The sequence below is a fragment of the Haliotis asinina genome, chromosome 2, assembly GCF_037392515.1.
Source record: "Haliotis asinina isolate JCU_RB_2024 chromosome 2, JCU_Hal_asi_v2, whole genome shotgun sequence".
Lineage (NCBI taxonomy): Eukaryota > Metazoa > Mollusca > Gastropoda > Lepetellida > Haliotidae > Haliotis > Haliotis asinina.
Window position 1 is genome coordinate 24,741,673 of NC_090281.1, and position 51,907 is coordinate 24,793,579.

General features: G+C 41.9%; 3 protein-coding genes across 4 annotated transcripts; 2 read left to right on the forward strand and 1 right to left on the reverse strand.

Moving 5' to 3' along the window:
• The first annotated feature begins 220 nt into the window (after positions 1 to 220).
• Positions 221 to 22,008, forward strand: LOC137273477 (uncharacterized). Of its 2 annotated transcripts, none has more exons than XM_067806182.1 (5): positions 221 to 452; positions 16,636 to 16,688; positions 17,696 to 17,764; positions 19,133 to 19,309; positions 21,193 to 22,008. In XM_067806182.1, the coding sequence occupies exons 1-5, from the start codon at positions 388 to 390 to the stop codon at positions 21,450 to 21,452; spliced, it is 624 nt and encodes a 207-aa protein (XP_067662283.1). In that variant the 5' UTR covers positions 221 to 387; the 3' UTR covers positions 21,453 to 22,008. The 2 variants fall into 2 exon arrangements, with proteins under 2 accessions (XP_067662283.1, XP_067662284.1); XM_067806183.1 differs by lacking the exon at positions 221 to 452 and adding an exon at positions 16,243 to 16,556.
• Positions 22,009 to 26,314: 4,306 nt separating this feature from the next.
• On the forward strand, positions 26,315 to 33,430 carry LOC137272401 (uncharacterized). Its single transcript, XM_067804776.1, has 3 exons — positions 26,315 to 26,557; positions 31,354 to 31,439; positions 32,161 to 33,430. Exons 1-3 carry the CDS (start codon positions 26,517 to 26,519, stop codon positions 32,967 to 32,969), a joined length of 936 nt encoding a protein of 311 aa, XP_067660877.1. The 5' UTR covers positions 26,315 to 26,516; the 3' UTR covers positions 32,970 to 33,430.
• A 2,492-nt stretch (positions 33,431 to 35,922) lies between these two features.
• LOC137271672 (uncharacterized) lies at positions 35,923 to 39,349 on the reverse strand. Its single transcript, XM_067804097.1, has 2 exons — positions 38,656 to 39,349; positions 35,923 to 36,473 (listed from the first exon to the last, which is right to left on the reverse strand). Exons 1-2 carry the CDS (start codon positions 39,347 to 39,349, stop codon positions 35,923 to 35,925), a joined length of 1,245 nt encoding a protein of 414 aa, XP_067660198.1.
• Positions 39,350 to 51,907: the final 12,558 nt, after the last annotated feature.

The following is a 51,907-nucleotide window of genomic DNA, read 5'->3' on the forward strand; positions in this document are numbered from 1 at the left end:
CATTTGCCTGTTAAATTTTACAAAGATCCATCCTAGACTGTCTTCGTGAAAATCATTTATGCCACACCGAAATAACATGGAAGCGTTTGGACTAGGTCGAGTGGCCCAGTGTAATTGGCACGGGTCTGTACCTCAACCAATCAGCTTTCACAGTCGTCATAGTTGAATGAGAGCGCGCTACCGCCTCACACTTCGCGCTTGAGCTTTGTGTTGCAATGTCAACAAACCAGAGTAGCCTCCCCTGATCCTGGTACTCCGCCTTCGCCACGCTGAGGGGAATCCCCAATTAAAGCGCGTCCATTCTGCTATTTGTGAGCGGGACGACTGCTCATATCGTCGGTCCAGTCTCGGCAATTCCGGACAATACACTGACGGACAGAGGAGGCCATGTCTACCCAGGATAGAGATCCCACTACAGAAAGTCACGAGCGTCATGGAAAATGGCATCCCAAGTAAGTAGACTTTGTTTAATCTGTGCGAGTGATAACACGACTGAGGGTCCACAAGAGGACCCTTCGTTTACCTGATCTGGCCCCTTGTTTCTTTGATACGTTGTCTCTGATTTTCACATAGGGAACTTCGTTCTGATTAGCTACGAAACAAAATGCCTCAAAATATGTGCAATGTTCAATATTACATTACATGTATTCAGTAACGAGAACACGGATGTGTTACGTGTCTTTGAGGGTTGCTGCGTTGGTGTTTTTTTTTAAGAAAAAAAAGAAGAAGAAGAAAAGAAAATATGTCAGGCCGTGAAACCTTAAGTGCATGTGTGCACCACCCCACTGCACCCATCGTCATTGTAGAAATGCCAAGATATTTATGTATTTGGAGATTATGTATACCAGGAAATGTAAAACGTTTATAACACACTAACCTCGTTTAGGTATGTCTCCACAATACAATATCGAACAGGAATTGACAAAAGCATGCGTTTTCACCCAAACCAGAGAACGGTATATGGTCTCTCTCCAAACCCTATATGCGTCCCATCTATTGCCTTGTGTGATGAGAATAGAAAACCTATTTGTTAATATTTTTCTAGTATGTCTCGCAGTCCTTATAAAACAAATTAGGTTATCGATCCTCCATGTCATATTGCTCCGAAAGGTAAAATTGCACATAAATTTAGGATATGCAGTCTTGTTTGGGATCCTTTTCTGTTCAAAGCGGTCATTTAATTTGTTGTTTCTGTCGAAATTGTACATTTTCAGGACAAAACGTTATTTTAGTATAACAGTTCGATTTGTATTGAAAAGAAACCCGATTGAGACGGAAGCTTCAGAATCCGAGGAAGCCCTTGCTTCGTCTAGGGCTTAAACATTGTGGAAGGGACTGGGCAGAAAGGAAAATAATGTGGTTCGGCGACTGTGAGACAATCTAACCATGTTCTGGAGTCCATAGTATTGAATTATCTAAAGTATAACCAGTCAAGACTGTCATGACATGAAGATGATTGCGCAATGACTTTTGTTCGTGTTGTGAACAAGTTTGAATCTGTTATCTGAATATTTCATCATATCTTGATGGTTTAATGTGGGAGGAGAGTGATAGTGCGTTGTGAACAGGTTGACACATTGTGACACGAACATGATGTGGCGGGTGAACCCTAGACTTGCCCATGTCTCTAAGGTAATAATAAATAAATGTTTCACTAAATGAACATTTCTATAAAATGCAAATATTCCTCAAAGGGACTGGTGTCCTTTCTGCCCGCTTGCCTAGACTTGCTTCTTTGAAAGATAGAATTAATACACACCAATGTACCTAGACTTGCTTCTTTGAAAGATAGAATTAATGCACACCAATGTACCTAGACTTGCTTCTTTGAAAGATAGAATTAATGCACACCAATGTACCTAGACTTGCTTCTTTGAAAGATAGAATTAATACACACCAATGTACCTAGACTTGCTTCTTTGTAGCATAGAATTAATGCACACCAATGGACCTAGACTTGCTTCTTTGTAGCATAGAATTAATGCACACCAATGTACCTAGACTTGCTTCTTTGAAAGATAGAATTAATATACACCAATGTACCTAGACTTGCTTCTTTGAAGGATAGAATTAATGCACACCAATGGACCTAGACTTGCTTCTTTGAAAGATAGAATTAATATACACCAATGTACCTAGACTTGCTTCTTTGAAGGATAGAATTAATGCACACCAATGGACCTAGACTTGCTTCTTTGAAAGATAGAATTAATATACACCAATGTACCTAGACTTGCTTCTTTGAAGGATAGAATTAATGCACACCAATGGACCTAGACTTGCTTCTTTGAAAGATAGAATTAATATACACCAATGTACCTAGACTTGCTTCTTTAAGGATAGAATTAATATACAGTCACCAATGGACTACATTCAGTACAGAATGGAGCAAGGCTAGGTGAACACCAAACACAGCTGAGTGGATCGGATATCGTTGTATCGTACGACAATTTTCATAAAGATCTTTCCAAACCTTTGTTTACAAATGCACGGAAAGCATGATATTCCAAATATAATTATATAAAAGATATGCAAAGCAGTGTTACCGTTATTTAGCCGCCTGGATATACATAAAATGTAATATACAAACACCAGTCCCCTTATTGTCCCTATCAAATATAATATTACTTAAAATACTATAATAAAATTTGTTTATTTATCTTAAAATGAACATCTACTTACTCTAACCACCCACCAAACATTTTGAACAAGACTGACAAACTTTATGGATAACAACTTCTTTATTACGATAGTACGACGTTTCGGTACAGATTCTTGCACCGTTGTCAAGCAGGAATGCCAGTCTTGTACTCTCCAACTTCTAAAATGCTACTCAAAAAAGTCATTTTGAACAAATCAGAAAAAGTACATTTAAACGACGATATTTTCCTTTTCTGCGACGAATCCAAGTCTGGTACGAAAGTCAGTACAAATTGAAAGATTTCAGGCGTTGCATCTGGCAGGCAGGTGATCGCAACTCCCATGGACGTAGACTGTCGCAGCCCTACGATAATTACGATAAATCATAAATGTTCCCGATAGATCATAGTAGGGTGAAATAAAACCAGCAAACGCTACCATCATCTGAACAGTGTGAGCAAGATTACGTTCGATCTATTTTCTGGATGGCAACTGAGACAGTCTGGTACAATACCATTAGAAAATATACATCACTGTGCAGATACTCATATCAGATAGTCGGACTGCCAGATCTAATGTGGTAGGATTGAATGAGTGAGTGAGCTGAGTTCTTCGCCGCACTTAGCAATGCTCCAGCTATATGGCGGCCGTCTGTAAATAATCGAGTCTGGACCAGACAATCAAGTGATCAACCACTTGAGCATTCGATCTGGAAACGATGACATGTGTCAACCAAGTGAGCGAGCCTTACCACCCGATCCCTTTAGTCGCCTCTTACGACTAGCATGGGTTGCTGAAGATCAGGTCACATCTAACCATCATTATCCAGCTCCGTACGTTTCCTTCAGTGGTGGGACGGTGGGGTTGCCTAGTGGTTAAAGCGTTCGCTCGTCACGCCGGAGACCCGGGTTCGATTCCCCACATGGGTACAATGTGTGAAGTCCATTTTCTGGTGTTCTCCGCCGTGATATTGCTGGAATATTGCTAAAAGCGGCGTAAAACTAAACTCATTCACTCCTTCAATGGTAAAGTATCTCAATACTTTCCGGTACGGAACTTCTTAGGTGAAAATGCTTTGAGGGTGGAGTTTTTTCTCTAATGCCTGTATGGTATGGAAGACCTTTCCCGCGTTTCCATCTTGATCAAAACTACAGAGAACTTCCACTGTATATCGTCAAGTATTAATGGTCAAATGCAATAACTTTAATCAGCTGGTCTATTAAAACCTAATTATTTTCATATTGTGCACTTTTAGTGTACACCTCACATGGAGGTGGTCAGTTGGGCGGATGTAGTCGCCTTCAGCACGCATGCCAGTCACGATATACCCCCGACTTTGCTTTGTATTTACCTTGTCCTGACAAAAACCACATGCCTTGCAGTCTTTAGCTGATACACATGTGAATACCACATGAGGGTGTAACCACGCAACCACTTCGCGCTGTGTTTTCGTAAATAAAGGTTTTGTCGAAAAGAAATTCCTCTCTACTGACTCCGTCGTATGATCCTGTCACGAACCACGCCCCACATCCCTACATTTAGTTCAGTTCCTATTTTTCCACACGTCAGCCCCATCCTCTCTACCACGTACCTATATCTTGGACCAGTATCACTCACCAAACCCAGCATCCCTACCCTAGGGTCAGTTCTTATTTGTCCAGGTATCAGCCTCCAGTCCACCCGGGGCATAGTCATTAAAGCGTTTGCTCATCACGCCGAATAAGGTTATATTTCCCGCACGGGTTCAACAGCCCGTCCCACCGGACTGTACCTTACATAGATTAATATGGCCTTTCACGTTAACTGCAGTTTCGTCCATGCATTGTTACTTCACGTTCCGAGTGATTCATAATCACATAAGTAAATATTGTGAAATGATCACTCCGTGCTCCTGATCACAGTACTACCAAGTGTGTCGAGCGTTGTACCATCTGGGCTAGCCTTGCTTCAAGGCTGTACTAAATGTTGAGTCTATGGATGTGAAGTACGCCTATCCCTCGAAGAGGCAAATCCAGATAAACAGAGAGTACAGGACACAGTCTGTTGTTTATTACATTTTTTAAGAATTTGTCATTTAAACTAGTACTTTTTACCGGATAGACTTGTGCAAGTCTACATCCGTACTTCCTGTGTTCAAGACAGCTGTCGCATGTGGGGGTCTAGCGGGGTCGGATAAAATTGTGTTTTACATACTTACAAGTTAACATGTCACGAGGCTTATATCAATGACTTGTGATAAAAACATATATGAACATAAAAATTATATCAATATATTTTGAAGTCAGTAACCAGGCGTAAATCTACAGAATGCATTCCTTGGTGAATGGGGAACTATAAAACAGATATTTTATAGACCGGAAAGCGTTTGTACAGCATTGTCTGGGTTTATTATATTGCAAAACTGCAAACTGAATCAATTGTAATAATTGCTAAAAGTTAATCCGTGCGCTCTACCTTTTTCAATAGTTAATCACTGGGAACGGTGGGGTAACTGTATGGTCGAAGTGCCCGCTCGTCACGCTGTCGATTCTGATCCCAGTCCCCACATGGGTGAAGCCCATTTCTGGTGTTTCCCCGCTGCAACATTGCTGAAATATTGCTGAAAGCGGAACAAAACTGTACTCACTCCAATGTTTTACCTGTGCACTTTACTTTCGAAAAATCCATATACTGACTTTGCATGTCAGCTGCAAGACCCGCGAAGACCCCGGTTAAAATATTGGCCCTCAGGAACCCATGCTAAGAGGCACCTTACAGGATCGGGTGGGTAGGCTCGCTGACTTTTGGTTGGTGGCATGTCATCGGTTCCCCATTGAGCAGATTGATGTTCATGCTGTTGATCACACGATTGTCTGGTCTAGACTCAATTATTTACAGCTAATCATTGCTGAGTGCGTCGTAAAACTAAATTCACTAACCCACTTTCTCTGCGTGAGAGAAGGAGAAGTTGATTGAATCGTACGTAAAAGGGGAATCGCCTTCTCTCGGTGTGTGCTGCACATGGGCTGGTAATACGAAATGCATTGTACTGAACTACCTTGGCGTCTTTAGTTCCAAACTGACGCCGAAACATCACATTATAGACATAATCTTCCACAGTATTAATGAAATATAGTTCAGGTGAAGGGGTGTTTAAAACCTCTCAGTCTTAATGCGCAAATAAATGAGAGGTGCATGCACGTGTGGTTGGAGGTGGATGTGGGTTATTTTTTATTTTACGCCTTTATTATCAATATTCCAGCAATGTCACGGCGTGGGACACCTGAAATGGGCTTCTCACACTGTCTTCATGCGGGAAATCGAACCCGGATCTTTGAATTCGGCTTGACGAGCGAACGTCTCCCTATGGCGACGGGGGCTGGCTGATTGTTCTATTTCTGCCAAACGGACAAGCCTAATGTATGCCATCCTGCTGCAGGATACAACGCGTGCAATTTATACAGGCTCCGTGCAGGCCTGTGCTCACTTGCACAAAACTGTCCTAGCGTTACGACTAGAGAAAGTCTGTGTAATAGAGGTTACGATCGTTATAACATTAAGATCACTTCCTGCAGGCTAGCCCAGTCCGTGGCTTGGACCCTTAGAGTCCAACCCCAGGGGAAACAAGTGCGATGTTGAAACGTCTTAGGGCTATCGAACCACCGATATTACGATATCCGAGCCGTCCGCAAAGCCACAGCTGTGTGAGATAATTTGGTGGACTGATCGACATGAGAGTAGTCTGGTATAGATTACTTTATGAGCCGCTGTTGTTGCAACACTAACGGGACATGCACATGCTCTGCATTTAGTGTTAACATATGGTTGTCACTGATACAACTTGCACGATGACACACAAATGACGCATGTTACTTTGGTAGTGTCGAAAAGATTTAATTGTGAAATGTTTTTGTGCATTTTTAGCACACGATTGACATTTTTCAAGACTTCACTTTTATGCTGATAAGCTAGTTATATAAATTCCATTTGGGGTGTCTGTGTAATTTCTTAGATGTGAATGACAACATTCAGAGCCTCAGAAAAACTGTATCAGAGTTTAATGGTGGACATGTGGTGGACATTTCAAAACTCAGTATATCTCCTTTAGTCTTGAGATAACAACCTGATGAGATACATTCTTGTAAGGTATCTCTGTATAATAATCAGTAGTGAAAATTACTCGAAGATTACTCGATTCTTTTGTCCTTCTTTTACGAGCGTCGTATAAATGCCGAGTTCATTACAGGGATCAGCAACGCACTGAACTATCGATGGATTGCAATTAAAGAGTCTCCAGTAGCAATGAATTGATGGCATAAACGAAAAACTATCGATGGATTGCAATTACAGAGTCTCCAGGAGCAATGAATTGATGGCATAAACGAAAAGCTATCGATGGATTGCAATTATAGAGTCTCCAGGAACAATGAATTGATGGCATGAACGAAAAGCTATCGATGCATTACAATTATAGACTCTCCAGCAGCAATGAATTGATGGGATAAACGAAAAGCTATCGGTGGATTGCAATTATAGCGTCTCCAGGAATAATGAATTGATAGCATAAACGAAAAGCTATCAATGGATTGCAATTATAGAGTCTCCAGGAGCAATGAATTGATGGCATAAACGAAAAGCTATCGATGGATTGCAATTATAGAGTCTCCAGGAGCAATGAATTGATGGCATAAACGAAAAGCTATCGATGGATTGCAATTACAGAGTCTCCAGGAGCAATGAATTGATGGCATAAACGAAAAGCTATCAATGGATTCCAATTATAGAGTCTCCAGGAGCAATCAATTGATGGCATAAACGAAAAGCTATCGATGGATTGCAATTACAGAGTCTCCAGGAGCAATCAATTGATGGCATAAACGAAAAGCTATCGATGGATTGCAATTACAGAGTCTCCAGGAGCAATGAATTGATGGCATAAACGAAAAGCTATCGATGGATTGCAATCACAGAGTCTCCAGGAGCAATGAATTGATGACATAAACGAAAAACTATCGATGGATTGCAATTATAGAGTCTCCAGGAGCAATGAATTGATGACATAGACGAAAAACTATCGATGAATTGCAATTACAGAGTCTCCAGGAGCAATGAATTGATAGCATAAACGAAAAGCTATCGATGGATTGCAATTACAGTCTCCAGTAGCAATAAATTGATAGCATAAACGAAAAGCTATCGATCGATTGCAATTATAGAGTCTCCAGTAGCAATGAATTGATAGCATAAACGAAAAGCTATCGATGGATTGCAATTATAGAGTCTCCAGGAGCAATGAATTGATAGCATAAACGAAAAACTATCGATGCATTGCAATTATAGAGTCTCCAGTAGCAATGAATTGATAGCATAAACGAAAAACTATCGATGGATTGCAATTATAGAGTCTCCAGTAGCAATGAATTGATAGCATAATCGAAAAGCTATCGATGGATTCCAATTATAGAGTCTCCAGTAGCAATGAATTGATAGCATAAACGAAAAGCTATCGATGGATTGCAATTATAGAGTCTCCAGTAGCAATGAATTGATGACATAGACAAAAAGCTATCGATGGATTGCAATTATAGAGTCTCCAGTAGCAATGAATTGATAGCATAAACGAAAAACTATCGATGGATTGCAATTATAGAGTCTCCAGGAGCAATGAATTGATGACATAAACGAAAAACTATCGATGGATTGCAATTACAGAGTCTCCAGGAGCAATGAATTGATGACATAAACGAAAAACTATCGATGGATTGCAATTACAGAGTCTCCAGGAGCAATGAATTGATGACATAAACGAAAAGCTATCGATGGATTGCAATTACAGAGTCTCCAGGAGCAATGAATTGATGACATAGACGAAAAGCTATCAATGGATTGCAATTATAGAGTCTCCAGGAGCAATGAATTGATAGCATAAACGAAATACTATCGATGGATTCCAATTATAGAGTCTCCAGGAGCAATGAATTCATGACATAAACGAAAAGCTATCGATGGATTGCAATTACAGAGTCTCCAAGAGCAATGAATTGATGACGTAAACGAAAAGCTATCGATGGATTGCAATTACAGAGTCTCCAGGAGCAATCAATTGATGGCATAAACGAAAAGCTATCGATGGATTGCAATTACAGAGTCTTCAGGAGCAATGAATTGATGACATAAACGAAAAACTATCGATGGATTGCAATTACAGAGTCTCCAGGAGCAATGAATTGATGACATAAACGAAAAACTATCGATGGATTGCAATTACAGAGTCTCCATTTGCAATGAATTGATGGCATAAACGAAAAGCTATCGATGGATTGCAATTACAGAGTCTCCAGGAGCAATGAATTGATGGCATAAACGAAAAACTATCGATGGATTGCAATTACAGAGTCTCCAGGAGCAATGAATTGATGACATAAACGAAAAGCTATCGATGGATTGCAATTATAGAGTCTCCAGTAGCAATGAATTGATAGCATAAAAGAAAAGCTATGGACAGATTGCAATTACAGAGTCTCCAGGAGCAATGAATTGATGGCATAAACGAAAAACTATCGATGGATTGCAATTACAGAGTCTCCAGTAGCAATGAATTGATGACATAAACGAAAAGCTATCGATGGATTGCAATTACAGAGTCTCCAAGAGCAATGAATTGATGACATAAACGAAAAACTATCGATGGATTGCAATTACAGAGTCTCCAGGAGCAATGAATTGATGACATAAACGAAAAGCTATCGATGGATTGCAATTACAGAGTCTCCAGGAGCAATGAATTGATGACATAAACGAAAAACTATCGATGGATTGCAATTACAGAGTCTCCAGGAGCAATGAATTGATGACATAAACGAAAAACTATCGATGGATTGCAATTACAGAGTCTCCAGTAGCAATGAATTATTGGCATAAACGAAAAACTATCGATGGATTGCAATTACAGAGTCTCCAGGAGCAATGAATTGATGACATAAACGAAAAGCTATCGATGGATTGCAATTATAGAGTCTCCAGGAGCAATGAATTGATGACATAAACGAAAAGCTATCGATGGATTGCAATTACAGAGTCTCCAGGAGCAATGAATTGATGACATAAACGAAAAACTATCGATGGATTGCAATTACAGAGTCTCCAGGAGCAATGAATTGATGACATAAACGAAAAACTATCGATGGATTGCAATTACAGAGTCTCCAGTAGCAATGAATTATTGGCATAAACGAAAAACTATCGATGGATTGCAATTACAGAGTCTCCAGGAGCAATGAATTGATGACATAAACGAAAAGCTATCGATGGATTGCAATTATAGAGTCTCCAGGAGCAATGAATTGATGACATAAACGAAAAGCTATCGATGGATTGCAATTACAGAGTCTCCAGGAGCAATGAATTGATGACATAAACGAAAAACTATCGATGGATTGCAATTACAGAGTCTCCAGGAGCAATGAATTGATGACATAAACGAAAAACTATCGATGGATTGCAATTACAGAGTCTCCAGTAGCAATGAATTATTGGCATAAACGAAAAACTATCGATGGATTGCAATTACAGAGTCTCCAGGAGCAATGAATTGATGACATAAACGAAAAGCTATCGATGGATTGCAATTATAGAGTCTCCAGGAGCAATGAATTGATGACATAAACGAAAAGCTATCGATGGATTGCAATTACAGAGTCTCCAGGAGCATATATATTTATATATATATATATATATATATATATATATATATATATATGCGCAGCGCAAAATACAAGGGCGCAGATTTGCAACTTCATTCAATATATGTTTTAACTATTTACTCGATACAGGGTTTCAAATTTCTTTTCAGCCATTAAAAAAAGACTGAAACTACTTCACCCTGTTCCTATTTCTAAGAAACTATCCATTCACTGGGCAATGACTTCAAATGAGAATTTTTTTTACAATGGCTTTGCAATAGTTGCAAGAGACTATCGCAACAGCATCAGTAAGTTGCAATTGACTGTCGCCATCGCAATCGTTGTTTCCCCCTCAGTAGTCGCCCCAGCAGATATAAACACCTTTATGGTTGTCATCAATAACTACGCTTGATTTAAGCACATTTGTTTTGTTGAAGCAGCCGCTTCGTTTTGTTTACAGTAAGGGGGGTAACTCTATTGAATATCATATTGAAAAACATGGGCAAATGTCGTGGTTTTCATTAGAATTGCCCCAATATACTCTGATTGTTTTGTAAACGCTCCTTTCTTTGAGTAACGCATGTGACTCAATCAAAGCCAGGGAGACTTTGAATATATTTAAAGAGACGTCCTACTTTCCACCTTAAGAGAAGAAATACTGCATGTTCACCTTGACCTGAGCTACTCTACATATGCATGACCCGGGAGGTCAAAGGGCACACACGGCAGAGAATGTTGTTAATGTTGCCTTCGTGCGAAGCATGCATACATCGGAAATACGATACCACCCGTTGCTTCTTTTTTAAAAAAGAAAGTTAGGACATTGCTGACAATTTCTCGCGGCACTGATATGTCAAACGGTGACCTTGTCTCGGCTGTTCGGACATATGTTGAGGATCAGCTGACGACTTGACAATAATTGACCCAACCAGTTGTGACACGGTCGCGCAATGCATTTATTTAGTATTCGCCCGAGCAGGTCCAGACTAGCTATTCTGGAAACGTTCGTAGCCCTACGAACTTCTTAAGCCCATTCTTAACATATAGGTTACGATATCAAAGTTAAGAATCCGTAGGGCTGCGAACGTTTCGAGAATAAGGGCCCTGCTGAACAAGTTGTAGTAAGTTAAGCATAAAAAACCTATGATCTCAAATATGAGACTGATGTAGATTTTTTTTAACTAAATATGATCGCGGAACCTTTGTGCCGCCCCCCTCAACTGTGGATGGTTAACAAACCGACGGGTGTACACTATGCTCGCGAGTTTGTTCCCAAAGTCAAGAACTTTTAGTTGGAAAGCGGTCGTTTTCTGATCTTTCTTCATTGTCTTAAAACGAGGTTAGATTAGACCCTTTTCTACTAAACAACAGTTAACTTTGTAAGTGAAAGGAGTGTTGTTCAGTTTTGAGTATATTCATCGAAGGACAACGTTTAAAATTTAAATATGAACAAATCGCTACCTTTGAACGATTTCATACAATAAATGATTGTGATTGCAGATGAAACCCAATCTAGATTTTGGCTAATGAAGCTCCTAGTTATGCGAAGAAAATTTAATTTTCTGATTGATATTAAACTATGATATATGTTAAATACGACACTTCATAATTTCGATAGCAGGGTCAACAAATGGGATGATTGCACACACTCAAATTAATTTACAATTTGTCATTTTGCTGATATCGACTTTTAAGCACGTACGTGACCTCGCGTTCTGTAACAGCAGGTGTGAGGCAGATGGTAGACTGACGTTTAGTCTCTGAATATATACTACAAACAACACGTATAGGAAACCTAGACTAACGCTCTGTCTCTGAATACATAAAAAAGTTGATAGTAACAAACTAACCTATAGAAATAGGAAAAGAGTCCCATCGAGACCAGAGATTCAGAATCTGAACTTCCTTTATTCAGGGCTTTAGCATTGCAGAGAGGGCCATTCAATAGGGAAAATAATACGGATCGAGGACCGTGGGAGAGACTTGGGAGCATCCTAAAATTTGATAGATACATAGACTTAAACATAGGGAGGTCATGTACTCTAAGGTGCTTGAAAGTCTGTCTTCCATCACATGTACTGGGCTGTTGTGTGTAGGCATTTGAATCAAACATGGTTCTGTTTCAGCACCCTTGTTTATCGCACTTTTTGACACTGTTTCATTTCACTTAACCTCAACGAATACTGAATCAGTTGCCTGTCTGGCTGCATTTTCTAACATATCGTTTTAAGTGCTCATTAATAACACAAAAGTTCCATTTGAGTATACATCAACCTCAACAGTTTTACGTTTATATATGACTATGACATTTTAGAGTGTTCCCGTAAGTTTTGTTTGTAATATAGTGAGTGAGTGAGATGCGTTTTACGCCGCACTCAGCAATATTCCAGCTATATGGCGGCGGTCTGTAAATAATCGAGTCTGGACCAGACAGTTCAGTAATCAACTACATGAGCATCGATGTGCGCAATTGGGAACCGATGACATGTGTCAACCAGGTCAGCGAGCCTGATCACCCGATCCTATTAGTCGCCTCTTACGACAAGCATAGTCGCCTTTTATGGCAAGGATGGGTTGCTGAACTGAATGCAGTTTATACAATAATTTTCCTTTTATGTTGAAAAGCAGCCCTCACTGCGTGTCTACCTTCCTGTCTACATGCGTGCCTACCTGCGGAAATCTACTTTTGCATTTTTTAGAGTCGATTGCATAAAGGGCGTGTCGGTACGGTTAATATTAATAGTTAATCGCACAGAAATACATAGTGTGTAGCCAAGCAGGACTGCCATGTTATGCGTGTGATTGCACAAGGGCTTTTGATCAAAGGAGCCCCGGTGAGGAGGGAGATTCGGATATCTGGACTTGTTTCATACAGGGATTTTGCGTTGCGGAACGGGCAGGGCAGAAGTTATGATAATGCGGTTCAGGGCCTGCCCAAGTGACCAGGCACTTAACTGTGTACCGCTGTTACCAGGGTCTGCACTGAGGCTACCATATACTTAAAGGTCACATGCAACCAAAAAATCAAACATAATTAAAACACAATCATCACTTATTCATGACATCTAATATACATTGCTGCTTGTTAAAAAACGAATAAACAAAATTATAAGCGTACAATCGCGATTCAAAAGTGCAATATTTTTTTCTTATGTAACGAGTATATTATTGACTTGTTTGTGTACCCAACCAAGATTACACTACTGCTCATACTGTTTCGAGCTCCGCGAACCTATTATGGGCGCAGCGCAGCACAGCTGTTGAAACCAGTTTTCCCCCCAGCGCTGGGGGGGGGGGGGGGGGGGGGGGGGGATTTAGTAAATCGTTTGAACTCCGATTTCGCGGGCTTTTTTCCATCGCGTTTTTTTCAACTTTATAGGCTGAATTGGCACTTTTCATGATTTGTTTCGGTAAGTGCATACCAATCTGCAAAGTTGTGTTTTACGTTGCATGTGACCTTTAATGTTAGGTAGATTCGTGCAGCAGGACGTCAAGGCCTCTGATCAAAACTTAAGGACATCAGGTAACCTTAGTGCTAAGGTTTGTTTTGTAGAACGGGACCCAGATCGATATGTTCTATGGCGCTACACATAAGCTATCACATGTTTGCAAGATGTTTGATGTTTGCTTCTTTTTTTTTTCTTTTTTTTTGGGCATATGATTAGAATTCATCTGTCGTGGCATGACATGACAGTGAATGGCAGATTAAGTATAGTCCTTTTGAAAATTAGGGTGCTCTTTAACTTCTTTTAAGTGGTATACATTAGCATCCCATATTTTACTTACTGGCGTGGAATTTAGCTTGAGTTAGCGAATAATGTTTGTTATTCGACGAGAAAATAGTTATACAGCTGACTATAAGAGCCCACAGTTCTATTACAATACATACCCTGGACCCAGAGCTTCGGTTTCAGTCCCTTTCGGACGAATAACTGAAAAAAAAGACATCCAATGAGATTACGCGCATGAGCGAGAACAATTCTGTGCTGCATAACTATCTGAGAAACACTGTGATAGCACAAAGCCAAGGTGTTGAATGGGTACAGGGTGTTTATTGTAATAGATGTGTAATTTATTAAATGATCGAGATGCTAAAACGATCGAAACAAACACGCGGAATCGATATAAATATAAATGTGTTTATGAAATATGTACGTGTATATTCAATAACACAAAAACACTAGGCAGTGTCTAACATGCTCCTCGAATGGCAGTCACCGGATTATGTCACACGCTAATGACCTGTCGTGTTTTCAGTTTATGGACAATATGAGCATTTGTTCCACGCGCGTATCTAATCATAGTTACTCAGATGGCGTAGTAACATTGGTTTGGACGTTTGTTGTTGTTCATCTGGGACCATGTTGAATGCACAATGCTATTTGCTACGAATTTGCGATCTCAAATGTGACAATATTACAATGACAACGTTTTTCAGTAATTTTCGAAAATAATTCTTGAGTGAGTGAGTTATGTTTTACGCCACACTCAGCTATAGCTCTCTGCTTCCTAACACTGATTCACCAGATGAATATGTAAACACATACTTCTTAACGTTGTGTTTCTCATAATTTAAAAGTCGACACACATAAATTCTCTCCCTTAACGATTTTATCGAGCACAAATTCTACTATTCCACCAGCATTGTGTGATTGATTGTCCAGAAGCCTGTGAATATCCGGTTTAGAATTGATCTTCGGCAACCCTTGCCTGTCGTATGGGGCAACTAACGGGATCGGGGTGGTAAGGTTCTCTGACTTGGTTGACACGTCATCGTATCCTAGTTGCGTTGATCAATACTCATGCTGTTGTTCACTGGATTGTCTGGTGTGATCGATTATGTACAAACCGCAGTCATATAGCGGAAATATCCCTTGGTGCTATGTTGGACATCAAATAAAAAAAACTGTCCTAAAAAATCAAGATTGAGGGTATGGGGAGCAAAAAAAGGGGAAAAAATAATTTAAAAATTTTTACCTGTTTAGGCACCAGGTAGTCATACTACATCCTGATTCATGTAAATAATGTATTGATTATGGTTAATTGCAACATTCAGCTGATATATACAACCACAGCATATGGCAACACTGAACATGACCACCGAGTGTCCGGTTACAAGCGATGCGACACCTGTAGTTTATGAGAATTTAACAACCCGGACATGCTTGCCCACGTGGTAATAACTGTTTCTGATCCATATATCTCTTGTGCGTTCTCCGACACATGAGGAGACAGGATGTCAAACTGTAGCGTGAAAATATTGGACGGGTTCCGTGATCTATAGTGCCACTCAGTACTTTCCGAGGTTCGAATCTGAGGTTGACCCTGACTTTGATTCGTGGCTTGTAAGCACCAGAACCCACTTAGTGTCTGACAAAATAGTAACTGACAGCTATATTGCGGCGGTCCTACATAGTCTCCTCTCTCTCTCTCTCTCTCACTCTCTCTCTCTCTCTCTTCTCTCTCTCTCTCTCTCTCTCTCTCTCTCTCTCTCTCTCTCTCTCTCTCTCTCTCTCTCTCTCTCTCTCTCTCTCTCTCTCTCTCTCTCTCTCTCTCTCTCTCTCTTAGTTTTACGCCGCACTCGGCAATATTCCAGCTATATGGCGGCGGTCTTTAAATAATCGAGTCTGGACCAGACATTCAAGTGATCAACAACGTGAGCATCGATCTGCGCAATTGGGAACCGATGACAAGTGTCCACCAAGTCAGCGAGCCTGACCACACGATCCCGTTAGTCGCCTCTTACGACAAACATGGTATAGTTGTGTGAAAACACCAAATCGTTTTCACATTTACATGTAAATGACACAATACAAATAATTCATTCCGACAATATGAAACATTTTCCAGAGTATGTTGCAAAATTGATGATACGCCAAAATAGTTTTTGCCCACTCCCTGTAGTTAATAATAGTGCCAACAAAAACAATCGGAATGCAGCCATTAAATAAACTCCCGGATGTGCCTCCAACGGGATGACGTGCCGCTGTCGTTGTGAATTATACATCACCCCCATTGTCAGTCGGACAAACCTGGCCGGATATGTGATAGGCCGAATATAAGTATTCCACGGTTCAGTTAGAGGTTCAGCATCACACAAATATCACATTGATTAAATTGTTGACAATGCTAAACCGCAGCGTGTCGCACGTCGAGGGATTATTTCGCCCTTTCTCCCGGCATTTCCACGCTGAACGGCCTCACCAACAGTTCCGTCGTCATGATCTGCGGGAGGCGAAAATTCAGCTTCAACAAGTAGGGATGTTTGATTATTGGTTTTGGTATAATTACCATTTGTATTTGATAATTTTTAAATGTTTCTTTGTATTTACAGGTTCGTGAAACTACCGAAAAAGCGCGATGTCTACGAGAGTTTCATGCTTAAAGGTAGGGAGTGTGTTTTGTCTGAAGGTTACCAGTCCTCGGGACACTGATATGTAGCGCACGCAGTGATCAGCTCAGTCACGTACATATTTTATGCCGCTGGTATACACCTAGTGTTGACTTTATTTGTTTTCAAATAACTATGATATTTTTATCAGATGAAAAAATTTCACATTTAGACGTATTTTTTCAAATGTCACATTTTTTCATCCGATACATATAGTATTAAGTCTTGCCGTTGTTTACTCATAACTCATTTTTCAGCAAGTTATTTTTGTGTTAAATACGACGATTCCCTTGCCCAGTTCAGTTAATGCACAGATGAAATATATCAAATATAGCCTTGTAATTCTTAATCCACATTCAGAGCCCAGGCTCACCAGTTTATGCACCATTAAGTGCAGCTATATGCACATTCTACACAGCTAATTGGGTCACCCTCACCGTGTGTGCACGTTGTCACATGCTGAGGACAATAAAACATATGTTATGCATCTGGGTCATCAATCGATCCTCTGGCTGTATCCACATCACCATTATGAAGTCGATGTAACATACTCTATGCCAGGTGCATTCTCCTGGTTAAGAGAGGTGTGCAACAGGTCTGGTTCCTGGGATCTGTTGCGCTAGAGCTTCGCAAGGCGCAGCAGAGCAAGGGAACCAGGCTAAGGAGTGCAACAGTTGGTTGGTACGCACGCTGTGTTCGCCATTCACAACGACGTTCTGAATGCGACGACGAATCCGGTTGAGTGTTTAATGACTAACTGGAAATGATGTCAATAAATATGCATTTATGTTCATATCGACATGTTGTGTAACGCGATATGGTTGGCCTTGAGTTCTATTATTAAATACTGGCTGAGTTGTAGGTGTTCCAGTGTATCTGGTTGTTGTATGTATACATGTTTTGTAATGTGAGATAATTAGTTCGTGTGTATATACATGTCACGTGATATAGACTAACTGGTTGTATATATACATGTCGTGTGATATACGTTGTTTCTGTGCAGGAATCGTGCCAGAGATGTCGTACTTCACAGTCATTGCACTGGTGTATAGTGCCGCCAAGATGGCCTTAGGTAGGTATTGGCAGACATATCTGGGATGAACGTATGTACATATTCCGCCAGTATGGTTGATGTAGGTATACCGAATGCGTATAGCATGTGCAAGGATTGGGTAATATGGCACCAGGTGAGTTCAAGAGTTCGCAACAAACAAACTGCGAAGATAGGTATGCTGAATATTTCGAAGGGAGGAATTCTAGTTATGTGGGTATTTTTGGTAGTTATGTTGGTAACAATATGTTGGATGTAGGTGTATTGCTCCAGTTTGATGTTTAAATGCACATTAATGGTTCTGAAAATGGACGTATGCATGTTTGTGAAGGGTTTATCAGTTGTAAACGTACATATATGTTGAAGCATTCTCTATTTTCACATATGTACTTGTTTTCAATTGAAGGGCACTCCGGTTTTGCATGTTTGCATGTACATGTATGTTGAGGGGTTCTCAGATTGTACGTTTGTATGCGTAACGAAGGGGTCTCCATTTGTACCGTATACATGTATATAGTCCCATATACATGAACATTGAAGGGTTAAGCGGGATGTCAGAATATTGGTGATACGCACCTGGTATTCTGTGTTATTCAGACAACTATCTTGAATTGGTTATTGTTTAACATGAGTTAATGAACCTGATCCAATAGTGTGAATTTCATTAGTCCCGAGCGTTGACGTCGTTGTCAGTTGATATTCTGCTTATGTGTTCTGTGGATGTTTGTTAGTGTATGTCGTTCACATGTGTTACTGCGCTTACAAATACAATAAAATTATTCATTTCATCACTGTGTTTGATAATTCATATTTCTTAATATTTTAGCCTATTAATGTTATCTCCACATTGCCAGAGACCTGAAACAGGGTGGTTTATATGGTCACATATTATACCAGGTGTTTACAAGATGACTAGATATTCAGATGTGGTCACTTGTGCCATATTGGAAAACAGAAAACACCGCAAGTCACCGATTGAAAACATATCTAAAAACAACATTATACCTATAATTGAATTTTCCCTTTCACCACTAATACTTGGATCAAAATTCGGCGATTCTGGTGATCAACCTGTCTTTCTCGGCGACCATTTTGAGAATGATTTAATATATAATCGCTGTTACTTTGTTTTTGTTGATGGAGACGTAGTCTCGTTGCTTTAGGGCTGAAATAACGCCGATACGACTTTTCAATTTTTTCAGTTTTAAAATATTCTGTGTTTGCGACATGCATGAAATATTTGAATGAATGTGGTGTGGTCAACGTTATCGTTTATTCTGTCGGTCCTGAAACTGTTGATAGTACAGTTCCAAGTGAGCGTCAGTGCTTCGACACTATTTTTCGAAGCAAGAAAAGATGCTTCTTAATGAATAGTCTCCATTTCCTCAGGTGCAGTTTACTACAATGACTGCTCCCTTGAGCCCCGCCTTTTCGTCTATCTATTGGTCAGTTCATCTTCCTTACTGCTGTATCTACCAATCATCGCTAACCAGGGACAGAAGATCCTCGGTTTGAAAGTGTACGTCCGTCTTATCACGTTCCTACAGCTGGTGGGACTTTGTTTCGGTGAGTAAAGACCAGTAACTGACCATGACGACAGCTTACACCATATGATGACACATGTGTCTCGTACAATATTAACGAGTACTTATTTCGGGTATACTGTATAAACGGAGATAAAGACGTTAAATCTGATGTGTTTGCCGTGCTCGTCTGACAAACGTGTGCTGATACTGTTTAGGTTTATGCCTCATGAGCTCAAAGACATACAAGTCAATTCTAGTGAATGCACCTGTCTGTTAACAACTTCTCCGGCTGTTTAATCGTTAACACAAAACACTGTAGATAAACGTGTGTCATCCAGCGAAATAACGCTAGGCAATCCACGCCCATCATATAACGGTAATCCATCAGGTGGGGGTATTTTAATGTCTTTTGAGAAAGAAATGCTTTTTAGCCAGTCATTGACACAGAAACTATGTGTAGAACACGGTACAGGAATCCTGCTTGTTATGAATATGCCGTATTAAAGGTGATGCATTTTGATGATCATCACTTTTGGCATCAGAATGATAAGACAACCTATACAGCGCTGAACGGCCCCGCGGGCATTCACTAAGCGCATACAGCGCAATGAATATTATTATCCCGCATAACCCAAGCTGCTTGTGAGGCGTCATGGTAACAGTCATGGTCCATTTTTATCCCACCGGGTACCCATTTTCTGCTGGGTGAACAGAGGCAACTTTGAACAAATTCCGAAGGTGAGACCACATGTGTCCTGTATACTTCATTATGGGCCAGGGCCGACGTCCGTAAAACTCTCAGGAGTCAAGCTCGCCCATGGCCATCCAATTTGCTAAACTTTTACAAATTTGTAACCTCGCCTCTATACAGAAGACCACACACCGCCAGTATCCACTGTCGTATACCCATTTAGTATACCATACAAGTCTCTCGAATGGGGACATGATCGTCAGGGTGCATTGTGTGTTGCCAGAACAGTATAGCTGGGATGGATAGATTATAATAGGTCAACTGATAGGCGATGTTTTCGTGCCCCAAGCTTCTTTTTGGAAAGAAAGATGCTATTGCTTACAGGCCGCCTTAACAGACACGACTGAAACGTTACAGAAACCGACAGACCCTTTCCAAACGTCTGCTATAAGAAGTAGATTGTTGCTCAGTTTCTGAATATATAAGACCCGTGAGAGTCAGGGGTAGAATGGGTTTCTTGCCACAAAAGGCGACTATGCTTGTCGTAAGAGGCGACTAACGGAAACGGGTGGTCAGGCTCGCTGATTTGGTTGACACATGTCATCGGTTCCCAGTTACGCAGGTCGATGCTTATGTTGTTGATCACTTGATTGACTGACTTGATTATTTACAGACCGGCACCATACAGCTGGAATATTGCTGAATGCGGCGTAAACCTCACCTTACTCTGAATATGTAATTTATAGATTTCTATAATCTAGAATTTAAATATTTAGTACTGCAGAGAGGGCTTGGCAACAGGGAAAATAATGTGGTTCAGGGGGTGTTAGACAGACACCAGTATAATTCCTACAATATTTTTGTAACCTTGTGTTTGTTTGTCCCCGTAGCTTGACAGCTGTATGGCGGCAGTCAGTGAGTTTAATTTTACGCTTCACTCAGCAATGTTCCAGCTATGAGCCCGTGGTCTGTAAATAATCGACTCTGGACCAACCAGACAATCCAGTGATCATCAGGATGAGCATCAGTTTACGGAATTGGGATACGATGGCATGTCTTAGCATGCAGCAGTCTGTAAATAATCGAATCTGGACCAGACAGTCCAGTGATTGATACAAGATACATTGACACTGCAAGTGCTTATGAATAACTATCAAAGTGTGATAATTCCGGGTGTAATTTTTTGTTTTGATGACATCCACTTTCATCCCATTATGGTTTCATCTGCACAGGTAGTTACCTCCTTTACAACGTCCATGTTGGTCGCAAGGGCAACCTGAAGCACGACACAACGCCCAAGGTCACGTGCAATGACGTCATATTCAAGTTCACGGCAGCAACAATAGCCCTGGAGTGGACATATATTTTCGTTTCATTTTTAGCTCGTGGATTTGTGACAGTGTTGTTTCATCTAGTCGTTGTTTTACTGAAAAATGTTTTCAACAGGTTGTTCTCAATGGTGAGCCACGATAAAAAGGAGAAGAAATCATGATCGCAATAACACTTGTTAACACATTTTCTATTTTATTCATCATTATTACAGAATAACTTATTTTTACGTATTTAGGAACATCCTTTTGACAGTTTAGACAGTCTTTCACAATGACTTTCCGACATGCACAATTGTGCTGGGGCTGACAATATGATGGTGCTACTTGCTTTCCATTGAGAAAAAAAACGCACAGCGTATTTGCTGTTTTCTGATGGCGTTTGTTTTCAAGAACGATCCAGGTATTATCTTTGCCCTAATCAGTATGAGTTACTATTTAAAGTCACGTCGACAGTATTTTAGCCATAGCCATAGCAAGTTTTACTCTAATAATATATTTCAAGACCTTCAGGGCTTGAAAAATACCATTGCCCGACGCCCGTGTCGAGTGGAATTGTCCTGCCGGTCAAGTTAATATCCACTTAAAATTTTACCGTGATAAAGTAGTGCCAAACTACTGATTTTTTTATTTACTGTCCTGTTGTATGTTAAAGATTATTTCCAACAGAAATCAAATTGTATGTTGTGGTTAAGTGAAATTAAAATTTGGTCAAGTGGATTTTGAAAGATTACTAGACCTGTGTCCCGCACAGTTTTGAAATAATTTTCAACCCCAGTCAAAACCCCCTGTGAAAAAGGACTTGCCCAAATGAGATTGGTAAGTTTGAATAGATGGTACCTTCTAGGACTGAATTAATTAAACATGTGCCTGTATGGTGGTAGATTATGATTGCTCCCATAGCGACCTGTGCAGTTTGTAAAAGGCGACATCGTGTCGTTGTATCCGACGGATTATTGTAGGTAGGGGATGGAACTACCTACCTCGGCTCTCTGGGCAGACACTCTATTTCGCTCCATCCCTAAGATCACAGAGGCGGTCTACCAGGGATCGAACTACCGGTCTCGACTTTCTGGTCAAACGCACTATTCACTATCCCGCGGAGGCGGTCTACTAGGGATCGAATTGCCGACCTCGGCTCCTTGGTCAAACAAATTATCCACTATCCCACGGAGGCAGTCTACCGGGGATCGAACCACCGACCTCGACTCTGTGGTCAAACACACTATCCACTAGATCACGATCCAGGGATGGAACTACCGACATAGCCTCATGTGGCAGACACACTATCCAATATCTGCCAGGGGATCAAACTACTCTCTCGTCATCCACTATCTCACGGAGGCGGTCTACCAGGGACCGAACTACCAGTCTCGGATCTCTGAGCAAACACTACATCCACTAGGCCATTTAATACAAAATTGATTAAAATATGGTGAATCATCGCCAACGTTCTGTCTCACATAGATTAAAAAGGTGAACAGTAGTACTCCAACACAATAGCAGCGGCTTAGTCTGCAGTTACCCAGCGTTCAGTGTTGGTCACAGTCATGGTAGCGTCATGGTAACTTAATGGCTTAAATCCATGGGCTACTGTACGCACATCATGCGTGTCTAGTAATTGAAACACACTGTGCTGCTACTTCTCACCTCCAACAGGATGTCCCATACTACGTTTATTGTCATGCATGTAAGGCTTGTTAGACAGTAAAGGTTGGCCAGTGTATCAGTATACCACGCCTTGTTGACATAAGGCCGGAGTGACACACTTTGAACATTGATGTTTACTACTTTAAAGATCCCACGGTGATATGTGAGAAGCGGACGATGGGGATGTTAGAAGGAGACTGTTGGGATGCGAGAAGGAGACTGTTGGGATGTGAGAAGGAGACTGTAGGGATGTGAGAAGGAGGCTGTTGGGATGTGAGAAGGAGACTGGGGGGATGTCAGAAGCGAACTGTTGGGATGTGAGAAGGAGGCTGTTGGGATGCGAGAAGGAGACTGTTGGGATGTGAGAAGGAGACTGGGGGGATGTGAGAAGGAGACTGTAGGGATGCGAGAAGGAGACTGGGGGGATGTCAGAAGCGAACTGTTGGGATGTGAGAAGGAGGCTGTTGGGATGCGAGAAGGAGACTGTTGGGATGTGAGAAGGAGACTGTAGGGATGCGAGAAGGAGACTGGGGGGATGTCAGAAGCGAACTGTTGGAATGTGAGAAGGAGACTGCTGGGATGCGAGATGGAGACTGTTGGGATGCGAGAAGGAGACTGGGGGGATGCGAGAAGGAGACTGCGGGGATGCGAGAAGGAGACTGGGGGGATGTCAGAAGCGAACTGTTGGAATGTGAGAAGGAGACTGCTGGGATGCGAGATGGAGACTGTTGGGATGCGAGAAGGAGACTGGGGGGATGCGAGAAGGAGACTGCGGGGATGTCAGAAGCGAACTCTTGGGATGTGAGAAGGAGACTGTAGGGATGCGAGAAGGAGACTGGGGGGATGTCAGAAGCGAACTGTGGGGATGTGAGAAGGAGACTGGGGGGATGCGAGAAGGAGACAGGGGATGTCAGAACCGAACTGTGGGGATGTGAGAAGGAGACTGTTGGGATGTGGGGAGGAGACTGTTGGGATGCGAGAAGGAGACTGTGGGGATGTCAGAAGCGGACTGTTGGAATGCGAGAAGGAGACTGTTGGGATGCGAGAAGGAGACTGTTGGGATGTGAGAAGGAGACTGCGGGGATGTCAGAAGCGAACTCTTGGGATGTGAGAAGGAGACTGTAGGGATGCGAGAAGGAGACTGGGGAGATGTCAGAAGCGAACTGTTGGGATGTGAGAAGGAGACTGGGGGGATGCGAGAAGGAGACTGGGGATGTCAGAAGCGAACTGTGGGGATGTGAGAAGGAGACTGTTGGGATGTGGGGAGGAGACTGTTGGGATGCGAGAAGGAGACTGTGGGGATGTCAAAAGCGGACTGTTGGGATGCGAGAAGGAGACTGTTGGGATGTGAGAAGGAGAATATTGGGGTGTGAGAAATAGGCAGTTGGGATGTGAGAAGCGAACTGTGGGATGTGAGAAGAGGACTGGGGGATGTGAGAAGAGGACGGGGGAATGTGAGAAGAGGACTGGGGGGGGGGGTGAGAAGGAGACTGTTGGGATGTGAGAAGGAGACTGTTGGGATGTGAGAAGAGGACTGAGAAGAGGACTGTGGGGATGACAATGAGACCGTTAGATGTGAGAAGGAGACGGTAGGAACAGTGATACAAATGCACGTTCGTTTCGTGATGAGCGTTAAATTAGACCAACCCTGCTAGTATATATATATATCTGTGTTGTGTGTGTGTGTGTGTGTGTGTGTGTGTGTGTGTGTGTGTGTGTACATCTGCATGCATGAAACCAGTACGTCCGTGAGCAACCACGTACTTGACAAATTATCTAATAAATATTTATGCATATAACTCATACTCATGTGTGTAGACAACATGTCTATGTTAAGCATTAATTATATGTGTGAAGTATGTACCCAGTATGTTTGATACCAATATCTGTGTGTAGCAGGAATGTTTGAATATACATGTAATGAATATGTCTGAGTATAGCAAACATGGATCTATAAAGTCAGTGTGTATGTAAGCAACTATTGCACATGCGGCGTTAAACAACAGTCACTCGCAAATCCGCTCACGCCTAAAGTACACCTGCCTGAGGTGAACGGAGTCCCTTGATGCTCGGTAAGAGTATACTCAGCAACAAAAATAGGAGGCTGGGCTCTCACGGTTTGCCTGTTGGCCATGGCGTGTTAATAAAAGTGTGTCAATAAAGGTGTGTCATTATTATCAGTTTCAAAAAGCTCACATTCATGTGTGGAAAGGTTTAAACATCCATGACGCTCAATGTGGATTTCAGTGACGTGGGCTGACGCGACTGTAAACAAACGGTTCACAGGTCACATGTCAAGGGTGATTGATTTCTCCCACGCCCACGTCTAATTTGTAATGTGGATTAATTACATACGTTTATTCTACTGTTTATGTAGAGAAAACGTAGCTGAAGGATATACATCGACGCGACACGTCGTGCAGAGAGTTGCACCCCTTACCCTTCCCCTGATGTGATGCTCGTGGTTTCAAACACCAGATATGTCCTAATTTGGAACCCAAATCTCCCAGCACTGTATTAGTGCTAATGGGCGCTTCCCTCAACATAATGCTGTCACGATATGATTTAATAAAAGTGTCATTCAAGATCAGCCCTATTACTTTTCCGAATGACTTGTATCAGAAGGGCTTTCTGTCGTCTGCTGCTACAATTTAAGAAGTGAACAAATTGGATAAATGCCTATCCCTGGCATTCTTACTGATTCAGATAAAATACATGCAATACGGTTAGGTCTTGTCATGATGAATTGTTGCACAAAATACAATGCCATGTTTGAGAAATGGCTTCGGATTACGCTTTATCTCTTATACTGGACGTGACACGAATAGTAAATATTATCTAGTATTTAGGACATGTACCGTAAACGGCGCGTGTGCGACAACTGCGACATTTGCTGTGGATGGGTTGTATCATTAATGCAATATTTACGACATTTGCTGTGGAGCTTTACATATCTCGAACAACGATCATAACGATATTTCGTTAGTTGTCCCTTTACCAAATAGTGATAGACATCACACATTAACCATGACATATACTCTTTATCATTATTTCTTTTATCACAGTCACCATACTCTATAGGATGTGGTAGGGTAGCCTAGTGGTTAAAGCGTTCACTCGTCACGTCGGAGACCCGGGTTCGATTCCCTACAAGGGTACAGTGTGTGAAGCCCATTCCTGGTGTCCATCGCCGTGATATTGCTGGAATATTTGCTAAAATACGTAAAACTAAGCTCCACACTCACTCTACACCTAGTATGTGCTGTCGCAGTCTCATCATGCTGTCTGTCACTTTACCAGGTCAGCGTTTACGCACGCCCACCGTACAGAAAGCATCCATTTTTCAAACCGGTCAACCATGAAGCCTCACAATGACAATCCGCACCTGACTCACAATCTGAGCTATTTGAGAGATGAAGTAGCTTCAAGCTGATAGGTATACCCGACTTGTCTTCAACCAACTCCCATGGTACAGGGTGTGTCCGGACAGACGATTGCATCAAATGTACCAAGAGCCTTTATTCTCAACTCGTAGATCAATCTTCTTCTCCTTAAACGTCGGGGGACATTGACAAAAAATGAATACCATGGACCACGGGCCGCTCATTCGGCGATGGGGGTAGGTTAAAAATAGAACATGTTTTCTTAAAGATTTGTATCTGAATTAAACGATTTCAAATGTCTTGGAAGGCCCGCTGTGTTTATGAACACTGAGAGCTGCAGCAATTTCAGGCATATAGGTCTCGCTGTGGGTACGGCACGACATAAACGGGTAGACAGGGTAGTGTGGCTTTTGTGGCTACGTGGGACGGTTTTATATTTAACTGAAACCCAAGGTAAGTTACGTCATTTTGTTATTGTTTAAATGGAAGAAATGCTTTTCCTAACACGTACACGGAGACTGAAACCACTTTAGACAGTCCATCAGTAACAAAGTAACACAGTACCAGAAGCAGCAGTGGGCCTATATTTTCGAAGCTCTCTTAGCGCAAAAAGTTAATGTTACAGTATATGTATGGCACTTACGACTATCTTAGAGCTAAGAGAGCTTCGAAAATCTAGGCCCTGAGCAGTAACACGTTGTGGATGCATCGTCTTCTCACGATCACGTCTCCCGTTCATGTTCTCATATGTGGATGGGATCTGTGAAAATCCCGGTTTGTATTGGTCTTCGGAAACCCATCTTGTCATAAGAGGCGATTAACAGCACTGAGTGATCAGGTTCGCTGACTTGTTTGACACATGTTTGCGTGTCCCAACTGCGTAGATCGATGTTCATGCTGTTTATCACTGGATTGTCTGGTACAGACTCGATTATTTGCAGACAGCTACAATATAGCTGGCTTATTGATGAGTGCGGCAACCAAACACCAAACCGTGTAGATGGTGGAAATAATTAAACAAACACAAAAACGAGTATTCCATAGTAGTGTATTTGAAGAGGGTATCCTAGTTGTGTTGGTTTTAGGTTTGCATGGGTCGGCGACTGGTGTTATCCCATTTGTATGTTGAAATCGTAAGTATAAATCGTAGTGAGTGAGTGAGTTTAGTTTTACACCGCACTCAGCAATATTCCAGCTATATGGCGGCGGTCTGTAAATAATCGAGTCTGGACCAGACAATCCAGTGATCAACAACATGAGCATCGATCTGCGCAATTGGGAACCGCTGACATGTGTCAACCAAGTCAGCGAGCCTGACCACCCGATCCCGTTAGTCGCCTCTTACGACAAGCTGAGTCGCCTTTTATGGCAAGCATGGGTTGCTGAAGGCCTATTCTACCCCGGGACCTTCACGGGTCTATAAATCGTAGATATTACTATATCACGCAATGATATTAAATACATAATGAAACTGGATTATCAACAGTTAACGCAACAGTGTCATTATTATTATGTTATCATTATTCATCACAGACCATTATAGCATCGCAACGTATGATAAACCACGCTCTGACATTTTCATCCTAATAACACATCATCAACAGTTATATCATTACAATTCCATTGGCTATCAATAATGATATCATTATCATCCCAATAACACCTCACTAATAGTGATGCCATTATCATCCCAATAACACCTCACTAATAGTGATGTCATTATCATCCCAATAACACCTCACCAATAGTGATATCATTATCATCCCAATGACACCCCATTAATAGTGATATCATTATCATCTTAACAAACTTAACATCGTGCCGTAACACCATATCACTATACCATTCAACCGTATGAAGATAGCAAACTTAACACCATATGTCATAACACCATATCACTATACCATTCAACCGTATGCAAATAACTCACAACATCATATGACTAAACCACACTACAGTATTATAATAACACGTGTGGGGCCATGTCACAACACCATGTTTCCTTAGCAGGCCAGCATATCAACATGTCTGACTTAAGTCCATGTCCTATCACTACCACTATACCACGACACTGTCAGTCATTTACCAGTATGGTTAGGCTGAAATAAAGCAAGAAGTGACTGGTCTGTGGTGATGGTTTACATGGATACCACAGTTGCCATAACCCTGCGTGTTCAATGTTTCGGCGACCATTGTCAATTCAGTCACGTTCGTAAATATTTTGCTTAAATCCATTTTCTGATGCGCACAGTTTACATCCAGTAATATCAATTGGAATCATCGATGCGAGTTGGTATCTCCACCTATGGATTGTTGATGACATACTATTAATTTTCCTGTCCAGTTTCATCAATAGTCTATGACAGGGAGAAGTAGGGAAGGGGTTGGTAGTGCATGTCACCAGTCAGCCAAGGCTTTCAGGCGAGGTATACTGAGTATACAGCCAATGCGATAATGGCATTACATTAACCGCGGAACTAATGTGCGGCCATAGTCCAATGACAGTCAGAAGGTCAGTGATACTGAAGACGAGATGCATGTTGACAACCTGTCTTCGTTTTCCCAAATAAAATTACATAAAATTTCCGGTGACAATTGTTCTTATCGAGAATTGTCCTGGGTCGCAATTGTCTAGTGGCAATTGTCCTAAGTGGCACTTGTCCTGTGTTGCAATTGTTCTGCAGCAATTATCAGGTGGCAACTATCCAGTTGCAATTGTCCTGGGTCGCAATTGTTTGGTGGCATTTGTTTCAAAAACGCCATCGCCGGACGCCCGGGACAAGTCAGTTTTCATTTCGGGCACTCACTCAAATACTGGTATCGTACTTGTCCGTGGGCTACTATATCATTTCCGCTTCCAGTTTCAAACTGCAAATAAACTTGGATTCATTTCATATCTGCTCTAAATGTAGCTATTAAATTTCGCAATGATGCTAAAGTAGAGCTATATTTGTTTCCTATTTATCACTTCTCAATAAATAGCCACTTAACATTAACACCAAATACCATGTTGATTTATTCTATCATAACTACATCATAATGATTATGTCATAGAAATTAGGGCAAGTGGAAAATTAGTGCCCTGTGGCAAGTGGCTTTAAAAAGAAAGTTTGAAACCATGTCATCAACATGAATCGTCGAGAAATGTGTTATTTTACATTTTAGAAGAGTTCGTATATTTCATGACCAGTGTGTTATGCAGAATTATTGAGACAAAACGCGTTTCCACAGCGGAGAAACCTTTTGTATTGTTGACTTTGTACAGTTTGCATATCATTTATGTCAGATTAAGAACAGTCTCTCAGAACTCCTTCTAAGTGCAGTGGTACCGTCCTATTACGTACACAATACTTTACTTCTACGTTCATGGTACTTTACTTCTACGTTCATGGTACTTTATTCTCACGTACACGAAACGTCTCTCGTACGTTCGTGAAAGTTTACTTGTACGCACATGGTATTTTACTTCTACGTTGATACAGGCATCTTCTGCCGGAATGTCAGTATTATCTTTATATTAAAGAAATTAAAGAAATATGGACTGTGGTAGTCATACATTTATCTAGTAATGCCGCAATATTACTAAATAAAGTGTTGTAAATACACGTCTATGCATGATGTGAGACTCAAATAAAATAGCTGCCTCCGTGAACCCGTCATGATCAGTAGAGGCAAGTCGGTCATGCGTATAGTGCGGGATGTACGGCGACAGAAACATGCCATTAAACTAAGAGCGCAACAAATACCCTGCTATAAGTACATTGTGGAAGTCTGAATCACACGGTGAGATGGGAGCACAACAAATATTTATTACCAGGGGTCTTTGTGTGGAGTATTTTCGTTTTGTTAGTATCTGTGTAATCCGAAGATGGTGATGAGATGATTACTTACAGTTCTACCACGTAATTCGTGGCTTCTGGATTCATAGATCGGGCTTAACAGTATGATATACCCACCGGAGACTCGCATACAGAGCGAGCTGGTCGCGTTCTGTTGAAACGACATCGGCTGAGTGTGATTGAATAGGGAGGGCGTGAATCAACAGTTGGGTCACTGGGTAGCGATTTTTGTACCACCTACATTGAAGTCCAGAACGGTTGACCTGATGATTCCGTAGGCTGTGTGTTTGAGAGAGAGAGAGAGAGAGAGAGAGTGTGTGTGTGTGTGTGTGAGAGAGAGAGAGAAAAAGTGTGTGTGTGTGTGTGTGTGAGAGAGAGAGAAAAAGTGTGTGTGAGAGAGAGAAACTGTGTGACTGGTTGAGACAGTGTTTGTGTGAGAGAGTGAGTGAGTGTGAGAGAGAGTGTGTGTGTGAGAGAGAGAGAAAAAGTGTGTGAGTGTGTGTGTGTGAGAGAGAGAGAGGTAGAGAGAGAGAGAGAGGACAGCGTAAAAAACAACAACAAAAAATACAAAGTAATCCGTCAGTCATAAGACTACTGAGATAAACAAAGATACCTACAGCTCAGAACGTACTTGATACTGGCCAAATGACTAGTTGGGTTTCACACAGACACAAACACACACACACACATACAGACACACAGAAAAAACACACACGAACACACGCACAAACACACACACAAACACGTACATTCAAACACACACAAACACACACGCAGACACACACAAACACAAAAAACACACACGAGCACACGCACAATCACAAACACACTCACAAACACGTACATTCAAACACACACACAAACACACACACAAACACACACACACGATTATATATATGGTCTACATTTGTAAAGGTATTCAGACACGTTTTTGCACAGTTTTGAACATATTTACACATTTGTCATAATGCGTCGCAAAGATTTTCATGCCATCTATTTTCACGATGCTATTTTACATGGAACTACTCGTAATGATGAAGGGAGGCTTCAGATGACGCCTCGGCGTTCCTGTGGTGAAGCCGTCATTGTTTTGGCCGATTGCGATCAGCAGGAGACACTCATTGGAGAATATATGGTGCCTCACAAACAAGGAGTGATTTTCAAAACCGATGCATGTTCATTCAATGTTACAGGAACGATCTCAATCTCCCCACCGTCACAGACAGCCGTGGAGTCCGCTACATTCCCTTCACGAAGATCGCGTACCTTGAGGTCGTGGGTAAGTAACTGCATACCTCTGTCGTAGACTCACTCACCCATTTAAAACTCTCTCTCTCTCTCTCTCTCTCTCTCTCTCTCTCTCTCTCTCTCTCTCTCTCTCTCTCTCTCTCTCTCTCTCTCTCTCTCTCTCTCTCTCTCTCTCCCCCTCTCTCTCTCTCTCTCTCTCAGGGCCGCTCACTTGGTTTTCACATGTCATCGGTTCCCAAATGCGCAGATCGCTGTTCATGCTGTTCATCACTGGATTGTCAAGTGCTGATAGCGGCGTATATTAAACTCACCCACTCTCTACCACACACACATACGCACGCACGCACACACTCGCACACACACACCATACTGCATTTGGTACATCCCCACAGACACTCGCCTCCGTTCTGCTCTACCTTGCTTCCTTTACCCTGTTGTGTCTTGCATTATGGTCTGGTAACTGACATAGATATGGTTGTGCAAGGGAGATAACTCATCTGTGAAGACAGTATATGACTATCTACGTTAAATGCACATCTTAATGCACAAGTGAATATGGTTTGAAAGGGCATAGGTAATATTACATATTTGGCGTCACATAGTTTACAAAAGGTGGGAATCGAGCCCACACATGCGAGCGAACACTTCAGCCTCTGAGCTACAATATGATGTGGTTGTTATGAGAAAAGCAGTCTAATATAACGACTAAAGTACCAAGTGGTTTACAATAACTTTTTAATGTATTTCTGCAGATGACGACATGGACTCTCAATATCTCCCTAGCTGGGCCCCACCCGCACCCTCCCTCATACACAGGGAATGGCTGGAATCGACATTACCCAACCGGGATGCTTTCATCCCCCGACCCTTCATTGACCCACTCAGGCCCCCGATGTTCACACAGCGAGAAGACTTTGAGATACCCCGACCGACATTTTTCCCCAGTAAAAATTCCGTCAGACGTGATCGCTTCGTGTTCACTCGGGACTCGCCCGAACGACTTTCTCGACATAAGTCACGTGACAGGTCGATACGTCAGGTGACGTCACGTGACCTTCCTGCCCTGCGTCAACCTCCTCAACGCTACCCTCCAGCCCCGGTCCCCAAACCGAAGCTCCGGTACAAAAACCTGTCATTGTATCCGCCTAAACGCGAGAGTGAAAGCGGTATTATGGCGGCCAAGAGAAAATTAATCAGGGAAGCTATCGCCTCGTCAGAATACAGCTTCGTGAGACCGCGGCGGTCAGGCAGCTACGGTGAATGGATTATTCCTCATCCCATATATCTACCGGAAGTGAAGCCTCAGAGACCAGATACACCCCGTTTCCGTAATCATAGCGGCTCCGAGGAAGAAAAGGAGACCCCTCCGATACCGGAGAGGCATTACGAGGAACCTGACCTTGAACCCGCCACGTCTACGGTCGACGCTTTCACTCCGCTTGAAGGTCAGCTGGCAAACAAGAAGCGGTCTTCCGTTATTTCTCAGTGGCAAGAGACGCTCATCTCTAAAGCCCTGAAAGGACAAATGTTACGCAGCATAGAGGAAAACCCAGATTACTAACACCAGAAACTAAAATGCATTTTTAGTGTGGACGTGTTGGCTCCACGAATTCATTCTTAGTGACCTTGAACTTTGATTGTACTCTTGTGCAGTACGAACCTGAACTTATTTAGATATCGCCGGCATCGTCAACTTCGTCATCGTCCAATTGACACACGAACTATATTTTTGCAACCCCATCTATATATATAGATGTTTGAAACTGAGTACCTGAGTCTGTACTTTTGCGTCAACATGTGTGTGTGTGTGTGTGTGTGTGTGTGTGTGTGTGTGTGTGTGTGTGTGTGTGTGTGTGTGTGTGTGTGTGCGCTTACATATATGAATGTTTGTATCACATGTTATCAGGTATAGATCATGATTATCTTCCTTGCCCATTTGTATTAATAGGTGGCGCCGTTCCCATGTGATTCTTATATATAGCGTTGATACGATATGAAGAATAAAACGTCCTTTCCATTGAATTAGCAGTATGTCAGATGGCCGTTGAAGTGACATTTCTTTGTGTATAAGCGGCGTGGATTGTACATGTGTTCAAGGAATTATTATCGGGCCTCGACGAATGACTTCCCAAGTAACAGGTAATTTGTAATATTCTTAGGGAAACAAACAAAGGAACACATGGCAACGCTGTTCATTTATATTTTTCCAGATTTCTTCATGAACTTTGTATCGCACTGTGTGTGAAGAAATCTGGAAAAAAATAAACTTTAAGGAACAGTTGTGTTTTCATGTGTTCCCTTACTTGTTTCCTTCAGTATATTTCGTTTACTGTCTTTCTTTCCCACCGTCCCCACTTTACAGGCTCTTACATTCACCCTTTTGAGAAACAAAGCACCCTCAGACAACATAATAATTCCACGATGGTCAAATAGTTCGAATCTGTTTCTGGGTAAATGAAACAAAATATTTCAAAATAGGAATCATTTTGGTTTCATTAATTATCAACATTAAGTATTTCAACGTAGAAGATACAGTTAAGAAGCAGTCAACATGGGCAGTTTACTCCAAATCGTCCATCACCCAGTCTAGCCGTCGCCATTGTGCCAGTTTAAGTGCACGACATTACAAACTGGAAATTCTGAAAAGCTAGCGATTTCGACAGTGCCAACTCCAAGTAATGACAAAGAATGGTTCAACAACAAGTGAAGGCTATGCAGCTAGCAATGTTGAGTGAACAAGCGTTTTTTAACAACGGTCAGTGTCAATTTTTTACAATGGAAGGTCGGTAACCTTGACCTTGTCCATGAAGCATAAGGTGACGGAACAAACTACCAGGTAATGTTCACAAGTGTATTAAAAACTAAACAATACGATCAGTGCTGGAACAATAAGTGGTCGGGGTGTGGTTTTCTCCTGAATCGGACGATATCTCGGATGTTTCGGTGTTTGGAAGGGGTTTTGTTCATTGTCTTACGGAAGATTTGCCCACGTTTTTTTGAATACACTGACGACCGGACTTGAAAAGACGAAGACGAGGAGAACCAGGCTGGTTCGGGTTAGTTTGATGCCACAGCAAGAGCACTTCAAGCTACCAGTTTCCCGTCGGTTCTCGGTGAATTATGTCGGAATGAAAATATATGGTCTGGAACCATGCAATGCCGAATATCAAAGTGCAAAACTGACGTGATGTACTGTCAGCGTTTCACAGTGAACTAATTTCCAATTGGCGACAATTGGCTAATTTTGCTTATTTCATCAAACAAATCTAAAATACTGATATTGTAAATCATGTAATACCGATGTGACATTTTCTCAATCGTTTCAATCATGATTGTGATTTTGGTATATATTCAGTGACAGTATTGAAAGTGCTAACCCATCTGTCTTCTGGAAATAATAAGTTTTTCTCAGAACCAACCTGCTAAAGCTTTGAATCAAGGACTAATGTCCACTTTGCAGCAAATTTACTATCTTATTATAAACACCTTACAAATGCCTTATGTGAATTGGCATTCCGATCTATTTTTCAGCCTTTCATGAGTTAGATCGTACTATTCGAGTATGCATATTTCATAAACGTCAGACATGTGACATTTTTATAAAACCTCGGGGAATGTTTGTGCTGCTTTTCTGGTTGTTTCTAGTTGTAAGCTGAACCGTAAAGAATTAGATCGGCAATTATCAAAGCAACAAAAAAAATTCATAATTATATTATATGCCTGCATGAAATGCACGCCTTCACTCCTCAGGAAGGAACCGCCACACAGTGGCGTCATAGGTGCTAAAGAGGACACGCCGAAGGGACACGCAACAAATTCAGTCAATGGCAAGCCAGATGTTTACCCGAAAAAGTAACCACGGGCACAAGTGGTAGGTACAAGTCACACGACACATATGGGGCATCATTTTTGTCAAATGCTGTAATCATGTCCAGATAAAACCTTTTGAAATCCCGGGTACCGGATGGTCACCACCCAGTTAGCATTCCTCGAGCCTGGGTCGCAGGGCTGTTGTCGTAACTCGTAAGTCCTGATGATTGGAGACACTTTACCCCAGCCAAAACCTAAGGTTGGGAGTCAGTCGTTGTAAGCTGGGTTTTACGCCACTGTCTAACAATATACCACAAGTCTACTTGAAGTATTGTAGTGTCTTTCTGAGAGAGGACGTGAATTCAAAAACCTTTAAAGATAATTTTTTATTTACCAGATTTTTAAACGTGGTATTTTTGTTATTATAAACCTCACCTAAACCTTTCTTGCAATTGCAGCGGTTGAAGGGATGGTGTAAATCTAATCTGGGTCTTTGCAGGTAGCAAAAGGACTGAAAGTCCCCATGGTCCCTACATGCTGACCCACCTTCAGGTTTTGGCGTTACTGAAAATCAGTTCTAACGCGGATCTTCACGGAGAGACTAGCATGGGTTACTGAAGAACATGTCTGACCCTTTTCTTTATGTGTCGATTTAGAACAGAAATACCGGAGAGGATAAATACTGAGTTCATCAATGTTCAGCATCACCACTCTCCTCTGTCTTTCAAATGTTGTATGTAGTTTGAAATGATAAATGCTTTTGCTCGATTTAGACCAACACCGAAATGATTCCCGTCAAAGCTTCGGACACCGTGTGTAAGATTATACAGGTCTAGATACAACGCACCGTGACGCTCTACGAAACTGGCCATCTTATTATTGAACATTCTTCTTTGCGACCTCAATAGGTTCTTGTCTGCCTTCATCAAGGCTCCGAAGTCACTTAGGCCAGTGAAGAGAAAATGTGGCCACAGAGCACCACGCGTATTGAGGAAGTCGAAGGCTGGTTGGAGATATTCCTGAACAGCGGTGTAATTTGTTCGCACGTGAAGGGCTATTCCACTGATGATCATGGTTCGTTTAACATTGGTGATGTTCCTGACCAGATCAAGAAGTTCGCCAGTATCGTCCTGAGTTTCGTGAGGAAGCCGTCTAATGGAGACACGCCCGCCACACACAGTAGGTCGTTGGTCCAAGATAGGCCTGCAGGCAACTGCTCCGAACATGTTAAGATCAGTGCACCTCCTATGCCATTCTGAAAAGACACACCACACAATAAACTAATTGTGCAACTGCAACTTAGCATAACGCATGAAACGAAGTATGGTATGTGTTTTTGTGGATTAACGAACGAAGGAAGTTTAAGACACTCTGAAGTCGTTATTATTGTTGTTTACTATAATAGTTAATTCTGAAAAAGAGAAAGATCAAAGGTGAAATCACCCTTATTCCCATCAAAGCACTTTATCACACCACACTTCTCTAAAATTACACACTTCCGGTGACGTCACGCCACTATACAGCTTGTCACATTGCACGTCATAAATCCCACGGGACTGTATCATCCGTGTGATTATTAAACAATCCCTGGCATTGTAACATAAACCTCCCTTGACTTTGATAGAAGTCGGTCTTGCTATCACTGAATTCGATTCATCACATCCAACTTACGATGCCGATACCTGGGTTCGAATCTGTAACCCTTTGCTTACAAGCTTAGTGGTTTCATCCGCTAGGCTTTGAAGGATCGCTGTGAAGAATGAGATTGTTTGTCAGCATGAATCGTGTGTCCTGGTAAGACGGGTAGTGCGGGTAGCGTCATTCGTGACCCACTCTTATTATTCAGGAACAAGCTGAACAGAGACTCGAGCCCTCTCGGAGGATTTCATATTGGCATAGGAACATCATAACTACCTCAAACAGGAACGATAACTCTGTTCCAATGATACTTAATAACACCGAAGCACTCATACATTGTAGAGGTGCTTTTGGTTTTGGTTATATATTTTAAAGTATTAAAACTCCTTGATACACCTAAAAGAAGGGGGAAAACATACTTTAAAGACACATTCTTACGTAATTATTACCTCATACTCACCATATATTCCCATGTATATTTATGAAAAGGGTTTAAGAATTACAAATGATATTTTTTATCGAAAATGAAAATAAAATTTATTTTGAAAAAAAACCCCCAACAAATCAAGGTACATTGAACCTCAAAGCAGAAACTCAGAAATGACTTAACTCTTTAAATATTTCTCAAACTGAACATTCTTGTGTAGCCTTGCTGCCATACCCCAAGTGGAATTTTAAGAGAATTCGCTGAAAATATATGAAAGCAGACTAAAATATTCCCAGACATATGAGGTATATGCTAAAGGTGTGTTTAAGGATAACGTTAATTAGTTATGCAGTTATAATATGATTGTTTTAAAACGCCTAGCGATTTACGATTACAGTTTCTAAAACTGTTGGAAGCGCATGTATATTCACCACAACAAGCCCACAAGATCGTCAGAAAAAAACACTCAGTTGGGCCAACGAGAGCCGTTATGCCCACAAACACCTGCGTGCATTTGAATCTCTCGCGGTCAGTCGCATGTTTTTTATCAAAAACTTCACATTGGACAGCAATGTTAGCTACGATATGTAGGACGATGTATATTTTAATCATATTTTTAAAATAATAACACAATGCAATAAAGGATTTAAGTAGTCGGGACTGTTTTTATGAAAGCAAAGCATCCATTACGCGCGGTGTGATTGGTTTGTCGTATTTTCGCGCATAACAAGCATCGAGTAGGGGACGAGTCTTCGTGGAGGTTACGGAAAGGGGCGAGTGGTGACGAATGCGATGGAAGGCAGATAACTCTAAATCTGTGTTTGTCGGCTGCAAATGTAGCGATGGCTACTAAAAGTTTTGTACCCCAAACAATTCAAAATCAACATTGAGATGTTCGGTAAGATAAATACGCTGTTCCCTGGCCTCGGGGTCCATGGGTTGATGTACCCTCGATGTTTGTGTATGTTCCCCTCGCTCTTCGAGCTCAGGGAACATAAACAAACATCGATGATACCCATCAACCCATGTTCCCCTCGTGACCAGGAAATAACTTATATTATATTACCTCACACATAAATGTTGTTTTTTGATTGGCTATGCGCTCTTCTACTATTTTCAGTTATCCCCGCTAACAAAACAAGGTACATTTCAATGTACCCTGCTGCCAATGGCAACTCATTCGGTACTTCTTGGTAGTACTCCTTTAACTCGAATAACATTGAATTATGCATGATGCACGGAAATTACCGATGTGGTGCAAGCGCAAATCGATTGGAGGGAGATAAATCTGTTTTCCTTGTGTCGTCTGCAAAATCTTGCTATGGCTACGAAAAGATTTGCCATAGTATGTGCAATATGTTTCACAGCTTACCTTTAGACAGGCCGGGTTTCATGGCGCCGTCCTTGTGGTCGCCTCTAATAGCCATGAGGAAGGCGGTGAAAGCATGGCGTATCAAGGAGTCACCAACAAAATATAGGGAACTGCCGTCGAGGAGGTCGCAAAGCTCTTCCGGTGTATGCTCTTTGAGTCGACACCTGTCATCTCTTGGGGTCCACTCTGCCATTTCGGCATGGATCCGATTACGAAGGTCAAAGCAGTACTCGCACCTGCACTTTTCAACGTTCCGTGCAACGCAATGGTTGTTATAGCAACACGGTGTTTGACCAATAGGACTGCAGACAGCGCGCCAGTGGGTGGCAGCTGGGGTTTCGTCGTACGTATAATTCCCACATTTACCGTCGCTTCTCTCCAGTGTGCTTGGTATGGGTGCTCGATCTTGTAAAACAGAATGATAGAACCGTTCCAGTTCCAGCACCTGAGTAGCATTGTGTGGCCGCTTTACCCACTGACCTATGGAGACCTGTTCCAAAAAATTTGGACATTTCTTGAATACCGTTGTTGCTGGCACTGGCACCGACACCAACGCCTGGTGATTATTTTGCCAACTTCCGGTACCTTCGAAGTAGTTGGTTAGGTACAGCATATGTCCGGTTACAAGGAGTCCAGTGAGAAATAGTAGAGACCAGGAGTCCCACAAGTCACGCCCGTGCCAGCATTTGCCCATACCGCTCTTGTGAAGAAACACTTGTCTTCGCTGCAACAACTTAACTTTCACTTGAGCTCCATCTGAGCAACCAATAGCTTGTATCAATAACAAAATATACGTTTTGGCAGTTAATGTTCAACAGTTACATCGTTTTTAACGTTCACCTAGGACGTTCGTGTTGATCAGGAAATGTTGCTTTGTGGTAGAAGCTCGACACTTGTGTCAAAGGTTCAAACATTCACGCACGATCGCCTGTTGGTTGAAAAAAAATTCAAATCCATTTCGAATCAGTCGATTCAAGAAAAAAGGCATAGATTCGACCAGAGCATATCTTATTGATGTATCAGAGTTAGTGAGTGAGTTGGTTTTATGCTGATTTTAGTGCAATTGCAGTACTATAAGGCTGCAAACTCAGGTTCTTCACACATTGTGCCCATGTGAGGGATCCTACCGGTTTGGGGCGTGCATTTTGATTCATCTTAAATATGACGCTGGTCTCTGCATCGCTGGTTTTGCTTATTTCCAGTTCATGTGGGTAAACCAGCTGAAGGAAAGTGGCTATTTCACCATATTAAAACGGTAAAAGCTGATTAGGCACAACTTAAATTGTTTCTCCTCTAAGCCTGTGGTTTAATGTTTCTAATTCCAGCATCAAGAACAAATGTGAGCCTTGGAACGCATACTGCTTGCTTTAACGTCACAAGGACCAATTTTCCTTAAAGACAGTTAAGCAATATCGCGGCGAAGGTACACCAAAAATGGGCTTCACGTATTTTGTTCATGTGGACAATCGAACCCGGATCTTCGGCGTGGCGAGTGAACGCTTTAACCACCAGGCTTGAAACCCTGATACAAAGAGGGTGTCCTTGTTAGAATTGTTCAACATTCCACGCTTGTCGTAAGCTACCACTAACGAGATGAGTGGACAGACTCGTTAGTGCATGTCATCGTATCCTAATTACCCAGATCGATGCTAATGATGATCACTGGATTGTCTGGTCCAGACTGACATATCTACTGACAGCTGTATTGTACGTGTTTCATCAGTATATCATGTATCTCCTGTAAACATTCAAAGCAAGCGCGCCAGGTATTCGGCGCCCGTTCACCATGAGTACAATGTGTGATGCCATTTCTGGTGTCCACCGCGGTGATATTTCTGGATTATTGTTAAAAGTGGCATAAAACCAAGCTCACTCGCTCACAAATGAAGAGTGATCTGCCTGTCTGTCTACATTGCCTAGATGGGTTGAAGTTAAGCTGACTACTCACTTAAACGCTTCGAATTGCCTGTTGCACTGCGTCAGCTAACCCAGCTGTTGGACCTCCTACGACAGAAGCCATGAAACAACTGAGGCGGGTGTTCAACGTAATAGCTTGCTTACGTGGAAATCGATAACTGTATCATTAATCTCTCTCTTTGATTACGCATTGTATGAGAAGCTGTGATGACGTCTATCACGGTCATGCAGTGAAATTGTTGGCATCAACTCTCTGCAACATTATAACACACGTATATTCGAACAAGGGGAACTTACAGCCAAATTGCGGGCGGCTTTATAGCTTAGTGGTTAGCTCGTCACCCCAAAGACCAGGGTTCGATTTCCCACATCGAAACAATGTGTGAAAGCCGCCCATTTCTGGTGCCCCCGCCATTGTTAGAATATTGCTAAAAGCTATGTAAATACCTGCTCACCCATTACAGCAAAACGGCCTCAGGCGGAGCAGAGTTGCGTCCCTTTGATATGTAAGGATGGGACCGTCCAGGTTCGAATCCCAGGATAACCCGGATGTTATCTTTCGTTTAGCATGACTGTACCACGACTTGTGGCCTCGCTCAACGTTAATTTCTTAGGGTTTATTTCCCAAGAACGACAAGGGAATATTTTTATATACCAAGAGACAAAATTAAAGGTACACATTAAAGTTGAAGCATTTCTTTGATATTTTCCAGTTCATCAACGCTCTGTGTGTGAGTGAGTGAGTGTGTGAGTGAGTGAATGTGTGTGTGAGTGTGAGTGAGTGAGTGAGTGAGTGAGTGTGAGTGAGTGAGTGAGTGAGTGAGTGAGTGAGTGAGTGTGTGTGTGTGTGTGTGTGTGTGTGTGTGTGTGTGTGTGTGTGTGTGTGTGTGTGTGTGTGTGTGTGTGTGTGTGTGTGTGTGTGTGTGTGTGTGTGTGTGTAATGATATTATGATGGTATTCTAGGGATGGGTATCATCAATTCTGTGCACAAGTACTTGGGAGGTGGTCATTCATTTTGAACATGACATAGGGGGCGGGGGTGTCACCTACTTTGTACAAAAGTTTTATGGGTGAGGAATGTGTCACTTACCCGCAACGATCCAAACATCAAAATCTGTACATTTGGTGACACAATAGCATAATGTCATTCAGGTTGGTTGAAGTAAAAACATACTAGAAATAGTTTACAAGAGATTGTGAAGTCACTGTTAGAGCTTACAAATTACTTGGTTACTTGGTTAGTTAGATTTAATTAGTTTTCAAATAACAAGACAATGACGTTTTACATCGTTAAAATTTGTTTTAAAATATGAAAATGCTAATGCTCACAAAGATTAAATCATTAAGCAACATTTGTTTTATGTTCACAAAAATATACTTTGACAATATCCACCAAAGATAACATTTTGAGATGAGAGCTGTTGCTGCCTCAATTATGTTTACATTCTTGCTTTAAAATCTAAACATCATTTATGCATCAAATTCCATGCCCACTCCCTTTGGTCTTAAAGGTTATTAAATGACAACTGAAATTCTCTTGAAAACGGTTGTAAATGAAGTGTGATTTTCAAGTCTTACCCTTACACTAATTGGAAACATACGGAATATTTTGAAGTTTTCACCCCGACCTAGATTGAGCCTTAAGTTTAAGTCAAGCATTATTGTGATAGAAGATCGTTTAAATTGCAATATCCAACTCGAAACAGTTAGTTTAACCTGAAAAAAATACTCTTTTAATATTGTTAAAACTGGTATGACATTAACTGTGCCTTCGTATGATGGGGTTCATCTATTTTTTTCTCTCTCTAATCACATGCACAACCGTAAACATGTCCTTATTTTATGAAAGACAGCTTTATCTTAAAACAATTCATTATCGTTGCATGTATGATGTCTGTTTAACGGAACACTCCATACTAGTTACACTTGTTATACGAGCTACTGTTTGAAAACATATGATGTCTAAAAGATATGTACCCGTGCATGATACATGCCTATTCAACTATTGAATCTAACTGTTCAGTACTTTTTCAACAAACACCTTATTCATAGTTGGGGAGTAATGCTCTTTACCTGGCGCCCTTTCGCAGATTAATTAGCGCCCCGACCGTGAGCCCCAACCCTAATCCTAAATATCGTAAAGGGTGCCCAACCCCAAACCCTAACCCTAAAGATTATCAGCAGTGCTCGTTGACGTGGTTGACACGTGTCATCGTATCCCAGTAGTGCAGATCGATGCTGAAGCTGTTGATCGCTGGATTGTCTGGTTCAGTCTTGTTAACCTACAGACAGATGGAACATTATTGAGTGCGGTGTTAAACATTTAAGAAAACAAACATACAGTGTTACCGTGCAAACTTTGACCGTTGTTACGGACGTATTCCCTCTTCCGTTGGGCACGGGCGCATTCCTTTGTACTGGCCTATTCCCCTGTCTGTTGATACGGCGTAGTTTCTTGTTCGTTGGTTTGGGTGTATCCCCTTGTCCGTTGTTAAGAACCTATTACTTTGTCCGTTGTTAAGCACCTATTCCCTTATTCGTTGGTACGGCATATTTCCGCAACCGTTGTTCATGACCTGTTCCCTTGCCCGTTGTTACGGACCAATTCCCTCATCCGCTGTTTAGGACCTGTTCCCTTGTCCCTTGTGAGGGACCTGGTCCCTTGCCCGTTGTGAAGGACCTATTCCATTATACTTTGGTGAAGGCCTATTTCCGTGATCGTTGTTAAGGACCTGTTCCCTTGTCCGTTGTTAAGGACTTGTTCCGTTGTCCGTTGTTAAGGACCTATCCTCTCGTTCGTTGCTGAGGACCCGTTCCCTTGCCCGTCGTTAAGGACCTAACCTCTGGTCCGTTGTTAAGGACCTGTTCCCTTGCCCGTTGATAAGAACCTGTTCCATTATACGTTGGTATAGGCACATTGCCTTGTCCGTTATTAAGGACCCGTTTCTTTGTACGTTTTGAATGACCTGTTTCCTTGTCCGTTATGATGAACCTATTTTCTTGTCCGTTGTGAAGGACTTAGTCCCTTGTTCGTTGTGAAGGACCTGCCTGTTTCCTTGTAGGTTGTTAAGAACCTATTCCCTTATACGCTGGTACAGGCGCATTTCCTTGTCCGTTGTGAAGGACCTATTCCCTTGTCCGTTTTCAAGAACCTATTCCCTTGTCCGTTGTTGAAGACCTACTTCTTTATCCGTTGTTAGGAACATGTTCCCTTATACATTGGTATAGGTGCATTCTCTTGTCTGTTGTTAAGGGTCTGTTCCCATGTCAGTTAGGTATAGGCGTATTCCCTTAACTATCTGTGAAACATTTGACTTTCTAACCCAGCATTCAAGTACACTGGGGTAGGACATTTTGGCAATGCGTTACCATTCCAAAGGGCACGAAATGTATCCCTCCTTGCAGATTTTGCAATTTATACATATATACTAAGTCAAAAAAGAAAGTTCACATTCTTTCTTCAGGGCACAATAAAAGAACAAGAGATGGTAAGATGGTTAAATTGTTACTATTTTCATTATTTTCTGTGATGTACTCGATACACTGACAGTGCCACAAGCAGTTCCATTAGGCTACACTGTCGTTCCAAAACATGGGTATACAGAATGTCAAGTCACAATATAGACGTCGGGAATGGAGACTGCCAGTCTGCGAGAATGGAGACTGCCAGTCCGCAACCGATTTCGAATGGTCTGTGAGGACATTCGACCTCTAAACATCTCAGCACTGGTTCATGTAGCCGGCAGAAATCTGTCACGTAAGGGTCGTGAGGTCACATCCGACCTTGGACGATCAGAAGTGGTGACAGTTTGTTGTAGACGACCTCGCAAGTCATACACAGTACGACGGCTGCATCCCATTGCTCTTGCGACGTCAATAACCGATCTTCCCTCTTGCAACATGCCAACGGCACGTTCACGTTGCGCATTTGACAATCGTGGCATTTAATGTACCTTTCGAACTGTGATTTAAAAGTGGCTTTTTCCATTTCTTCAGGCAAATGCAAATACGTGCAAATGAAACAAACTTCGTAGCGAAGATCACGTGATCGACTGCACCTGCAAAGTAACGTCATTTGGATGAATGGATGGGTTTGAGTGGGTTTTCCTAACGTTTTTCTAGAGTCGAAAGATAGGGATCCCATTTCGGATACATAGATGTATCATCAGAGAAAAACTTTTAAAACTTTTTGTGAAGTTTCCCTTTTTGACTCGGTATACATCGTAATTTCTGCATGGATTGGCAAATATTAAAACGACGGAATTTGACCAAGAAATATTACATCATCTTCTGTGACACTGGTTGTCTGTTGTCGTATATTTTCTGTTCCATATTTACATCTAGCCATTGGGATTCATAGTCTTAAAGTCATAGCACCAAAACGTCTCCATGAGAGTCTAGGTGTATGACAAAACGGCCGACGACTTCGTAATAAGGGCGGTGGAGTGACCATCTGATTAGAGAGTTCGCTCATAGAGCCGAAAGCCCGTGTTCGAATCCCCAAGGGCACGATGTGAAACCAATGCCCGGTGTCCCACAGGGCACAATTGCTATAAAATGCTTAAAATCGCCGAAACAAATATCAAATTAACCCTGCTGGGGCGGTTGTATTAGCATAAGGGTTAAAGCGTTCGCTCGTCACGCCAAAGACCCGGGCTCGATTCCCCACATGGGTACCATGTGTGAAGCTCATTTCTGATGTACCCCGCCGTGATATTGCTTGAATAGTGCTGAAAGCGGCGTTAAAACACCCACCTACTCATCAGTGCTGCTAACATCTATTCAACATCTATTCTATGCTAACGCTATTCAACCCGACCAGCTGCTGTGAGTTGTGGATTTTTTCATGCTTGAGTCATAACTTCCGAGATGGTTACACACACCAGTGCGATATCGTTATCAATCTTGGTACTGAGTAACTCCTATTTTGTAATCTATTTACAGAAATAAAGTATATAGTTCAGACTATCGCTGATAATGAGGGTATTGTTTCACGTCCAGATGGTGCGTAAACAGATGGGAATGGTGTTCTCTAGGTATGGCCTTATCAAAATCGTATTTCCTTACTGTTTAAAATCAGAACCTTTGTTGGTAGTTGCATTGCATAGCAATTGTTATCTGTGGGTTTCCAAGTTCATTAAAGCCATTGAATCATTGCCCTATGTGCAAATTTACTTCCGTAGTATGAAATGCCATGTAAGTTAAAAAAAAGAACAACAACTGTCAAAGGCTTAACTTGAATTTTGCTTTCATTTTTACTTTCATTTAAGTCTGGGCAGGTGGTGTGGTCTTTAGTTGAAAGTGTTCGCGTTCACACGGATAACGCATTTTCTATTCCCAACATCTGTGCCTTCAGTGAAACCCATTTCCGTTGATCGCGCCGTGATATTGCTAGAATATTGCTGAAAGCAGCCTAAAACTAAACTCACTCACTTATGTATCACAAGAATAATGAAAAGCTTCATTTCTGATCTTTAGGTACACGTATGTACCAGGGAACAATTGGTGTGTGAGTGAGTTTAGTTTTATGCCGCACTCATCAAAATTCCACCTATATGGCGGCTGTCTGTAAATAATCAAATCTGGACCAGAGAATCCAGTCAATAACAACATGAGCATCGAACTGCGCAATTGAGAACCGATGACACGATTGTGTCAACCAAGTCAGAGAGTCTGACCACCCGATCAAGTTAGTCGCCTCTTACGACAAGCATCGTCGACTTTTATGGAAAACGTGGGTTGCTGAAGGGCGGTCAGTCTATAAAAAGTTGGGTCTGGACCTAACAATCCAGCGCTCAATAGCATGGGCTTAGATCTACCCAACTGGAACAAGATGGCGTGTGTGAACCAAGTCGGCGAGCCTGACTAGGACATGTCCTAGGCTTATCGGTCATCAAGGTCATCAGTTCTGTACATGCCATGCCGGGTGGACACTTTCTCTGTACATAAATGTGGGTATGTAATTCACATTGTACATGCCACTGCACAAAAATCATCTTTCTCTCTCCCCCAAGTCACACATTATGAACGCTCCCTCAAACCAGTAAGACTGGTTCTGGCCTTGCAAAGTCAGTTCGCTGAAACATGGCGAAGCGCGTTGCGATCATAGAAGCCCGACGCAGCGGTCTGACATATTGCATTTGAACTAAATTCAATTTTCTACCAATAGGCAAAGACATTCATTATGTAATGACGAAGACAGGTGATGGCTTGACGTACGTCACGTTTTTCGAAATCCATGCATGCAAACCTAATTGTAAAAAGTGACATCGATATCGATAATGCACATTCATCTCAAATGTAATAACCACCATTACAAACTAGTACAGCACTGAGTAGTGCTGAATCATCGACCTAGCCACAATTGGTCTCGACATAATCACCTGGGGCAGGTGTGTAGCTGACTTGAGCTATGAACCGCTTTAGGCAGTATCTCCGCTATATCACGTGATCTCCGCGATACCACGTGATATCTTCTATACCACGTGAAATGGAACCTCGAAATTATACAAAAAATGTCCACAAATCCAGAAACATCTTCAGGAGAGTCAATTGGCCGTGTTAATATGGAGGTTGGTTGGCTGGTTGTTTTACGCCGCACGCAGCAATATCCCAGCTATATGGCGGTGGTGTGTGAATAATTGAGTCTGAACAAGACAATTCAGTGATCAACAGCATCAGCATCAGCCTAAACAACTGAGATACAAACACATAATGTCAACAATAATGTCAGCAGCCTGACCACCCGATCCCGTTAGTCGCCTCTTACGACAACCATGGGTTGCTGAAGATCAGTTGTAACCAGGTTGCTTGCGGGTAAATTTCGATATACAAGATGAGTAGTACTCGTTTCAATAATTTCATTTTTTAAGTTTTAAATTGCTGCACTGTCGATGCAATATAACCAACAGTGTATACACTGAGGATTTTGAACCTTCGTAGTGTAGCGAATGTAGCGTCATTACTAAAAGGAGTTCTGTTTCTAACCGTCGTTCAAACAGGTTACTTGCTAACCTGCCTTGCGCTTGGCACTAATGGTGGGTGTAAGAGGCAATCCGTTCACTAAGACTGAGTGGGGTATATGTAATACAACGATGGTCCAACACCATAAAACCGGCATTGGTCCGGACAAGTACAACCGAACGCACACGTACACGCGCACGCGCGCACGCAAAAGAAATGCGAAAAGCAAAAGAAATGCAAAGTTTCGAAAACATGAAGTCCCACAAAGTAAGCGGCTATGTTTCTTCTATTTAAAAACTTAGTGGTTAAAGCGCTCGCTCGTCAGGCCGATGCCTCGTTTTCGAATCCCCATATCTGTACAATGTGTGACGTACATTTCTGGTGTCCCTGGTGGCGATATTGCTGGAACATTGCTAAAAGCGACTTAACACCATACTCACTTACTCACCCTCAGATTTCACTCTTAATGTGTAACTAACCGACATCTTTTTACACAGGTGTTCCTTAGCACCAGACGTGGGTGTTGGGTGATCAACAAGGTTTCAGAGAACGGTCTTCCTCGTGACTTCCCGGGGAGAACAAGATTCAACTATCACATCAGCAAAACTCTTCCCTCTGGATATATGGCGGACAGAGCCGAGAGAAGCGTCAACAAACGTTTCGATCACGTACTGTATTCACTCAAACCAAAACACCGGATCTTCGCTCAGCATCCTACAGTAAACGATGACATGCCCAACAGAATCGCAACTGGCTCTATAAAGATCAAAGCTGACATCAAGCGGTTTACCAAGACTGGCGTGGAGTTTGTTGACGGGACGGTGGAAGATAATACCGACGTTGTCATACCGGCTACACGGTTTATATATTCGGCTTCCTGTTCATTGATAAATCGGTGATTGATGTTCAGAAAAATAAAGTCAAGATGTTCAAATATATGTTTCCATCTGACCTACCTAAACAGACATTGGTGGTGATTCGATGTTTTCAACCTATCGGCGCCATTATGCCGATTACAGTGTCGCCTAGCAGCCAGGGTTTTCAAGTTAAGTAGGGATGATATTCATTAAATTATTAATTTCTCAATTAAGTTTAACTAAGAGGTTAAGAAGGCATCAGAGTCAATGCAGAAGGTTTTACAAGCTTTCACTGTAAAACCAGCAATATTATGGCGATTACACCAGAAACAAGCTTTAAACATTGAACTGATATTGGCATGACAAACGAATAGAGCAAACGGTGGGCGATATCCCAGACTTGACCTCTAATCTCCTGCCTGTATCTTCTTGAATTTTCCTCTTCGAAAGTTTTTCTTTCCATGTAATTACCATGTCCTGTCTAATTACCGTGAGTTCTTTAGTCCCCATATCCTGCTCAGACGTCAACATGAGGTAGTTTTAGATGTGTTGTTTTACGCCGCATTCAGCAGTATTCCAGCTATATGGCGGCGGTCTGCAAATAATCGGGTCTGGACCAAACAATCCAGTGATCAACAACATGAGCATCAATCTACGCAACTGAGGTACGATGACATGTGTCAAGCAACTCAGCGAGTCCACCCAGTACGACAAGCTTGGGTTGATGAAGACAAATTCAAACCCGGATCTTCACGGGTACATTTTAACCAGCTGCTTAAAATATCAGACCAGATTTTTTTATCCATAAGTACATCTGGGAGAGTATCATAGGAGATTCAGACAAGAATCACAGAGTGACCGTGTTTGAGTATCTAAAGTAAAAATACAATTAACACCTGACTAGAACTTCAGTCACACACTCATTCACCCGTCTCTCACCCACTCACCAACATATTCGTCACTCAGCCATTCAGTCACACACTCATTCACCCATCTCTCACCCACTCACCAACATATTCGTCACTCAGCCATTCAGTCACACACTCATTCACCCATCTCTCACCCACGCACCAACATATTCGTCACTCAGCCATCAGTCACACACTCATTCACCCATCTCTCACCCACTCACCAACATATTCGTCACTCAGCCATTCAGTCACACACTCATTCATCCATCTCTCACTCACGCACTCAATCATTCACTTACCCACCAATTCTTCCACAAATACTCAAACTCTGATTCTTCCTCAAAGCGAACCTCATTTTTAGAGCCCTCATCTAATGATGCACCAATACCGATTGTAGAGTAGAGTAGTCAGTTGACTCACTTTTCTCCTAGGGAACATGTAATCTCCCTCCGAAGTCTGAAATGTGGGCTGACATCACGAAGAAGGAGGCGGCCATGGCGGCCAGATATGTCGAGTCCCAGCGTCACACCATCCAGGTTGACGTCATTGTCATCATGGACGAACTGGCGGAGCTTGTCGGATGTCTGCCAAATATAGGTGAATTAGTTCGGAATCCCTTTGGGAGAATGGTAGAATCTATTCCCCCAATATGGGTTATGAATCATCTCAAAGAACAAACTTACCCAACCACTGTTGACTACTGACCCAAACAAGAGAATAATGAATTATCTTGGATGGCTAATGAATAGGGAGTGGAAATTGCCTCACCTTATAATCTTACACAACCATAGTTGATATGAGATGATCAAATCTCTTGGGAGTTATGTTCATTGTTCTTGGAAGTGTTTTGTTAGCATAACTGATTATCTATTTATAAAAACATAAAAATGTACTTATTTTGATAATCTTCATTATGCCTAATACATTACACGCATATTCAATAAGTGTAGGCCGTTTAATCATCCCCACTGCGGTAGGTATTTAAATAAAATCTGCCTATAAGAGTGATTACCCTATGCAGTCTTAAAGATCCCACAACTAAATGTGTGAACATCCACCAAATGGTGAATGAACTGCATGAAGCACACAGCAAAAATAGATAATATTATTTTGCTTCTCTGTGCCAGACCGTCTTCTACTGACTGATCCGCAGCTTGAACTCACATGCTACTTCGGCACCACCACTCCCTACCAATACCGTCTGATGGGACCGGGTTTCTGGTCAGGGACCCGGGAGGACATCATGACCCAGACATACAAAATGGAGTACCCCTTTAAGACCAGACCTCTAAAATACGTGAGACGCAACATCTGATAGTCAAAGATTTAAGTATTCTACACAGATGGTATAATAGTATGCTTCCCACGAGGAACTCACAATAAAGAGGTCTCAGTTGATGTGTGACAGGTTTTACATATGGTGACCACTGGCGTCTTTTCAAGAGGCCAGGTTATGAGACAAGGCCACTCGTGATGCTGCTCAGGATTGATCTTCAAACAAAACTAATCGAGGTTAAATTTGTCAAAAGTAATCCAGTTTCAATCAGTCAACACCATCGTTCACATATAATTCCTGAACACATGTCAGGGCTCGATCTGCCAACACTGCTCCAGTTTCAATCTGCCAACACTAATACGAGTTCATTCAGCGAACACTAGTTCAGGCTTAATCAGTCAACATTAATTCAGGTTCAGTCAGCCAGTACTAATTCAGTTTCAGTCAGTCAACATTAATCCTTGTTCAGTCAGCCAAAACTAACTAAGACTCAAACTGTCAACACCAATTCGGGTTCTGTCGGCCAACACCAATCCAGGCACGATCTGCGAGCACTAATTCATTTTCAGTCAGTTAACACTAATCGGGGTCCTATCTGTCAACGCTAATACTGGCTCAATCTGCCAACATTAATTAAGGTTGAATCTGGAAACACTAATCCGTTTTCAGTCTGCCAACACTCATCCAGGTTCAATCTGCCAACACTGATCCAGGTTCAGTCTGTCAACATTAATCCTGGTTCAGTCAACCAACACTAATCCAGGCTCAATCCGTCAATACTAATTCAGTTTCAGTCAACAGACACTAATCCAGGGTCGATCTGCCAGCACTATATCAGGCTCGATCTGTCAACACAGCTCCAGGTTCAGTGTGCCAACATTAATTAAGGTTTAGTCGGCCAACACTAATCCTGGTTCAATCAGCCAACACAATCAAGGTTCAATCAGTCAGTACTAACTCAGGTTCAATCAACCAACACTAATCCAGGTTCAGTCTGGCAATACTAATCCAGGTTCAGTCTGGCAACACTAATCCAGGTTCAGTCTGGCAACACTAATCCAGGTTCAATCTGGCAACAATAATCCAGGTTTAATCTATGTTTAAACCACCACCACCATTCCAGGTTTATTCCAAGCGCTACCTTAGGATAAAGCTGTCTCCTTTTGAACTATGCTCAATGGTTTTTATTGTAGAATATCTTATTCAAATACGATAATTCTTTCTTTTCTGAAACTAAATGTCAGTCTAATATACCGAGCAGCAAAAGAAACGGAACTCTGTTCTTGTCATGTTTTCAAATAGAAGAGACACAAACTTGAACGCTAAAT

Bases quoted from the DNA above. Each gene is read 5' to 3' on its own strand.
- LOC137273477 (XM_067806182.1), top strand. From the start codon at position 388: ATGTCTACCCAGGATAGAGATCCCACTACAGAAAGTCACGAGCGTCAT. The intron at 453-16,635 runs GTAAGTAGACTT...TTGTATTTACAG, and splicing joins CATGGAAAATGGCATCCCAA to GTTCGTGAAACTACCGAAAA. The intron at 16,689-17,695 runs GTAGGGAGTGTG...GTTTCTGTGCAG, and splicing joins CGAGAGTTTCATGCTTAAAG to GAATCGTGCCAGAGATGTCG.
- LOC137272401 (XM_067804776.1), top strand. From the start codon at position 26,517: ATGAATACCATGGACCACGGGCCGCTCATTCGGCGATGGGG. The intron at 26,558-31,353 runs GTAGGTTAAAAA...TCAATGTTACAG, and splicing joins CCGCTCATTCGGCGATGGGG to GAACGATCTCAATCTCCCCA. The intron at 31,440-32,160 runs GTAAGTAACTGC...GTATTTCTGCAG, and splicing joins CGCGTACCTTGAGGTCGTGG to ATGACGACATGGACTCTCAA.
- LOC137271672 (XM_067804097.1), bottom strand. From the start codon at position 39,349: ATGGGCAAATGCTGGCACGGGCGTGACTTGTGGGACTCCTGGTCTCTA. The intron at 36,474-38,655 runs GTAAGCTGTGAA...GTGTCTTTTCAG, and splicing joins GAAACCCGGCCTGTCTAAAG to AATGGCATAGGAGGTGCACT.